Source organism: Canis lupus, chromosome 8 (genome assembly GCF_011100685.1).
Source record: "Canis lupus familiaris isolate Mischka breed German Shepherd chromosome 8, alternate assembly UU_Cfam_GSD_1.0, whole genome shotgun sequence".
Classification (NCBI taxonomy): Eukaryota; Metazoa; Chordata; class Mammalia; order Carnivora; family Canidae; genus Canis; species Canis lupus.
In genome coordinates, this window is record NC_049229.1 from 13,101,877 (window position 1) to 13,173,965 (window position 72,089).

A 72,089-nucleotide genomic window follows, 5' to 3' on the forward strand; every position below is an offset into this window, starting at 1 on the left:
TGAAGAAGGAGGTTGGCAAATTAGAGTATGTGTCCAATAGTAAAACAAGCCAGAGGCAAAAGGGAATATAAGGGGGTTTTAAGGTAATAGGTATGGTTCATTTGGAGAAAAGAAGACTGAAAGAGAGGATGTCACTCTCTTTATAAATTTGAAAGCACATAAATGTCTATCAAAAGGAAAATATTTAGGGGCACCTGGATGGCTCAATCAGTTAAGCATCTTGCCTTCGGCTCAGGTCACGATCCCTGGGTCCTAGGATCAAGACCTATGTTGGGCTCCCTGCTCAGCAGGGGAATTTGCTTCTCCCTTTCCCTTTGCCCCTCCACCTGCTCATGCTCTCTCTCACTCACTCGCTCTCTCAAATAAATAAATAAAAATAATTAAAAAGGAAAATATTTAAATATAGCATGTCTGTATTATGGGGCACTATACACAGCCATTAAGAATCTCACATTCAAAAAACAAAGTGACAGAGTACAAGTACAAAACAAATTTGCTTAAAAAATAAAATTTTTCTTCTTTAATGTTTATGAATTTTCTATAATAATATTACTTCTATATTAATATTAAAATCTGCATATAGACAAAAGAGAAAGCAGAAACAAAAGTCTGAAATGTTGAGGTGGCAGGAGGGGAATGTGTGAGTATGTATATGTGTATGCTGAGAGATTATTGTTTTTTCTCTATTTTTATTTTAAATTATAAAAACAATACATGAACACTTACTATTAATAATTAGATAATAATTTCAATCATTCAACAAATATTTATTGAGCATCTTTTTAGGTACTTCTACTCTTACTGGTTCTAAAGGACAAAATAAGTAGCAGTGGATAGAAGAGACATGGGAGTAGAAGGGGGCTCAGTTAAAAAAAAAAAAAGTCAGAACTTCCAACAGAATAGGCTGCTTTATACAGTGAAAAACTTCCACGTTACTGGAAGTGTTCAATCATGTACATTACTGTGGGAATTCTTATATTGAGTGATAAGATATAGGACTTCCAAGATCTCTGCTGATTCTGAGGCTAAATGACTTTCTACATTAATGATAAAGATCAGGAGAGAAGTCCTCACCACTCATCCACCATATAATATTGGGCAACTCAAGTTCCCTCTGACAGTTGTTTCTAAAATAGGAGAAATAACACTGATTAGACCAATGGAAACTTGACGGGTAAGATTGAGAATGTTTCTGAAGTACTTAGATCACGTTTAGTAGATAAATGAAGTCATTTGTTGTAAATGATCTAATGCAATTCTCAGGGCTACAGCATCGTCTATAACATTAGAATCTTTAATGAATGTCTTAAACTAGGATTGCAAATCCTTACTTTAAAAACCTTTGGTTCTACATGGGGCTCATTGTTCATCTATTATTTCCACACTTTCACAATACCATTAGGTCACAATGTGACCTCCTTCGCATGGGCATGCTCATACCACAGTGATTCAAAAAATATCGTTTTGGAGATTGGGGCATTTAAAAAGGAAAATGATAATTAGAAAAGCAAATTAATGCCACAATGAGCTACCACTTCACACCCCCTAAGATGACTGTACTAAAAAAGACACAATAAGAAATGTTGGTGAGGGGGATCCCTGGGTGGCGCAGCGGTTTGGCGCCTGCCTTTGGCCCAGGGCGTGATCCTGGAGACCCGGGATCGAATCCCACGTCGGGCTTCCGGTGCATGGAGCCTGCTTCTCCCTCTGCCTGTGTCTCTGCCTCTCTCTCTCTCTCTCACTGTGTGCCTATCATAAATAAATAAAAATTAAAAAAAAAAAAAAAGAAAAAAGAAATGTTGGTGAGGAGATGGGGAGATTAGAAGGCCCATAGAGCCCTGGTGGGAATGTGAAATGATGCAACCACTCTGAAAAGTAATTTGGCACTTCCTCAGATGCTACATGTGGAGTTATCACATGACCCAACAATTCTACTCCCATTTCTTAAGCCAAGAGAAATGAAAACTACACCCACACAAAAACTCACAGGTGAACATCCATAGCAGCATTATCCATATAGCTAAAAAGTAGAAATAGTTTAAATACCCACCAACTGATAAACAAAAATATAGTATTTGTAAAATGGAATATCATTCAGCAACAAAATGGAATGAGGTATTGGCAGGTCCAATAATATAGGGGAACCTAGAAAACATGATGCTAAGTGCAAGAAGCTAGTCATAAAAGACTACACACTGTATTATTCCATTTACATGACATGTTCAGAACAGGCAGATCTATAGAAACACAAACTAGATTAATAGTTGCATAGGCCTAGGAGGCTGAGGGAGGGGACACAACAGTAACTGCTAGTGGATAGAGTGTTTCTTTTTGGGGTTAGGAAGTATTCTAGAATTAATTGTGTTGATTACACAACTCTGAATATACTAAAACACTGCGTCGTACGTTTTAGGTGGGTGTTATTTCAAATGCCATTTTGAAAAAAGGAAGAAAATTATGGTTTTACAAGTTCATTTCAGCTTCCTACATTTCTTTGGCTGTTATCAGGCCTGCTGTAATATTTCCTGGATATAGTTTCATAACCAAGACACCACTACAGAAATAGTGTGTGGTCTTCCAGTACAATGTTCCACGGTGAGTCAGAACTTTCAAACAAAGGCCACAAGGTAGAACAAGCTGGCAAACCAAATTTAGACCTTGTGGAAAACATTGCAAATGTAAAATATTAGCTTTAGGACCTCATGACCTAGTTGGACCCAGTTAAAATTACTGTAGATCAGAGCTTCATCACATGGATCAAAATCTAACCAGATAACGAAGTAGATGTTCCAATGTTTCAAGGTGCACTAGTTAAAAGCCAGTCCCTGATCTGAGTCAAAGTCCTCTAAAGATCAGAAAAGGATGTAAGAGTAATTTTTAAGTCACCAAAAAGGAAATAAGGAATGAAACAAAAAGTCACAAATGAAGATATTCACCAAAGAACAGGGAGTAGTGGCTAAAATACATCTTTTCTTTTTCTTTTTTTCTTGCTTGCTTTGTCTTTCTAACAGAATTAAAAGATGCCAAGGACAGGTCCCCTGTGCCCTCCTTTTGGGGCCCTCTGTGGCATTTACACAGTATCCTGCCCCAAGGAATTATAGTGACCTAAGGCCCTATGCCATCCAGCTTCTGCCCACCCTCATCTCACCTCCTTCCACACCTGCTCCCCACATGCTGGTTCCCACCATTCTCAAATCTCAGGCTCTTGTCCACCTTAAGCTTCTGACCATACTGGTCCTCTGCCCGAACGCTCTTCCATGTTCTTTTCATGGTTCCCCTTTTTTAAAATTTTCAGGTCTCCACTCAAATGTTACCTCCTTCGAGAGGCCCTCCCTCATCCATCCCATATAAAGCAAGTCAGTTCCCATGAGAGTCTGTCATTTCGTCCAATTTGTTTGCTTCACAGTATTTATCACAAAGTATTTCAACAACATTCGACAAATATTTATTCTGTCCCTAGTTTTAGGTGCTGGGGATACAGCAATGTACAAAACATGTAGTTCAATTTGTATTTGTGGTTTCTTGCATATTCTTTGTCCTCCGTATCATAACCTATCATATAACCTTCTCTATCATGTAACTTCTTTGTAAGCAGGAACTGGCTAAAAGGGAGGCAGCATGATGTAGATAGAGGCCAAGAGCAATAACTGCAGAATTAGGATGGAATCCTGGATCTTCCACCTAACCAAATTTTTTTTTAATTTTATTTTATTTTATTTATTTATGATAGGCACACAGTGAGAGAGAGAGGCAGAGACATAGGCAGAGGGAGAAGCAGGCTCCATGCACTGGGAGCCCGACGTGGGATTCCATCCCAGGTCTCCAGGATCGCGCCCTGGGCCAAAGGCAGGCGCTAAACTGCTGCGCCACCCAGGATCCCCTCCACCTAACCAAATTATTTAATCACTCTGAACCTTCTTCCCCATCTGGCATAATAATAGTACCTTATTTGGGGGGTTATTACAAGGACTAATCAAATAGTATGGTTTAGTCACTTAGAAAAAAACTTTAGCACATAGTAAACCCTATAAAAATGTTTATCAGAAAAATGTTTTTTGACCATTGGACCAATCCAGTACCTGACAAATAGCTATTGTAGTTAAATGGATTAATAATTACAGTGCCTGTGGTTAAACATATTTTAACTGGGCCAAAACTTAAACAGAAAGTTGAATTAACAAGGGTAAAATGCTACTTTTCATTTCTGAGCTCCTTGTTGGAAAAACTTCTTTGGTCTTAGGGAGAGAAGGTGACATCCCTGGTCAAGTCCAAGCCAGAGGCAGGATTCTCTTTGAAATCTGCTAGGAATATTGTGGCTGTTTTCTACCATAGGAGATTCTGGGACTTTCCAGGAAGGAAGGTTCTGTCAGAATTCCACTTAGTCTATTTTATCCACCATAAAACTGAAATAGAGTTGTGAAGAGGCTAACCACTAGCCATTTTCAGTAAGTCTTTCCAGTAAAAATTAACCACCAGATGTATAAATGTAGTGCATCTGCACCTGAATATTCTGTATGTACAAACTTCCACGAAAGATAGAATCAAATGGAATAAGGATGACTATAGTCATCAAAGCCATTGGGAGCTGCTGGTAAGTATTTACCAAGATCCTATCAAATTCTGGCATTTTTGAAAATGTTGATGGGGGAGACCAAAAACACAGAAAAGCAAAATATTTTGTCACAGATTTGCCTTCAAGAAGTCCACCATCTACTTAGATCAAAATCTCCATACATCAAAATGGGGAAAACTTTATAAAGGAATAACAATATATGGGAGGCAGAATAATGGGAAACACCCTCCAGAAATGTTGACAACCTAATTTCAGGACCCCTCGCTATGTTAGGTTACATGGCAAAGGGGAATTAAGGTTGCAGATGTAATTAAATTGCTAATCAGCTGTCCTTAAAATAGGGAGATTACTCTAGATTATTAAGGTGGGTCAATGTAATCACAAGCGTACTTCAAAGGGAAGAAGGAGGCAGACAGTGTTAAAGAGATGTGATGACAGAAAGCAGGCTCACAGAGATACTATTTTGCTGTCTTTGAAATGAAGGAAGGGAACCATGAGCCAAGGAACGCAGGGAGCCTCTAAAAGCTGGAAAAAGTAGAGAAACAGATTCTCCTCAGAGCTTCCAGAAGGAACAAAATCCCATCAACATCTTGATTTTAGCTCCAATGAGACCACTCTTATAGTTCTAGGCTATAGAACTGCAACAGAATAAATGTGAGTTGTTTTCAGCCACTAAGTTTATGATAATTTGTTACAGCAGCTAGAAAGCTGATACAACATATAATAAAACTCGAAGTATTATCCTAAATAAATTAGGAAGGAGAGAGACAACAATGCTGACTAAAGCTATCAGGGAAAGTGTTTTTGAGTGCGAAGGATTTCAGATTGCTCTTTTCATAGTTTAGAGGATGAATGTAAAAAACAAAAGCTCAGTATGGATACATGCTCAATCTATAAAATCATAAAGGGAGTCTGGATTTATTTACTAAATGCCAGTTTACCAGAGCCAAGAAGTACCTCCCTGAAACAAAAAAAGTAGCTTTAGTATAGATGGCTGGACAAACAGCTGGACAGATAGATAGGTTGAGATAAGGGGGGTGGAGAGGACAGAGAGAGAAAGAAAGAAAAGGAAACCGTTATTTATGCAATGTGGGGCCCTTTTATCCGGAGAGGCTGAAAATACAAAAAGATTTAAATTTTTTGGATAAATTCAGGGATGCCAGATTCAAAATGAGGTCAGGGAAAACAAGATGTTTGCAATGAAAGTTGAGCCTCGGTCATACAGAAAATTTGCTTTTCCTCAGCCCGACTTGCAAAATTCTGTCCAAGACAGACCTAGCTTCCAGCGACTTAGAGCCGACACAGTAGGACAATTTCTGTTTCTGATCCCCGGTTTGGGGCTTCCTTGGAGAATAACAAAGCTGACGAAACTGTTCCTCTCCCACCACACTATACCGTGGATGTGTTTTGGTCCAAACAGAGCAAACAGGAAAGGTCCTCATGTGTTCTTTGAGGGAGGAAACTGAAACCTGGCATCTTGGGCAGCTGAGAGCATCTTTCCTACCTGAGGGGGAGGGGGGTCATTCACACCACTGTTCTCTTGCTGCACCCACACATGATTGATTACTCCCCTTCCACAGGTTCTTCTCCCCTTCTCAGACCGTATTCTCTACTTCTTATTGGAGTGCCTTCCTCTGAGCTGCCGAACAGCACTCAGTTCCTCAGGGAGCTACAAGACCGTGATGGATGAGGTGACACCTATAAACTCTGCCGGGCCTTGCTGGTTCTTGCATCCTCCAGATCAGAGGTCCACATGTGCATGGATGGGAGACATGGGATCAGTCTGAACCTGTTGCAGCCCATGAGGCCTGATCAGGGGGCGTTGAGGGGACGGTTTGATGGAAGCATCACTGCAACTGCTCTCACAGTTATGGGATGAGACCCGAAGACCAGACGTTGAGCATTGCTCACCCTTTCAGTGTCCTGGGTTGACATGTGAGAATCGGCTAAAGTCCTGTACATTCACTTAGGTCTTTAAACCAGTAAGATTTAGGAACTAGGTATGGTGGACACCTTCTGATCTAGAATCTGACAGACTCAAAAAATGAGAGCTGAAGCTACCAACTTCATCTGTTTGCTTTCCTGTGTAAATTGTCAGAGTGACTACAAAGTTGGTTGTAACTCATTTCAAACCCAGACATGTACCTGTCATGCTTCATTTTAGAGAGTGATGGACTTAGACATGTTTTAGGTTCCCAGCAACTGTTCAAAAGCAGATAAGAAATATAACCAACACGCACGAGGCTGAAGTAAAATCATTTGACCATCACATTAGCATCATATAAGCCAGGTGGGCCTTTTTTCACCTAAAAAAGTTACTGGACATTTATAAAGTTTGGGGAGTGGAAGGCCTCTCTGACCAACATTGCTAGCTGTTACTCTTTCAGGAGAAAGGCCTTATCAGCACCAAAGGAAAATCTTGGAGTTAATTCAGGAGGCATTTTAAACAGACTGTTTTACCAATTGAAGGCCAAAAGGGCAATAGGAAACAAATGACCATAAAATGAATTTTCTGCTGCTGGAATAAAAAAGCTCCCTAGAAATTAACATCTCTGCCCTGCTGATCCATGGATAGGGATTTCCAGTAATATTCAAAGAACTTTGCTCTTTTATCCCTGCCACACCTCTTGTTCTTTCCAGTGTTTATTTCTATTATCATCCACCAATATATGAGGCAATTTTGTGCATAAGGCCTTTCCTAAAGCTTGGCTCAGTTCTATTAACCTTTATGCGGTAATTTATAGTTAAGATCTAAATGGCACTGGTGCATGTAAATAGTGTCTGTGGGCTCTGCCATCATGAGGAAAGCACCGTGTGTAAGTGGCTCCAACACATTTGCTCAGAACATTATGGAAGGAACTGCTGAGATGTCTGTAGGAAATTATTTAGTGAAATTCTCCAAAAGATGAATATGCTTTGGAACAGACTTTCTGTTGTGTTGAGTCTAATAATTTTCAGGGAAATGTGTGGAATCCAAGTCAATTTCTGAGATGCTCACCTAAAAAGAAAAAAATTTCCAAAGCCAAGAAATTGCAGGGACTTTTAAATTTCCTTGTAATTTGTCATCAAGGATAAGTGGATTTGAGAAAAATTTTCTGTATCTCCAGAGTAAATGCAAGGAAAGTAAAGATATCCTTTGACCAAGTTGATACCATGGAACAAATGTCTTTCCTTTCATTTTCTCTTACCCAAAAGGAGCTTACCTCTGACCATTCTCCAGATCTGCCCATCCAGACTCAAAGCAGGCCCTATAGTATCCTACTGGCCCAGTCAATTCACTGTTCAGAGCTCCCCAGAAACTTGACTGGCTTCATATCTACTTCTATCCATCCATCCATCCATCCATCCATCCAGTCATTAATATTCTACTGATGGCCTGTATTTGTGAGGCCCTATGTAAAATTCTGGGATACAACTGTGAGCAATACAAATATGGCTCTTTCCTTATGGAATTGTAAGTCTCAGCTGGGAAAGACACATTCAAAAGATAATTCCATAAGTAATTATATAATTGCAGTTGGATCAGTGCTCTAGAAGAAAAGTATGGTTCAGTGAGAGAACTTAACAGGAGTTTAGGGATTTCTGGCCTAGTCTGGGTGGGGAAGTGGGGGAGACAAAAAAAAAAAAAAGCTTCTCAGAGGAAGTAACATTTGTGCTTGATTCTTAAAGGAAGAATAGGAATTCATCAGGCAAATAAAATGTGTAAAGTGTGTAGAAAGATAGGCTGGAGGGAGAAGGGAAGGAGGGCAGGAAAGTGGGAGTTAGAGAATCTAGGTGGCCACATAAGCAAACAGGAAGGCTTTGGTATATAAAGGGCCTGGGTATAGTGAGTGACAAGGGAGAGCAGCTCAATGTGGCTGGAGCATGACCAACAGGGGTGGGGAGCAGGAGATCAGGCCAGATTTTACTCTTGGAAGGGTTTAGAAAGAAATAGTTGGGTCATCTTAGCTTGCTCCCAGAGCAGTCAAAATTCTGAACCTGTGGCCTTCTTGGGGTTCTCAAACTGGTTGTGCCCTAAACCTGTCAGACCTATATCCCTGAGGCCAAGTGAAATGACACTGGCCCAAATCTGCATGTGATGAATAACTAGTCAATCAAGAGCATAAATGCCAAATGCAGTGTGTGGACCTGGTCTGACTTTTAATTTGACTAAGTCAATTGTAATTAAACATTTGGAGGACATTGAGGAAATATAAAGCAGATTAAATATTAGATGACATAAAGAGATTATTGTTCGTTTGTAAGTATAAAAATAGAATTGTGTTTGAGAAAGAGTTATTTTCTCATAGTATTTAAGAGTTAAATATCATGATATCTATGATTTAAATTAATTTCAGCAAAATTTTCAGGAGTTATATATATAAACAACCGACAAGAAACAAACTAAAAGGTTTCCTAAAGATTTTTATATAATCTCGGTAAGAATACATTACAGGATATAGAGAACAATAGGAGCAAAGATGTAATGAGTAAAGCGTAAAGTATGCTTTAGAAGAAGCAAGTGATTCACTTCAGTTGGAGCTCTTGAGTCTGTTAAAAGGAATGCTAAGAAACAAAACCAGAAAAGAGAGCTGGCCCCCATTACAAAGGACCTTGAATGCCAGACAAAAGAGTGATGGCTCTGTGTTGCAGGCACTCAGGGATCACTGAAAGTGTGTGAGCAAGAGAAAAGCATGAATGCAGGAAAAAGAGTAATTATGCCACCAAGCATATGACAGAAGAGCCAAGAAACTTATAATAAATAGTCACTGTGCTCACTTCAAGTGTCAGACATTGTGAGCAAAAGGGTCACAGAGGCTATAGTCCAATGGAGGAATGAAATGTTAAATGACTACACAAGCAAGAGTTGTGAAGGAAAAGTACTGGGTGTTGGGAGAGCTCACAAGGAACCTAATGTAGATGAAGGGATCAGGAATTCACACCTGAAGTGGTAACATCTACTGGGATGTAAAGATGCTCTGAAGTCAAGCGGGGACCAGAAGGAGATAGAGAAGGAAGAGCTGGCCAGGCAGAGGAGCAGGCCAAGCACAGGCTCTATGGCAGATGGGAAAATGGCTCTTGTGACCTTCCAAAAAAGGCCAGTGCTGCACAGCAGAAGCTGGGGGGGAGATTGTGGCTTGACATAGGGAAGCATAAGGCAGGGTTAAGTCACCCACCACCTTAAGCACAGCTGATTGGGTCAGGAGCCAACACCTGACCAAAAGACAGACTCCCCAAAGCTCTCCAGTCCCCTATGAGGTGACCTAGAGTGACACCAGCTATTGACTGCCTGAACTACTTAAAGCTTCTCTCTTGGGAAGTTTGAATATGGGAGACAGGGAGAGAAAGACGCAGAAAGAGAAAAAAGAGAAAAAAGCAAACCAATAGATAAATAGAATACAGTCAAGTGGAAGCACAGAAGCAGACACCTGGGCCAGGTAGCCCATATTAAATATCTTGGCTTTTATCTTAAGAACAAATACTGATGAGGAGTGATAAGAGGAGAGCCTGACCTAGGACCTTAGAAGTAGAAACAAAGAAGTGGGGCGGTTAAAAATAAAAATGTCCACAAATTCTTTGACATTTCTCCCTTAATTCCCTCATGCTAAGTGTGGGCTCTACTTAGTGATTAGCTTCTAACAAATAGAATATTGCAAAACTGATGGTGTATGATATTCAAGATTGGGTATAAAGAGACTACAGCTTTCATCTTAAGTCTCCCCTTGCCCATCCCCTCCCTCTCTCACTCCCCCCCTCTCTCTACCTGTGGGGAGAAGCAAGCTGTCCTGTGGTAAGCAACCCTGTAGAGAGACCCACCAGGTAAGGAACTGAAGTCTCTGGCCAATAGCCAGAAAGGAACAGAGACCTGCTAACAACCACATGGATGGTCTCTGAAGCAGATTCTCTAGCCCTGATCAAGCTTTGAGATGACTACAACCTCAGCTAAAGTCTGCCTACAACTTCATGAGACCAACTAAGCTAAGCCACTCTCAGATTCTTAATCCTCAAGAACTGTGTGAAACAATAAATATGTCATGTTTAAGCTGCTAAACCTCAGCATGATTTATTATGCAGCACTAGATAATGAACATAGAGGAGAATGGATGACACTGGCATTACATGGGTAGAATTGCTAGGACTTTGTAACGATAGCTGTTGGCCATAGGAGAAAAAAAACAAGTAAAACGGATTCTGAACTTTGAGTCTGACTCACTGAGGTCCCATTTTAGAGAAGGGGAAAGAACACTGGAGGAAGAACTTCCAAGGGAAAGAAAGTAATCTCCATTTGAACTCATTGAAAATGAGATGCTGGTGAGATTTTCAGGTGCAAGTGTCCAAGAGATTTGGAAATCTGGAAGGGTGTTAAAGTGGTCATCAGGATAGAGGAGAACCGTGGCAGTGGAGAGCACTTCCATGGAAGGCAAGGAGATAGAGATGAAAGGCAAACCATAAGGAACATATGTGTTTATGAAACTAAAGGAGGAAAAAAAGTAATGCTCAGAAAAAAGGGTGAGGAGCCCAAAGGGAGTCTTGGTAAAGAAAAGGAGTTCAGTAGTGCCAAAAACTGTAAAAAGGAGATCCCTATCTCTAAAAAGTCCTACCTCACATTGTAATTCTGTATACTTGATGTAAGCCAACACTGGCTACATGGATGAAATCAAATTTCAAAGTCCACAGCAGAGAAAATAAGACCTTGAGTTGTAGTGACCCTCCCAAAGCATTTGCCACCATGTAAAGCTCTGCTCAGACCATCTATATGTCATTCTATAATGTCTTTCTCAAACTGCAAGGGAAGGGATGTTTGTGATTATCTCTAAACAACCTGCTCTTCTGACATATGGGGATTTTTCAAGTTGCAAAATATGGAGGCTACTCATTCACCTCAGAGTAAGAGTTTCCAGTGTAGGGAGACTTGGGAGGGTTGAGGAAGCAAAGTAAATGGTTTCCAGAACTATGTGGCAGGCCTCACAGAGAACTAAAATGTTGTTTGAAATAAAACAGCAGTTTCTCCAGCATCTCACCACTCCTGAAGCAACTGCTGCATCCTATTCCTTTCCTGGCAGACTTATTCTACTAACTGATGGTTTTCTATACCTTCTTTCATCACTTGCATTACTGAAGTCATCTTTTGGCTCATAGTTTCTGCTTACTATCTTCTCTTCCCACATCCCTAGTTTTCTGCATGGACACTGGACTACCTGGTTTGTAAATGAGTCTGCTCTTTTCTCTTTCCAGGTCTCTCTGTCTCAAGTTCCGACTTCCCAAGAGAAAGGCTTTGATTGGTTCAGATAATAACCTAGTGCCACTCCCAGCTACCTCGAGGGGGCCTGGAGAGCCTAAAGCAGGCTATCCTTTTGGTCAGGTGTTGGCTCCTGGCTCAACCAGTTGCTGCCACAGTGGTGGGAGAGATGGGCACTAAGTCTAGAGAATTCCCTGTGGCCTCTTTTTCCCAAAAGTAGACCATGGACTTATGAATCTTAATGACCATTGAAGTACAAATCCCCCAGTGAGTTAAAGGTAGAAATGGTTCAAAGTTTCTTCTTCCAAGTATGGATTTATTCCAAACAAGTTTTTATCTTTAATATTAGTTTAATTTAGCAGCAACTACCTATGGTACTAAACCTCAAAGTGGCATCTGCTGGCTACTTACAGAATAAAAACCTAAGGTAGACATAGAAAATACAAGCCTTTAAATACAAGAAGCCTTTAAATTATTTCAGTGAATTCTGCCTAACCTTAGCCAGTTTATTCCTGCTTTTCTTTTTTTTTTTTTTTTTTTTGAGAGACAGAGAGAGCACGTGCGCAAGCCTGGTTGTGGGAGGGGGTACAGAGGGAAAGGGAGAGAGAGAATCTTAAGCAGGTTCCATGCTCAGCACGGAGTCGACACAGGGCTCCATCTCCTGACCCCTGACATCATGACCTGAGCCAAAATCAGGAGTCAGACACAACCCACTGAACCACCCAGGCACTCCTCCTGCTTTTCATTCCTATTCATTCATTCAGCACTACTACTTGGTAGTAGTTTTTCCTAACCTGATAAATTATAAAGACAGTTAATAGAGAAACCTCATCCTTAAGGAGCTGACCTTCAAGGGAGGAGAAAGGAGCTGCATCTTTCTTCTCATCTCTCTTTGGTCTAGTTCAGTTTTCTCTCCCTCCTTCACCTTGTGCATCTTCTAGAAACATGAGTGTTGAAAAAGGAGAGTTGATATCCAGTTCTCCATGTGTCTTTACTACACTTGTCAAGGATTCATAGAAACCCTAAGTGAGGGGCGCCTGGGTGGCTCAGTTGGTTAAGTGTCGGACTCTTGGTTTCCACTCAGGTCATGATCTCAGGGTCTGGGGATGGAGCCCTGTGTTGGGCTCTGCACTCAGCAGGGCCTCTGCTTGAGGATTCAATCTCTCTCTCTCTCTCAATGCATTAATCAGAAAGAAAGGAAAGAAAGAAAGAAAGAAAGAAAGAAAGAAAGAAAGAAAGAAAGAAAGAAAGAAAGAAAGAAAGAAAACAAACAGACTCTGGTTCTACCAACAGGTAAAAAGCAAATGTGGCAGGAAGAAAGGGCAGTGGGAGACAGAGTATGTCTTTTTCAAATTTATATGCCTTTATATTGTTCAAATTTTTAGAAGCTTTTTTCCAGAAATAACTTTCTATAACAGAAAAAGGAAAGGTTTTTTTTTTTTTTTTTTTTAAAGTTTTTGTCTATAAAGAAGGAAAAGAAATGAGCAGGGATGGGCAACTATGAACAAATGGAGTTGGTAAAATTTTCCATGACCCTACTGGCAAGATTATTTTGGTTTCATTAAAAAAAACAACAACACAAAAAGTCATCTCAAAGGAAGCATTGTGAAGTGAAGGAAGAACATACCATGCTTCAAGTGACTGAAAAAAATTCTTTTGTCCTTTAGATTTGCTGGATGCATGTAGATTGCTTTCTTATCCTTGAAATTCATATGACCGCATTCCTTCTTCACTATAGAAAAGCAAACTGACATGATAAAAAAAAAAAAAACAAGCATTAGATTTTAGAGATAGGCAATGGAAAATCTGGTGGTAAGGGGCCAACAGGGCACGGTTTCTTATATGTGTGAGCTTCCTGTAATGTGGAATGCGTACGTGTGAAATCACCAGTCACTACATTTGCAATAACTTAATAACATGACCGTTCCTCCACCCGTCCTCTTTCCCCATACCGAGTTCCAGTTTCACACTGGGCCACTTACTGTGAAGCTTTACAAAGAAAGAAGGAAGTAAACCCACCAATGAGGCAGCAATGTGTTTCAAATGCCACATTCTTAACTTGATGAAAGTTTCTTTTATCATATTTATTAGTAATGCTATGCAGTTCAGAGTGGATGGCCCAAATCTTGTATTTAATTGTCTCCCTGTGCTGTACCTTTCAAACATATTAATAATTATTTAGAAGACTTTCCCTCACTGGGGCAGAATTAACGGACAAAAGAATCCTAGCCAGGGTCATCATTCTGCCATAGGACTGCACCTGCTCCCTATTCTGACCTAAAAATGAAAGGAAAAAAATATGATATTTAAAAGTGCCCAGGTCCTTTTTTCTGATGCCAGGAAAGGGATGAGAGTTCCTGTTTCTACACTGTGGTTCATGCTAAGGGGTTTCCAAGTGTGTAACACTTAGGGGACTTAGTTCCTAGCTCCCTAAAAGCAAATAGTTCTTCAGGGGTAAGGCAGCAGCTGGCCAGGGGGGCCCGGTAATCCCCAGCAGCACACCAGGGCTAACAGAGGAGATAACTGTGTTTGAGGAAACTGATAGGATCTAGAGAGAAACCAAAGCTTAATACCTTGCCTGTCACTCTTAAAAATTAGGAAACAGCAAAAATAGGCAAATTGCTGCTTGAGGAGTAACTAAGGAGAGAAAAGGAAATTTGGGGCCTACTGCATTTTTCTAAAGCAGCCGTTAGAACTCAAGCTAGGCTTGGTACCGCAGACAGAGGTAGATAGGTCTGCGGAAATGGCTAATTTATAGTAATTCAGAATAAAGCCATACCCTAGAACAGATTCAAAGTGGTATTTTACATGGCTCTCCAATTAGCAAAGTCTGCCAGCTGACCAAATGAAGATGGTATCTGGCTCCCTAAGAGAAAGTAAACCACAAACCTGTAAATATTTTAATTAAAGTAGAATACAGAACTCATTGAATTTAATTTTGAACTTGGGACTATTACCCACTGCTTTAATCTTAGCTCTCACCCTGTTAAACATAAGCAGTAATGAGTCAGAATGCAATGTTTTGCTTTTAAAAAAAAGCATTTTTCTAAAAGCAGTAACAAAAGTTATGAATGTTGGTTCTACTGCTTACAATTTTGGAAAAATGCTGTTCGTCTGTCCTTTAATTTTATGAGACAATTTTGAAAAACATCAATCAAAGGTCTGCTCTGACTCTCCAGGTGTGAAAACAGGATACCATGGGAAATCCAGATGGTCAAAGTATCAGCAGAGTTTTTATATTTGTGATTGGTAGAGAGAAGGAGGCCTCTGTTTGAAGTACAACAGATGGGAAATGCCAACTTCATCACTAAAAGTGTTATCCTCACTCCCACCCCACAATCTGGAAACAAGCCATGCCATTGTTTAAAGATGGCAGTCCTTTTCTAGATGAGGGGCAACTTACCAGACCCATTTAATCACCTTTACACAACACCTCTTTGGGTCAAGATGTAGCCAACACTATCTCCATTAGTTAATAAAAGGAGTTACTACCAGTCATTAAAAAATAGCAGTCTTATTAGAGATTTTAAATACTGCATGTACATTTTATCATTCTGAAAGGCAATTTGAAAAAAAATTATGGCTGAGTGATTGAGCAACAAAAGTGGTAAACTAATACACGTGTGCCTCTGAGCATGTGCACACCTGAGTACACTTACATTTTTAAGTAGCAGGAAGAATTACATTTTGCATGTTTAAGAGATCTCATTGGCAGCTCAAACACTTCCCCCAGCCTCTTGCCTCAGGCAGGTAGAGGCACTAATATTTCCTTCTGCCTAGAAGCAGAGGGGAGTTACTCAAGGTCCTGTGGCCGATTAAAGAGAAAACGGAGTACAGAGAGTAGGGGTGGGGAGTGAAGGGGCGGGGAGAGGAAGAGAGGGAGAAAAAAAGAGGGACAGAGGGAGAGGGCAGCAGGGCAAGGGAAGGGGCGGAGGAGGAAGGATGTGGTCTCATCCAACATCAGCTTCTATTTAAGTACCTAGCCCAGCAGACCATCCAATCTTAGGAGTTCCTGTCCTCTACTTTGGAGTTCTGGCCTGTTTGTCCCAACTTAGATTATTGCTAAAACAGAGAAAACAACAACCCCACGCAAAAAGCAGGTGCAGTAAAAGAAAACATAAATTTTCCTTTAAAAATATTTGGAATTGAGTCTTTGGAAATGGATGCTATAAATATAAAATCAGCTAATGCTCAAAACTATTTGTAATTTTCCCTTACTTAACTTAATTATTTGTCTCAAAAGGAAACCACAACTATTTGTAAAAATGATGTTTTCTGACCCTTGATTCAGGAATATCTGCCAGAGAACAACTGAGGTATACACAAAGTTAACAAACCCATACACACAGCAGTTGAATGCATTAGGGAGCAGCCTTTGTGTAACCAATTTCAGCTACTTTTCTTTCTAAGGAAAAATCTGAATCACTTTCATTTTAGAGGTTTTTTTTTTAACTCAAATAAAAAAAGAATTAATAGCCTTATTAGATTTAAAAAATCTTACAAATTGACAGAAAGATATACACAACACATGAGAAAAATGTTCAAAGGACATAAATAATTTTTAAATAGCCAATAATCATTTGAAAGGACGTTTAAGGACATTGAGAATCTAAGGAGTCAAAATTCCAAGTATGAGACACCATTTTTCACTTGTCATATTGGAAAAAAATTTAAAATAATATGTAGTATTTGGGAGTGATATAAAAATAAATACAATGGTATGCACTGACAGTATAAATTTCTGAAGGAGTGCTTGTACATGTGTGTGTTTTAAAGCCTTAAAAGAATAAGCATTCTTCAATTTAGCAACTAGATATCTAAAAGTTTATCTAAGAAAGCATCACAGAGATGTACTTAAAATATAGCTATAAGGATACTCATTGGAGAGTTGCCTACATTGTCAAAAACTTGGAGACAGCCTAGATGTCCAACAACAGAGAACTGTTTAATTTCTTTATAAAACATCTATATGATAGTATTTTTTTAATTTTTATTTATTTATGACAGTCACAGAGAGAGAGAGAGAGAGAGAGAGAGAGAGAGGCAGAGACACAGGCAGAGGGAGAAGCAGGCTCCATGCAGGAAACTTGACATGGGACTCGATCCTGGGTCTCCAGGATCGCGCCCTGGGCCAAAGGCAGGCGCTAAACCGCTGCGCCACCCAGGGATCCCAAAACATCTATATGATAGAACACTATGCATAAGCAGAAGAAAATTTAACGTTCGTAAAACATTAAGTGAAAAGATTTCAACACTACTATTTCAGTTTTGTATTCACACACCAAAACTAACAGAAAATAAATCATGCTATCAGTGATTATCTCTGCAAATTGAGAATACTGGTGATTTTTACTTGATTCTCATTGTTTACCTATCTTTTTAATAATGTTGTTACTACATTTTTAAAAGAATTATGTCAAGATTTATCCATCTGTCACACATTTATGTTATTCTAAGAAAAAGGCAATATTCTTACTGATTGAGGCAAAGCTTTGGGGGGACAAACATTTCATTCATTGCTTTAATATTTTATCTCAATTATTTTAACATCAGATTGATATCCCACATCTGTGCAGCACTTTGCATCGTACAATGCACCTTTACCTTTGCACAAGGGTCTTCTAGCGAAGACCTCATCCCAGACAAACAACTAATGATCTATACCTACCATACATAGCACAGGTAACTAAATCTTGCTGAGGTCTTTGCTCCCTCTTAATAGAAATTACACTGTGAAATAGAGACTAGAAAGAGCCTTCTTGTAAAGCCTTAGATCTACGTTGTGTCCCCCTTTCTGACACTGTGGGTCTTCACAGAATTCCCAGCATGACTCATATAAAAGAGAGACAGAGGGATGCCGGGGTGGTTCAGTGGTTGAGCATCTGCCTTTGGCTCAGGTCCTGGAATCGAGTCCCACATCAGGCTCCCTGCAGGGAGCCGGCTTCTCCCTCTGCCTATGTCTCTGCCTCTCTTGTGTGTCTCTTCTGAATAAGTAAATAAAATCTAAAAAAAAAATGTTAAAAAAGAGACAATAAGACATCTGTCTTTCTCCACTGCTGTTCTCATCACATCAAAGATTAACGACCACACAGGAGGTACAAAACCGTGGAAGCCATGGAGACATCTGAATTGATATCTTGTAATGTTCATTTCATTTTCCAGTGACACATAAAATGTTTTCTTCAATGTGACTAATATCTGCATTCAGAGACACCTCAAATGTTGGCTAGTATGTTAGTGATACTGGGAATATTGGAAACGGGAGTCTGGAGTAGTCCGCATGCTCTGCGCTGTTGGGGGCCACTTACCGTCTGCAGGTGAAGCACACTGCTTGTTCTCAGAGGATGGGAAGAGCCAAAGTGTTGAGAAACAAGGGTCAGTACAAGGGTTAAATGAAAGCGAAATCATGCTGACCCAGAAATGCAAATCAATGTGCCTGAGCTCTCTGTAGAACTTGTGCCTGAACACTCTATTCTTTCTCCAGATTACCTAGTGTCCCGAGAGAGGCTCCAGCGATTTAGAAAAAAGAGGTAAGTGTGGAGGGAGGCATCAGGCAGCAGTGGAATCTAATTTCATTTGAGAAGCATCTCCACAATTTATAGTGGACTTCTCACGGCGGGGGAGCAGTTTTGAAGTTTATTTCCCTTTCTTTATACTGCTTTTACTACCTCTACTAGTCCAAATTCAAAGCTCAAAATCAGAGGTGATTTTAAAACTGTATCTTAATGATTCATAAAAGTAAGGGCATGCAAGTGTAGAGATTTATAATGCTCATCTGCATTTCATTCTACAAAGTTGCAAAGCATGCAGGAAGCTCCCAAATGCTGAGAGAAAGCTTCCTGAGATATAAATTCCAGGTAAATAGCATCATGGTTCTCATCGCTAATGGAATTATGAGGGAGAAAGGGAGGGAAGACAGGGAGGAGAGAAGTAAGGGAAGAGAAGAGAGATGATAAATTAGAGAAGAAAATGGGTGCAGATTTAAAAGAAAAAGAACAGAAACCAAAATCAAAGAGGGACTCATAGGGGGAAGCATGGAACAAAGTAAGGCAAGGATAGATAGCAAAAAATCTTGTAAATGGGGGTCGAGAGCTAAATGGCTCAGGCCTGAACCCAGGCTCCACACCTAATTTCTGGGTGACTTTAAGCAAGTTACTTAACCTCCTGGAGGCTTGCTGAGAGAGCTTAATTGCAAGAATCTATGCAAAGCGCCCGGAGTAATGGGAGTAATGCCGGGGCAGGATGAGTGTTCAAAGATCACAAGCTAACTGGATAGCCCCTTCCGGGCCCAGAGGGAGGAATGAGCCAGACTCCCAACCTGTACCTTCCTCTGTCTCCCCACCTGAGGTCCTTTGATGAGAATGGCCATTTGGGGTCCTGGCCATACACCAAAGACATGGAGTGCTGAGCTTCTGAGTTCAAATCTGTTCTGTTACTTGCCAGCTGTTACTGTGTTAATTTAGGCAATAAATACTTACCCACTATTTACTCCCTTTAGGTTCTGGGCTAGAATCTAATGAATGAAAACAGACATACCGCACCCTCACACAGCTTACAGGCTCATGGGAGAGCCAGGGAGCAATAAAATAATTAAGCAAGTACAAACAATATTAAAACTATCAAAGAGGGGCACACATGCCATAAAAGTATATATAAGTCTTGAGGAAGACACTGTGGAGCTGAGCTCTATCAGTGGAGTGAGCAACAGCCTAGACTATGAAAGGGACATAGTCCCTTAGTTCATAGAACCATCTAGGCTGAAGGAATAGCTGGAATGGTGGAAGCCCAGAAAATGAGAAGAGACTGGAACAGTCATCTGGAGCCAAACCAGGCAGGGCATGGTGGACCTGGTTAAGGACTTTGGTCTTTACTCTAAAAGAGAATAGAAACATCAGTGGAGGATTTTGATTTTGATTTTGATTTTTAAAGATTTAATTATTATAAATAATATATAACATAATAATTATATTATTAATAATGTAATTATAAAAATAATAAATTATTATTATGAGAGACACAGAGAGAGAGGCAGAGATCAGGCAGACAGAGAAGTTAGGCTCCCTGCTGGGAGCATGATGCAAGATTCAATACTGGGACCCTGTGATCACACCCTGAGCCAAAGGCAGATGCTCAACAACTGAGCCACCCAGGGGTCCCAGTGGAGGATTTTTATTCACGAAAACTACATGATTATACAAGGGTTTTGAGAAGACCACTCAAGCTTTGGTGTGGCAGATAGATTTGAGGAGGGCAAGGTAGACTCCTGAGGTGGCTACTGAACTGTGCGTGGAGAGCAGATGGTGGCTGGGGCTGAAATGGAAGCCATGCAGGGTGTCTACAGATGGGTAGATGTTACATCAGCAGGACTCAAAAGTTGGACATAGAGGGAGGATTCTTCACTGGAGGAAGTGGATGCTAAAATTGTCATTCACTGAGACAGGGAGCGCTGAAGAATGCCAAGTTTGGGGGAGGCTTGTTCCTTGGTTTAGCTTTACATACCTTTTACTTGTGTGACCCCAAGGAAGCCTTTTCCTCTCTCTGCCTTGAAGAGATCCTTCCTTGTGAGGATTAAATGAAACCATTTACCTGTAAATGCCTGACCCAGAGTAGATGCCCAGTAGCCGGTAACTGTGTTATTAGGATTTTAGACAAGAAATACTGAAGCAACTTTGTCTTGGCCTTCCACAGAGGGCAAGATCCTTTACTTTCAGTCCAGATATCATCTTTCCTGAGAGAGTATCTGACCCACAAATGCAAGATCCTAGAGTAGAATGTCCCATTTGAGCACAAAGTAAATCAGGATTCTTGGATTACACTGGGGAGGAATTCACATTTAATTTATGAGAAGATTCCCCAATCTGCCCTCTTTTCAAAAAGAATTATTATGAGAAGTCAAGTTCTGAGACTTGTACACACATTTTCTTGTTTTCACATCCTGCACAGGGAAATCTACATCTGACTGTCCAATTTATGAACTTTTAGGATAAACATATATGTTTAACAAATGTTTCTTAAGCACTTCCTTTATGTAATGAACTATGGAATACAAAGACAAATAAAACACATTCCTTGTTCTTAATGAGTTTGAGGGCTGGTAGGAGTCACACATACATATTAAAATACCATGAGGGAGTGAATGATGAGAGATAGTGGGGAGCGAAACTCTCAAGTCTGGAAGTAGAAGATCCTAAGTTTCAAACTAGACCCTGGAACATAAGCTCTGCTTTCAAATGCTAGGCTGACCCCATGGTTTTGGTGGTGAAGGGTCCTATTTAAGTTTGGGGTCTGGAAAACCATCAAGATGCATACAGCCTCAACCCCAATAGAACAGAAGATGAAGATACTATCAGGTCTAGATATAATAAACATAAAGAGTCAAAAATCATTACTAAACTAAATTTTGGGAAGGTAGAAAGGGAAGATCTGAAGTGCTAAGTCTAAAGAAAAAGAGGATTTGCTAAAAAGCAAGATTTTCCATTAACATTAGAGAACTATTCATACAGACAGAGAGGCGATGGATATAACGTCATGGTTGACACCATGGTTTTGCCTCATAAAAGTAACTTGAAAAAAAATCCACAAAATTCTGCCCAGTGTTAGGTCTGCTAACCACCTTTCAGTGTCAGCTGAGGAACAGCAAACTCAAGGAGCCAGCTCACCCCACATGTTCTGGCACTTTGTAAAATTTCTTCTGAAATTTAAATTAAAACCAGTGCTTCAGTAATGAGCTTTATTTTCATCCACACAGCAATTTAAACATGCCATTTATTTTCTGTCTGCCATGAGACTGGGAAATGAAGCATTATTGAACATAAAGCAAAGCTAATTCTAGGAATTTCCAAAATCAAAGACTATCCCTAGAACATTTTTACATCAAGAAAGCTTGAGAGTGAGTTCTAGAGAGTCCACTTTCTAGATGGTCTTGTCCTCTGAGCACTGAAATGATGAAGGTCTGAACATTCAGTGAATTGCTTGAAATAAGAGTCTAGCCTTTAGTTAATAGTTTCTGTCAGTCTCCTCATTTAATCCCAAACAAGTTATTGGTTTATACCACCCCTTCTAGCAGGCTGGTTGCCATTAAGCAGAAAAAGTAATTCTATTAATGGAAAAATCAGTGTCCAACACATCCTCTAAGACTTGACTCAAATGTCACCTCCATTACTGCCTCCCTGGTCATTATACATGGCTCTTTTAGAGTCTTTGTCACATTGAATGGAAATTGGTTCCAGTGCCCCATCTGTTCTTCTACACTGTGAGCTCCTCAAGGGCAAGGACAGGAGCATATGCATTTTTGTGACATGATACCTGACATATATAGTAGGTATTGTCAGACATGGAGAAAAGCACAGAAGGAAAATTAGGGAGACAAGCGGACCAGGGAAGTAACAGAACTGCATACCTTCCACAGTCATACACAAAGAAAAGGCAATGAGAGCCACCGGAGGTATGGTGACATGTCAGGTTGGCCACTGAAGGAACTGGAGGTCAAGCAAGGACCTGACCGGAAGAGGCTGTCCTTTCTCCCAGCAGCCTATCTCTTCTCTCTGACAGTGATTTTTGCCTTGCGAAATTTCCCCTTGGGTCCAGCTCACAGGTCAAAGGGATGGAGCAACCCCAGAAGCTGTATGTGTTGTCTGAGGCAAGTCCCAGGCTCCCACCCAAGTAATACACATGTGGCTGGTGTTTGAGGTCCTTGCTGGTTTTTGTTTGTTGAGTTTTAATGGAGAGTGGAGAGGAAGGGATCTTAAAGGCAAAGGTGCCTGTGAAATGAACACTGTGGGTTCTACACGTGCTGGGTACTTGAGGAATAAACCTAGTTGCACAACCCACTCAAGATACACCATGAAGTTGCATCACCCCATTATGTAAGCCTTTATCAAGGCAGGAAGGGGGAGGGGATAAAGTCTACAACCAAACAGGAGTGCAGATGAAAAAGAAAAAAGTGACTCTGAAGTTTTCAGCTATAGTGAACATCTGTAATTTGTAGTAGCAATCAGGTTTGATTCACAGAGGTAGCATGTAAACTTGGCCTTGAGCTTCCTAGTAACCAATGCAAAAAGCATTAATCAAATGATCAATGATCGCATAAAAAGTTCATGACATTCATCAGACAGAAAACACAGTTGTTCCAGAAGTGCCAGCTGTTACTCAGTACTTAGAACTGAAAGATGTGGTCACACAAGTGTTTTCATAAAGAGTATCAGGATAACATCCTCATCTACATTTCCTTTAGTGCACAAAATAGCACTTATTAGGCAATCATAATATTCTTTTTTGGAAACCAATGGCATATTGCCACAGTATAGTTCAGTAGAAGCAGCTTTACAAGGAGTCATACCATGTTTCACGTGTTCATCGGACTTAATTGTCCAACTTAACCCAAGACTCTAATCCCATTCTCCCATTAACCAGCTACGCATGTCTCCAAGGGTGAATCATTTGCCTGCCCTGGGTTTGAACTGGATGGTTTCTGAAGTCCAGCTTCAAAGTTCTAGAGGTCTATAAGGTTTATTACTTTGTTTTTCAGAAAAGCATCAAGCTTTCAGTGTCCTTGAAAGTGTGAATCCATCCTTGTAGGTATCTGTACCTGAGTAGCTTATGCTCATAGGAGACGGATATATTTAATATATCTCAAAAACCTCAAACCATGGTAATGTGTCAGAAATTGGGAAAATCCAAAACAAAAAAGGGAGAGACTAAGAATAGGAGTGGAAGAATGACAAACATAATTTTAGCTACTTGAGCATTTAGCTTGAAATCAACCTTCGTTTCTTTAGGAGTACTTTAATAATGATGACAATAACAGTCATAAAATTTGCTCTAAATGAGCCTCTAGTTTCTCATAGGCAGTGGCGGCAGCAGCAGCAAACACTTATTTGGCGCTTCCAACCTACGAGGCCCTATTACAAGCGTGAGATACAATTACTCTTCGAATGCTCACAATAATTCAAAGACGTAGATTTTCCTATCCAATTTCACAAATGAAGAAACTACCACCCTGAGGGGTAGAATAACTTGCTTCAAATCCTGTGACTTGATCCAGCGTTCAAGCCGGCTCAGGATCCAAGGTCTAACCAGCACAGGCACTGCCTCTGGGCCCCTGAGGTCAGAGACTGCTGACTCTCTGACAAATGGCCTCACTCTGTATAAATACTGGATATTAGAGCACCTTCCTCTCAAAATAAGGTTTGGTTGGAAAAAAATATATGTAGGGCTTCTAAGAAAAGCAGCTCCATAAGTGCAGAGAATAATAAAGATTTTAATGATCAATGATTACTACCCGCATAACAATTACTCAAAAAACAATCCTCCAGCTCTCTTGGAAAATTGAAGGTGGTCTCCCCTGTGCTGCCACAGCAGTCAGTGACTCCTCTGGTGAAACTTGAGCAAAGAGACCACCCTAAAAGTCAACAAAGTTGGGATTGTAAGGGGGTGGGTGGGCAGGCTCCCCTGGGGAGCAAGGGAAGGCCCTGGTTCCATTGTTAGATGTGCATCTTCTGGAAAGACCCGGGACCCCAGCCTGTCTTCCTCTTGGGTCACATGACATATTAGTCTTTGCTCTAATATCTCCTCTTCCTTCTAGCTCTTCTCTCCTCCCCTCCCAGCACATACGTGCCTGTTTGGAGATGCAGGAGAGGAATGCATTTGAAGTACCTAGCACCGATCTAACAGATAATCACGTGTAATCACACATCCAGGAATCACGTCTCATACATCTAATTACCTTTCTTCAGAGGATCTCAAAGCACTTTTCAGATAGTAATTAATCACCTCTTCTTAGGTATTTCCTCCTAAGACCTGAAAAGAGAAACACAACAATTATATGTCTTGCTCTCTAAAGAGCTACCAACATTTCTTTTGAAACAACATATGCACACACCCACACACACGTATGCACGTTCAGGGAGAGAGGGAGCCAGAGGAAGAGAGAGGAGGAGAGAGATTTTTTAACAGTGACACAGCAGTGGAATTCTTCACATCCTGTCCTGTGCTCGCAGCAGGGGTGGCACCCATGTCATCTGTATACCATAAGTGTTAATAATGATGTAGTTTTCCTGCACATCATGAATGAAATGGAATCCATTTTCATCTGTGAAATTGCCTGCCTCCTTTTATTCATTCATCTTCTCGAAGCCACCCATACCCCGACTTAGCAAAACCACCCTTGTCTCATCTCCTAGCTCATTTTATAGTCCTGAAGTGCAGTACTTCCTTCCTAAAGAACAGTGTATCTCCAAATTGGGTGAAACAGTTCTTAAAAGTTGGCTACTTTCAAAAATCAATGAAATGTGCTTAGCCCTTTGGTTTCTCTCCTACCTGTCAAAATAAGACCTGGGAGAAACCTGGGAACTGCTGATGTCTCAATATTCACTGTGGCTTCCTTCTAGGAGCCCCACCTCCAAACCTGACATGGCTCCAGTGGCTCAGCCTGGCCTGAGGGGCAGCTCCTTGCCATTTCTGAAAGGAGTATATCATCAGTGACCAAAGGGGACAGCTCCAGGCTGGTGAAGCCCAGATACTGTGAACAGTAACTTCCAGCCCTTTCCAACACAAAGAGGCAGCAGTCGTTGCCTGCCAGCCTCAGAATGAGCCTACTAGCTAGGAGTTTCCTGGCTCTTCAGCAGAGGTTTGTCATGCCTCTCTGGGGCCTGAAGATTGGCCTCCTCAGACAAACAAACATTTGGTTAGTGTGAAGGGTAATCCAAATTATGATTAGAAACAGATTACCCAGCTCAAGACTTATGTTTGGCCAGGAACAAAACCACACACCCAAATCCCTAATCACTTTCCAGGAAGAGGCCTCTCTTCATCTGGGATTGGGAACAACAGCCTTTTCTTGAACTTTCAATCTTTTCACATATTTCTAGATCCCTGTGCTTCTCCTTGAGGCACCAGCCTGGAAGTAGCCTCCAGCCAACCCCAGAGTGTTTGAGCATACTCTGCTGCCAACGTGGCCAGGGTATGCGTGCAAAGCATGGTCACTAGCAATTGGAGGATCCAGAAAAGTTGATTTCTAATTTTCTAATCACCAGGATTTGGAATAAGAGATGAAATGAAATCATCTCAGAAAGTTAGCCGGCAATTTTTACCCTCTCCCTGCTATGAGTATATGAGTACCACCCGTAACTATCTATCTATCATCTATCTATCTATCTATCTATCTATCTATCTATCTATCTATCTATGTCTGTCTCTCTCTCCCTATCCTATCTCCCCTTCCCTTCCTCTCTCTCTGTCTCTCTGTCTCTCTCTCTCTCTCTCTCACACACACACACACTCATCTTGGCAGCAGCTGTAGCCAGACAGTATCTTCATCCTGGATGCCTTCTTGATTCCCAACACACAGCTGCTAGGTTGGCCCTCACTCACCCTCTCCAGCTGTTGTTTGCAGAATTAGAAGCTGGACAACTGAGGGAAAAGAGGCAAAACTGTGCTAAGTGAAGGAGGATAAGACTAATGTACTCCTTTCTTGGAATCTCAAAGATCCAAGGACTGTGTTGGGGGGATCAGGACTAGCCATCAAGGCACCAGAAAACATCCTCCACCTGCCCTCACCCATGCAACTGGAATCCCAGGCCTTTCTTTAGGTGACTGAGGAAGTGAAACAATTTGCTATTCCAACTACTACCCCTGTGATAACAACTCCCAAGTCTTCATCTTCAGCCCTCACTACATTCTTGAGCTCCACATCTGAATTTCCAGGATCATATCTAGACAGATATCCTGCCAGCCCCTCAAATGCAACATGATCTGTTGTGAAGGCCCCCATTCCCAGCCTAGCAGACACTTGCTCCTCAGTTCCTCTTCTCAGTGGCGTCCTCCCCCACCCCTGACCCCAGTATACATGGGCTTGAAACCTTGAACTTGAAACCTTCACAGCCTTCTTCTCTACTCCTACATCATTCTATCTCTCCAATCTGCCCTCTTATTTTCATTTCTATGGAAATGATTCTCTCTCACCAAAATTACTGTATTGCTCTGCCTTATTTTAATCCTTCACCTAGACTTTTTTTCCTAAATAGTCCAAAGTTTGCCCCCTGCTTCTAAAACGTCAATGCTCTCCTTGATCTATGATGTTTCTAAACAAGTTTTTCAAGGACTGCCATAGCATACCCACCACTCCACTTTTTTCTTCTCATCTGTCCTTGGATCCCTTCCTATCTTCCAGCCATTACAAATTACTTGTCTCCCTGGAGCATGGCAAATACACCTTGCTGTTGTTCATGCTACTTCACCCCTTTCTCAGTGATTAACCCTGAGTCCCGGACCAAATGCTGCCTCCTCACCCAGAAAACCTGTTTCGTCTTCATCCCCATGATACTTTTTTTTTTTTAGAGTAGTTCACATTTCATATATACATCTTATGCCTTTGCCAGTCAATTCCCCTCATGCTATATATGAGAATACTGAGACATGATATCTTCATCGACTACTTAGCTGCTCAGGAAATAGTTGTGGATTAAAACCAATTCCTAGAAAGAATAGGCCAGTTCAACAAGTGGAACCAAAATAAGATTAATTGGGGGGGGGGGGCAGCATTGAAGGGGAAAATGTATTGGAAGAGGAATATATACGGGTGTTGCAGGTGGGGAAAGGCAAAGGCAGACCACCCCCTTACTTTCCAGTGAGGAAAAGGGAGGAAGTCCACCTCATCCCACATCTCCAGTTCCCTCAGGGATGCACAGCCTTCACCTATGGCAAGAACCTGATTAAGCAACGTCCCAATGACTCTCCTGTAACAGAGAACAAACTCAACACTGCCTTGGGGTTAAGAGTTAAGAAACCAACCCCCGGAATGAGCTCACTGGGCCAAGCACACACCAGGGAGCCTTTCCCCAGAGATTCCTTCAATGTACTAACTCGACACTAAATCTTCCCTCGGTGCTGTTGCTGATCACATATTTAAACTGCGGTTCCTCTACTTGAAATGTTGTTAAAGAAAAAGCCTCAGGGGACTGTTGATGAGTAATTACAAGGAAAGCAGGCATCCCCAGTCGAAAGTTTCTTTGAAAACTCTCAGCCCTGTGCAAATGTCTAGAAAAGCTGAAAAACTGAGGAAGACAAGGAATCGTTATTATTTAAATTCATTCAAATCTTATTTGTGGATCGCCTACCCTACTCACGGAAGCCACTGGATCTACCTGTCACACCTCACACCAGGTAGACACAGTCATCTTCCTTTTAGAAGCGAGAAAGCTGAGCTTCAGGAGCATGTGTGTGAGTTGACTTTGTCTCTTAACTAGCTTAAGTCTTTCTGAGGAAAGTCCAGGTACAGCCAATCCTGTTGTATCTTCCTCAGTGCCAGAGAATAGTGTGTGTCCAATAAGACTTGCTGAGCCTCAAAACCAAGGTTTCCTGCCCTTTTGTAGAAGCCATACCTTTGGTCATCTCTGTCCTCCCTATCAACCAGATGTCATCCCCTCTCACCTCGCAACTGCCACTTGGCCGCTGGGAGAAAGAGCCCCTCAGACTTGGCCCTGGGCGGGGCAGGAAGCCACAGGAGCAGTGCCCCCAGCTGCCCCTGGAGGCCTCGCCCGCAGCCAGGCCACGCCTCCCACGGTGTTCCCAGCCAATCAGGGAAGGTGGCGGGGTTTGGGATGCTGCTCCTGGGAGACCCGCACTCCTCCAGGGTTCAGCTTTGGCTGGCTGGCCTCTGGAACTTTCCCTAGGCTGCGCCAAGATGCATGTGATGGTGCTCCCCACCTTCCTGTCTTCCCTTCTTCACTCCAGGATTAGACTTGCATCACACTCTGATGACTCTCCCGGCTTTCCCCTCTCCTGATTTTTTTTCCCAAATGGCTTCCCCCGAACAAAATCTTGGCACAGTTAATCCTGTGTTGATGTCTGATTCTTGGAGGACTATTAACACATTCCAGTTTTTTGCTCTAATAGATTGCCTATAATCTTTGTTCCCTTCAGAGTATTTAGTAGGCAACGATTGTGTGCTGGGAGTACGATGGTTAACCACAAAAGTATTATTTAAGCCCTTTAGGAGCTGGTGAAGAAATCAAATAATTTCAAAAATTTAAGGCAGAAGGAGCTATGAGAGCTGAGACGGGGAATTTGATGTAATCTTTAGGACTGTGAGAGAATCCCCTGAAGAGAAGGAGCGGTTTCAGATGAGACCTGAAAGATGAGGAGTTAACCGGCAATGGTGGGGAGTAGTTCAGGCTGATGGAACAGAAGGTGCAAAGGCTCTGAGGTGGTAGGAAGCTCAACAAACAAAAGGACACAAAGGCAAGGAATGCAAAGCAATGAGACTGAAGAGAAAGGCAGGGCCCATCTCAGACAGCCTTGTGGGCCACCTTGGAAATTTAAGATTATTTATCTTTCAAGACTATGGTTCTTTGAAAGCAAGTACCCTGCAATAGCCCTCTTTGCTTGGCCTAGTATAATGGCTGGCACAGAGTATATGCTCACTAAATATTTATTGAATCAAAGTACTAGAAATCAATAAGGAAATTACTTGATTTTTTCATTATTATCCCTAATATCAAAGATGTAGCAAATCAGGACAAAGTATCAACCAGGTAGAGGCTTCTGTGCCCCACCGGCTATAAAACTAATGATAACAATGAGGATGATCATTCTCAGGCATTGATTCAATCCTTGGAGATGTGTAAACAGAGAGACAGCATAGCAGTGGGCACTGTAGCGGGTAGGAACATGCCCTGGACCAGACTGCCTGGTTCAAATACTGGCATTACCACCTCGCTCCTGAGTGGCCTTGAGGATGCTACTTAACATCACCATGTCTCAGGGTCCTCATGTGTAAGGTAGAGCTGATCCTCTACCTGCACCGGAGTACTGGCAGGAAGACTGTGGGGAAATCACTATGTAAGGCTTCCTTAGCAAGCTGCCTGGGGCATAGCATGTGTTCAATAAATGGTACCAATTGTTAGTATTCAAACATGGTTCTCTCCATCGAGATAAGAGAACATTAGCAGGGAGATTTCCCAAACCAGGATGAATTGTCATGAACCATATGTCATCAGAACTGCGTGGGATCACTTATGATGCAAGAGACCAACTTTGGGGACCAGCTGGGTGGGTTACAAAGCCTGGGGCCTGGCCAAGAGACCATGCCCAGACATGCCCTCTATACACTTGGATTCTGAAACCCATACTGATACTTATGTATAGATCTGCACATCAGAGCAGGCAGTGAACCACTCCCATCTAGAGATATGCAGTACCCTCCCCAGGCGGGCAGCAGCTGGGGAAAGGACATGTTGCTTCTAGGTTTTCTGTCCTGGAGGACAGAGGCTGTGCCTTTTGGATTCATTTCAGAACATCAAAATGAAGCACTGTGAGCAGACCTAGCTCAGTTCCTGCCTTTTGGATTTGTTTTTCCATGTTGGACATTGCAGTTAGAGCCCCAGCTTAGAAGAAAATGCCTATGGAGTCAAAAAGGATGAAAGGGGAAAAACACCTGGCTCCTTCCCCAAGTGCTGTGTCCCAGCTGGCTCCGGCTGCCTTGGAATGGGGCAGGGTGGTTGGGATGTAATTGCCCAGGCAGAGATATGAGGTATGCAGGCCTACGTGCGCTGCTGCACACACCACCAGATTGGGAGGGACTCTGTTTAGCGAGTGTCCATCTGATAACAACCTGAACCCTTAAGATGCCAGTTGCCAGCCAAGCTGGACATGTCCGTACAGTGGCACCCAGAGGTCCAGGATACAGAACAAAGGACCTGTTATTGACTCAGTCCTGTGTTAGCACGTCATCCTCACCAAAACAAGTCTTGAGCCAGGCTGGCATAGAGGCTGTATCCAGGAATTCCAGAATCTAGAACAGAGATTGTCAAATTCTAATGGACTCTCTGATGGCAATTTCAATGCTAGTCATCGAACCTGAGTTATCTTGCTAGGATTTGGTACTTGGGTTCCTCTCCCTAAGAGTATTCTTTTCTACACTTCCCATTGTCACAAGGATCCATGGTGCTGGCTCTCTTGGGGCCCTCTTCTTTAGGGCACAGCATCCCCCAAGACCTGAAACCTTCCTTCCCCCCATTTCACTAGGATATAATAATATTAATTATGGCCAACACGTTTACTACTTACATTGACCACTTACTGCTTTAAGTGATTTACATAAATCTTAACTCATTTACTTATCGCAGCAACCCTATGAGATGTGCTCAGTTATTTTTCCACTTAATAGATGGGTAAACTGAGGCACCAAGAGGTGAAATAATTTACCCAAACACATGTAGCTAGTGAAGTGGCAACGCCAGGAAGCAAGTGCAGGTACTCTGGATCCAGCATCTCTGCTCTTACCCATCATGCTATCTTTCCTCTCTATCTGTGACCAATTTCTTCCTGATTACAAAATTTTAAAGGCATCATATTCCTAGGTCTGTTTTTTCAGAAGGAACTGCACTTTGGTACAGAGCTAGGATTTTCTAACTTCCTATTTTGTGTATAGTAGAATAGGGAAATGTTTCTAAATTAGGAGAGGCTAGGAAGGAAGCTATATTGTTCAAGAACTTGATTAATTAATCATATTAATCACAATATGAATATTGATTCATATTAATCACAATATGAATATTGAGAACTCTGGTATTTTTAGCCAAGTGAGTACTTGGGAAAAAGTATCTCTCTGTGTACACAAGCTCTGCCTTGGAGATCCTGGCATAAGAGAGACATACTCAGCCCAGTGGAGGAACGGGGTGCATAGTTAGGATAAGCTACTGCTGACTCCTGGTTTTGTTTTGTTTGGATTTTATTTATTTATTCATGAGAGACACAGAGAGAGAGAGGCAGAGACATAGGCAGAGGGAGAAGCAGGCTCCCTGCAGGGAGCCTGCTGCGGGACTCGATCCCAGGATCCCGGGATCATGACCTGAGCCAAAGGCAGATGCTCAACCACTGAGCCATGCAGGTGCCCTGACTCCTGGTTTGTTTACAGCACTGCCTCCTCACACGGAGAAATTACAACCTTGCATATCTAAGCTCTGGACCCAAATTGGTGAGCCATTCCCAGGGAATTTGTCCCAGAAGGAACTCCTTGCAGCCATGGAAATGAAGGAAGAAAGGGAATGTTACTAAGCATATACTCAGCTAGGATTTAATGCTCACAGAGAGTGTAGGATGTAGTTGTTATCTTCCCCGTTTAGTGGCCCAGAGGTGTCATATATTCAACTAATGTAAAGCCCAGAACTCAAACCCCATTCCCAAGGAGGGAAGGACTCAGTGCCAGTCCAAGCCCCACTCTCCCTGGAGCTTTCCCTGAGTCCTCAGACCCACATCCGTCCCTCTTTCTTGAAACACCTGTATTACTTTGCCACAATCCAATGGTTACCAACATTGTTTCCTCCTGGGCCAATCTTGTAAGCCAAACAGATGATAACTTTTAGGGGGCAGTGGCTGTGGGTTGAGTATTTCAGGGCAGGAAACTGGGAGAGGTAAAGACCTAGAACCACAGCCTGGTCTCCCTGATCAAGGGAGTTGCCAGCTTGGCTTCATAAATTATATCACATTATCTGGTAACAGCCTTCATGTTACTCCTGCCCTCCTTTGTCATTCCCTTTAAAACTCCTTGCAGTTGGGTCCAGACATTCCAAAGCATCCCTCAAAGTAAGTAACCTATGACTGCATTGTCACTCACTTGGGTTTGGCGCAAGAGGAATAGATAGCCAAGTTTTCAGTCCTGCTTCTGCTTTCCAATAGCCCACCATCCTGCAAGCTCCTCTTCCGGGCATGGTGCCAACTAACATGAGACCCAAGGTCTAATCTCAGCTTTCCCTGAACCCCAACACTGCAGACTAGAAATAATGCATTGCCACACTGCGGGCACACTCAGACATGCCTGTGTCACCACCAAGTCAACGCCAACATACATTTCAGGAGAATTTACAAGGCAGAAAGCACCCTCTAATTTAACAAAAAAGCAAGAGGGCTGGGTGTTTCCTTTCTTTCCCAAAGCTAAGACACAAAAGCTTTCCTCATATTAAAGAGCCGGAACCCACCCAACCTGATTCTCTCCTCTCAATCAACAACAGGGACAAGGGCATACTGAGTCACGTAAAGAGGCAGCAAGAGGAAGCTGTCATCTCTGTCCTACCACCTCTCCAGGGTATGGAATGGCAAGGGGTTGTCAGCTGACTGCTTCCAAGACAAGCGGGGTGGTAGTCTGTTTCATGTCCCCTGGCAACTTGAATCCCACCTCACATCATGACTTACTACAAAAACAGAGCAGGGACAGCAGAGACAGCTCTAAAATAGGATGGTAAAGACTTCAAGTATAGGTCCTTCTTGATGCCTCTCAGCTACTTGGACCTCCCCATTTTAAGACAGAAAAAGTAGGCCATTTTACACTCAGCCCTTTTCTGAGCCCAACTCGTCTCATTAAAACTTTTCTGTCCAGTGTGCTATTCCCTCTCTGCCTTTTACAGGGATGGTTTCCCCACTCTGACTCCAGAAAAATATGTTGGTGTATTTGCATCTATTGCACGGCAATGATTGCCACCTTCCTACCTCCTCCTCCCGGGTTATAGAAGCATCTTAAATGTAGAAAATTCCCTTAAGTCGGACTCACACTTTCAGCTCATTCCAGACTAGTAAAGTATGAGCTATGGTTCTCCTCAAATCCTTACTTCTCAGCTACTTCCTCCACCTGCCCCTAAGATCTATCGTGAAGGATCCATTTGCCTAAGGCAGGAGTTCCAGGTGATAATCATAGGTTTTCCTGTCCCTCCTCTGATTGTAGTCCCCTCCAATTTCGTCTCAACTGTGGTTATTCTTGGTGTAATGCTTCCCCAGGGATGTGTGTGCAGTTTGGTTGAGGAGAAGGAACTAGAGACAAAGAGTGACTCCTTGCCCTCCTCCTCCCTGGCACTGTCCACATCCCTCCATAGCTCATCTACCGTGTTTTTGGAAGGAAGGTGCCCATAACTGTCCTTCAGAAGCCATGGAACTAGCTGTGCTTCTCAAAAGATGTGTAGTGAAGAGCCAGTTCATTTGTTTTGTAATTTCCAATCCATTATGAACTCCAACTTTTATAAAATAAAAATAAGTTACTAAAAAAGAGTTTAAAAGACATGCAAAATATAAGTCCAACTTTTTTGTTATTAGATCCAACAGTTATAAAATTATACTAGCATGTTGTTATAAACGCTTCTAAACACTTGCTCTCAATTTCTCACCTTATTCCCAGGCCAGCACAGGTGTGAGTAGCCCCACTCTAACATGAGGCCTTTGCTGCTTACTTAACCAAGGAAACCCTGAACCTCTTGTCTATGCAAGATGGGAGAACAGCCAACATCTCAGCAGGTCAGCGATGCCCCCATCTGTATGTTCCAGGGGCTCATTTCCAATTCTTCCCCTGGGGTTCCAGAAATATCTCTAACATTAGAATAATGTTGACTTCCTTCGGAGGGGATCTGCCTGCACTTCTCGCTGCTAATCTGGACCTACCTAACCCTAAAGCACATTGGAGAGCAATGAGGAAACCACATGGGAAGGGACAGGCAAACACTGGCAAGTCACTGTCCCAGACCATCCTGTGTAGAACCGATGGGTATTTGAAAAGTATCCTCAAGACATGTGAAGGGTCTGAGAATTGTCATCATTGGGGCTGGTAAGTCATGGCCCACCCAGGCTTGCAGTAACGCAAGTGCCAGCTACACAATCAGCTGCTGTTTATTCAAAAACCTGTCACTGGAGCCAGGAGTGGGTGGGGGCAGTCCCCAAATGGCTATAGACAGAAGAGGGTAAGCTTCTCTGCAACATTCAGGAGGGCCTGGGAATTCAGTGGGAGGAAATGGTGACCCAGTTTAAATACTTTCTTTACTTCCAGAAGAAGCAAAGAAATCTCAGTGTCTGCTATAATGAAGGACTGATTGCATGTGAGGAATAAAATTGAGTGTGATCACCTTTTAGTAGGAGGAAGCTGGAAAGTGAGGTAGGAAGTATAGGATGGGGAATAGGAGTCTATTTCCTTGCAATAATTTTAAAAACAGCTTTATTGGTATGTAACTGACATACAATATAATTTGCATATTTACAATGTACAACTCAACGAGCTTTAACATACATGTACACTTGTGAAACCATTACCACAATCATAAAAATGAATATTGCCATCACAACTCAAAGTTTTCTGGTGCCCTTTTAGAACCCCTGCCTCCTACTTCTTCCTTCCTTTCCTGCCTATAAGTCAAGCACTTTCTATTACTACAGATTAGTTTGCATTTTCTAGAATTTTTGTATAAGTGGAATCATACAATATGTACTGTTGCTCTGATTTCTTTCATTCAGCAAAATTATTTTGAGACTCATTCAGGTCGTTGTATCTATCATGTTGTTCATTCTTTTTTTACTGCTGGATAGTCTTCCACTGAGAAGCAATTTTACATTGCAAGCAAGGTTAGCCCATGACTAAGATTTTGAGGCATTAAGGGGAATTTATGAAGATTTGGGCTTTCCCTTAGAGTGGAGTTTGTGGCTCCTATCTTGGAGAATAACAAAATTTTGCTTCAAAATTAAGGAGAATAACAAAGAAAAATCAGGCACTGAAGACTCTTAAATGATAAAAAGGATTTTGTACTATCCAGGGTTTCTGGGCTGTGAAGCATAAGAAGCAAGAACAGGAGAAACCAGGGACCATCATTCCTACCCAAGATACTTCTCAGCTTTTCTGACTTTCAATTTCTAATTCAGTTTGTTTCTTCTCTTGTTATAGGAAATACTCTGGTGAGGATATTCCCAACATAGATGTGGTTTTTTTTCTTTTGGAGTCACCAAAAAAGGAAGACTATTCTGCAATCACAAGTAGAGTTACCCTTCATTCACTCACTGAACATTTCTTAGGTGTCTTCTGTATACTGGGCATCATACTGAGGATACAGAATCATGGCAAAGACTTATAAATATACTTAGCTCCTGCTTTCACAGAGTTGTAGGGTGTGCAGGCTTCACAGCTGGTTATTTTACAACAAATTCCTTCATGATAAACGAGACATCAGAGATGGCAAACAGGTCAACCTGGTGGTTGGGGCCAACCCATTACCATCATAGAGACTAGAAGACGTGATTGAATGTGAATATGGTGGCAAAGGAAGAGTTCTGGTTCATAAATTATCAGGAAGCACAGTGTTACATCGACAGTGACAGAGAATGCAACCCCAACTCCCCCATATAGGGTAGTGAGGAAGATGGGAAGATTTAGGGAACATATGGAATGTCTCTTGTCCCCCCAAAATGTGTTTTGGACATGCATATTATTGTTTGTCCTACCAAAAAGTAGAGAATCTATTTTTCTAAATAGGTAACAGTATTCTAATAGAAATTATCATTAAAAAGTCAACCAGTATTTACTCCCAATCCTTCTGTCATAGAGTTACAGTAAAAGAACACAAATGGAAAGTAGCAGGATACAGAACTGAATGAATAAGATGATGATTACAACAAAACAAATAATCAACCTATTCCTTGGAATGGAAGGGTCTAGTGAGGAAATGTCCAAAGAAAACATCAAAAAAGTTTTAAACAACAACAACAACACTTATTTGGTCTTCTTCAGGTTCCCTTTTGCTAATACTTTGCTATTAAAATTTTGAAGAACTACTTTGAAACACACTCTTCATGGAAAGTCATGGGTTCTCAGCCAAAGGAAACCAAAGTCAACCATCTGAACTTGCCTGTAGTCCAGAGAGAACCCTGGCCATGGAGGGACTTCGGGGAAACCAGTGACAGAGAAGTGGTGAGACCTCGTGGAAGGGTGTTTGCCAGCCTGAGGCTCCACCCTGAGGTACAGGGAGCGAAGAGGAGGTGCAGTTGGAAATGGGACTACAGTGTAACTGGAGAGCAGTGCGGAGGCAGGCGTGAGTATACAGACAGCCTCTGAAGGGCCAGAACCAATGAGGCCAGGACCTGACTGGGTGACCATGAGAGAGTCACTTTATTGGGCTTCACGAACCTTGCCTATAGAAGGAAAGGCAAGACCGGACAATCTCTAAGCAACTTTCTAACTCTAAACATATGGGAATCTGAATTGTATGATTCATTTCAACATTTAGCCATTGAAGACCCTGGCTGTACCTGAAGCACTGTAGGTCAACAACCACAAACATCCTCCTTGATTTAGCTCATGTCAATTAAAAACAATTGAATACCTGTTACTAAATGTATAGTGGTATATATTTTCCAGAAAAGGGGTTCTGCAAAAGCAGTCCCTGATTAGAGCAAGGGCTAACAGAGCAAATCTACCTCTTTCACAATGTGACAGTCCATCTGGTTAGGGACAGAGGAAGAGGGATTTTCCAGGAGTTATGGAATGGAAACTGACCCATAGCTCAATGGGGAGATGCCAAGGCATCAAGAACAGGCCTGCTGCCTTCATGGGCACTGCTGTTGGAAGAGGTGGTCCCAATTTACTCCCAGAGCTGTCTCCACTTACCACTCTTGACTGAAGTTAGAGGTAAGTTGTCTGTTGGTGAGGAATGTGAAAACTCACGCACAGAGGGGTGGAGCAGGAAGCTGAGGGAAGGTCAGAGAGAAAACAAAGGGGTTTCCTGTGATGAGTCACTGCCTTCTGGGAAACAATTTCAGAAGCCACTACGACATCCCCAGCACCTGTCCAAAACTAGTATTTATGCCGAAATAAAATGTGGCAAACGAAGCACCGAACCACATCTGAGAGCCCATAGGCCACGTACAAAGCAGAAATCTGGGAAAGAGCCAGGCCAGACCAGACACATGTGACAATTTGCACATCATCTGCCAGAGTCTCCCCAAGCTGGGAGACTGTGGGTGGGCTGAAGACTTTCAGTTAAAGTTCTCCTTTTCTTTAAATGGAGCAAACTCTATACTGATCTTTCATTTGATAGTTTCAGCTTAGATTTTCATATACAGGTTTTTTCTTTTGTTTTTTCTTCCTATTGCCTTGTAGGATGAAGGTCAATGAAAATCAAAACTTTTAACTGTAAAAATCTTGAGTAATCTAGAAAGAAAACAAATTTGACTATAATTCTGGGAAAAGGATTTGCTGGATTCCATATGGGATGAATTTCTCTTCTTCGTTTATGCTGAACTGAAAACAAAACCAACATTTTTTCCTCACTCATTAAAAGGGTGAGGTTTATATGTAGTAGGGTAAAAAGCATATAGACAGTCTCGGGCCACTCTTGGATAGTATATATAATAAAACTAAGAGTAAACCAAGGCATAAGAAGACATAAGGCCTAGAACTAGGGGATCCAACTCAAGAGATAGAGGAAAGTTCCAGGGTGATGGTGAGGAAAACATGGAGCAGTCCTGGAGAGCCACCAGTCCTGATGGGGGTGGGGGTACAGGAGCCTCAAGGAGGGCTTTCTCTCTCAAGAAAAAAAATAATAATGTTTGCACATAGATCAAGATGTGATTAACAGTTATGTAAAAAAAAGCTCTGTATAGATAGCCAAGCAACTAAGCAGATTAAAACAAAAATAAATCAAGTATTAACTCCAGGAGCAAAGGGTTAGATAAAATAGGAAGAATAACCCTAGTATAATATATGGCTCAGCCCTAATGATACTTATATACTTATAAAAATGTGATCACTGAATATTCATTTAATCTATATTACCAAACAGTGTTAAGAACATATTTGGAGAAAGGGAGGAAGAGAAGAGTGAGAGACATGAAGGACACAAATGTAAGAAACCAAATCATTATCTTACACAGTGGAAGTCAATGTGTAATATCTAAACCCAAAAAACTAAAAATAGCATTATAAGCTTGTTATTAAGAAAGTTTTAAGATTTAGAAGTAGTAGTCTCTAGGGTAGAATCAAGTGGGGGTAGGATGAACACAGCCAATATTTCTTGACATAAGAGTTGTAGTACTCTTTTGACTTTTTCAATTACATATATTACTTCAGTTAAAAAAACTTTTTTTAAAAAAAAAGACTTCAGGGTTTTTTGTTTTGTTTTGTTTTTGTTTTTAGATTTTTATGTATTTATTCATGATAGAGAGGGGTGAGGGGCAGAGACACAGGCAGAGGGAGAAGCAGGCTCCACACCGGGAGCCCAATGCAGGACTCAATCCCAGGACTCCAGGATCACACCCTGGACCAAAGGCAGGTGCCAAACCACTGAACCACCCAGGGATCCCCCAACTTCAGTTATTTTTTATTTGAGAGAGACACAGAGTAGAGCGAGAGAGAGAAGCAGACTCCCTGATGAGCATAGAGCCTGAGCCCAACATCGGTCTCCATAACCCTGGGATCATGACCTGAGCCGAAGGCGGACACTTAACTGACTGAGCCACCCCGGTGCCCTCGCAGAAAAAACTTTTAAGAGTTTAGTCTAGGGGTGCCTGGGTGGCTCAGTCAGTTAAGCATCCAAATCTTGGTTTTGGCTCAGGTCATGATCTCAAGGTCCTGGGATTAAGCCCTGTGTGGGGCTCTGTGCTCAGTGCAGAGTTGGCTTGTCCCTCTTCCTCTCCTCTATCTCTAAAATATTTTATTTTTTTAAAATAGTTTGGTCTGAAGGCTCTTTTCTTCCCCCTCTTTGGATCAATGCAGAAAAAGGGAAAAAAGAAAAAAGCATGTTATAGAAATTATTAGTATGAGACCATATTAATAATGATATCTATTGTGTGCATAGAAAAAAATGCAAAATGACACACATCAAGGTGTTAACAGTGATCATCTCTAAGTGGTAGAACGACAATTTTTCTTCTTTTTAAATTTTATTTTATCTATATTTTATTCTATCTTAATATATTTAATAACATTTAACAAGGATCATATATTGCCTCCATAAAGAAGAAAAACTAATAAAACCTTTAAAATTAAAAAGAGAAAGAAAAGAAGAAGAATGGAACAAAGGAGCCAGGGGAGTAGGTTTGAGTTCAGAAATCAGGCCCTACTTCTTCCTAGGTTTTTCTAACATTAGGCATGTTTTTATCCTTTTGGGGCTTTAGATTCCTCAGTTGTAAAATGGGGATCCTGTTATCTGCTCTGTCTCCCTAGACAGGTTATTGCAAAAAGTGTGCAAAGCTGCCCAGTTGCAAAGCATGTGTTAAACAATAGACGTGGTAAGGGCCATAGGAAGAACATGCATAATAAGGAACTCTTTGTACTTCACGCAATTCTTGATGGCATCACTGCCCCCGTTTCCTAGAGATGTGCATTCACTCAGAGCTTCCTCAGCCCGACTCAGGGAAATCCCTAGGAAGCTCCTTTCTGAAAGGAGCTAGAGGATGAAATTCAAAGACACCTTCTTTGGGCTCTTCCTCCTTCCTTTACCTTCAGGGGAAGCCTTGCTAAATCAGATCCTCTCTCCCCACCCGTATTCAGAAACCTTCCATTTTCCAGAATGCACTGAGTTGCCCCTCATTCCCCATTGGGCCCATTCCCCCAACCACTCCCACTCCTGTTCCACCTGGACCCATCCTAGCTGGACACTGCCACACTGGCATTTTGCACAGGGCCTCAGAGACAGACTCAAAGGCATGTTCCTCCTAAGATCTCTACCAGGATAAGACATCTTAGTCCTGAAGACATTCCCCTCAGAACTGGGTTGCTTTGAATGGCCCAGGACCAGGATCCAGACTACAAGGGTGGAGGTGAGTATATTTAACAATTCATTTCTATCCAAAGCCTTGGAAGTCAGGCAGTAGCCCTCCAGACAAACTGTAAGGCCTGAACCACCAACCTGTGCTCTGACTTGATGTTGACCATTAAATCCGTTTGCCCTGCATTGACACCAAGAAATGCTCTAAAAAGAATCCTGAACTAGGAGTTGTTAGAGAATCCAATCCCCAGTTTTATCTCTACCTCTGACTAGCCATGAGATCTTGGTGAGTCATTAACCTGAGTCTCTGTTTCCTTATCTATACAATGAGACAATGACCACCTGCGTTCACAGCTTCTACCATCTTTATTTATTGTTTCTAGAGTTGCCTCTTAATCCACTTTCCCATTTTGCTTTTCCTCCTGTCTTTGTAGCTATCAGCCCTTTTGCCCTGTATCCAGGATGTAAGGTCAACATGCCCCTGAGGAAAAGGGGAGCAGAGCTGACTCTACCTCCCAGTCTCCCGGACACCAAGGCTCTGTGCTTCCCCCATGGGGTCCTTTCTTAGGCAGCTCTCCTCAAATAGCAAGCTACCTGGAAGTAAGAGTCACTGAACATATGGAAGACACCCAGGAGCTATCACGGGGCCCTTGATAGAATAATGAGATTTTCCGGGGAATCTCAAGGACCCTCTCTTTACATAGGAAAGATCACAGAGAGCTGTTTTGATTTTTAAAATAAAATTAAAAAATTAAAAAAAATTTAAAAAAATAAAATTTAGTCCTCAAACTGTTAAAGTTACAAACTTAAACATCTAGGCCTTCCTTAAACTTTTTTTTTTTTTTAAGATTTTATTTATTTATTCATGAGAGACACAGGCAGAGGGAGAAGCAGGCTCCACACCGGGAGCCCAATGCAGGACTCAATCCCAGGACTCCAGGATCATGCCCTGGGCTGAAAGCGGCGCTAAACTGCTGAGCCATCCAGGGATCCCCAGCCTTTCTTAAACTTTTAAGTTCAATTTAGAGATATTATTAATCTTTATAAATAAAGCAAATGTTAATCACATTTAAGAGGTTTTTAATTAATGTTTGATTCCAGTTATAAATTCAGTTTATGAAACTCAAACATTTAAAAACATGTTTATATTATATTTAATATGTAAATGGTATAATTTTATTATTTAAATTATAAATACATTTGATATTTATATATCACATATAATAAATATGATATATTCAATCTTTTATAAGTATATCAGTTGTCTAAAAATCTTTAATAGCTCTAATAAAATAAACTTTAAAGTATGACAGATCTTACGGTCTCTCAAGTATGCCAATATTGGTAGTAATTTTAGAATGTCTTTTAATTTAAAATTACAAAATTAAATCAATTTCTTAATTACATATTTAAAATGGTCAAAAAATGACATTACTCTAATGGGCAATTTTCCTTAAATATTGTAAATACTTAAAATACCAAATGTATACAAATTAACAAAACTATTATGAGTTTGATGATTCTCTTAAACATTTCTACATTTACTTATAAATCTTTGGAAGATTAAAAATGCTGGAGCACCAGGGTGGCTCAGCTGGTTAAGCATCTGCCTTCAGCTCAGGCCATGATCCTGGAGTCTAGGGATTGAGCCCTACATTGGGATTGAGCCCCACATTGGGCTCCCTGCTCAGCAAGAGCCTGCTTCTCCCTCTCCCTCTGCTGCTTCCTCTCTCTCTCTCTTACATAAATAAAAATCTTTTTAGAAAATGCTAACCCAAAGTCCAGTATTTACATTATGGTTCACTTTCAGTGCTGTACATTCTATTGGCTAGTTAATACAAACGAATAGTGACACTGTAACATAAACTATAGACTTGGTGAGAATATGATCTATCAGAGCAGGTTCATCAATTTTAACAAATGTACCACTCTGCTGGGGGATGTTGATAATGATGGAGGCATTATGTGGACATTATGTGATGGACAGGGCATCCGCAGGCAATCTCTGTACCTACCCTTCAATTTTGCTGCTCTAAAACCGGACATAAAACTGCTCTAACAAATTAAGTCTTCATTTTTTAAAAAGTTGCTTTCCCTCTAAGAAACAATGTCAGCTTAAGTAGCCCAGGCTCTCCTCCCAGGCAGTTTGGGGGGTGCTGTCTCAGCTGGAATAGGTTTGCTAACAACCAGAGGCCACTGGTGGTGACCCCACAAACCCAGGCCTCCATCCCACTGTCATGTCAGACAGTGTCTCTGAGTTGCCTTGTCCCACAACCTACCTCCCCCAGATCCAGGTAACTTCTTACCTGATTCCCTTCTCCCCTAGTTTGCCATGTGCTTTATTTCAACCAACCTATCTACTGATCCATTCTATCTTGAACTTTTTTTCTTATTCATTTTTTCAGCGCCACAGCTCTTACAGATATTTCAGTGTCACCCCATAGAATTCCTCAGTTTTGTCCAACTCTGTTTTCCCAGGTCCAAGTTCATGCCACTGACAGATGGAAGAAGGTGGCATAGGTAAAACATATTTAAATGTCTGAATGGCTTTCACTCCCTCCTCTCCATAAGGACAGGAAACAGAGAATGTATCACTGTCTCTGCCCTCTCTCTCCAGAGTGGGGGCATCACTGTCATTTCTCATCCACCTGATCTCAGGCTTCTGGTAGAGTCCTGCCAGCCCACTGGGTCCAGGTACCCCAGGGTCAGTTCACAAGCAGGCTAAAGAGTTTGGCAAGAGATTTTGTTTCTTTCTCTCTCTCTCTCTCTCTCTCTCATATGCACGTGCATCCACACACACATACATATACACATGTGTGTGCACACCAACACTCTTCTATACAACTGACTCTCTGTGGCCCTGAGCATAGGCTCGTAATCATGCCCATCAACTCCCCTGAGGCTGGGGAATTCCAAACCGAAATCCCTAAGCAGGCCACACTAATTCTATCACATCCTTCAGCTGTTGACAACCAAGAGGCCTAACCTATTTCCTTTTTGGTCTTTTTTTGTAGTGCTCCTATTTGAATACCAAGTAAGTTTTTGCACCAGGGCACACAAGTTGAATGACTAGTTTAGAACAGACCATTTTCAAGGTGAGGGGAATAACTCAGTAAAATTGATGCAGCAAGTCTCCCTCTTCTGACCAAGAGGGGACCTTGGTGCAGATGTGTGGTACAGTGAAAAGACACTGGACATAAAGTCGGACAAGTTGGTCTGTAATCCAATTTCTGCTACAAATGGTGCACCTTGGGTCCAACCTGTATGAGTCCTGGTTCCTTCATGTGACATCACTGACATAGCCACAGGGTAACTGACAAGGATATTTCCAAGATCAAATTTTAAACATGTAAAACACTTGAATCTTTCCTTCAGTTGGCTACCAGGATTCTGACATGCTCCTGGTTTTTCTCCTGCCCCACTGGCTGGTCCACCTCAGTCTTTGCTGGTTCCTCCTCATCTCCCCAGCCTCTAAAGATTGGGTCCAATCCTTGAACTTCTGCTCTCCATCTCTATTTACCCCCTCAGTGATCTTATCCAGTCACATGGTTTTTAAGATCATCTGTAGGCTGATGATCTTCACATTCGTCTCTCCAGCCCAGAACTCTTCCCTAAACTCCAGATTCATATTTCTACCTGCATACTTACCATCTCAGCTTGGGTGACAAATAGGCATCTCCAACTATCCCTTCCAACCCTACTCTCCTGTGGTCTTTCTTTGTTCAGTAAATGGCAATTCCATCCTTCCAGTTGATAGGATCCAAAATCAAGTAGGCACCCATGACTCATCTTTTTCATATCTCCTACCCATTCCATCAGCAGATCCTGGAGTTCTAACTTCAAAAGATATCCTGAAACAGACTGTTTTTCATCACCTCAACTGCTACCACCCTGATGCAAACCAACAGCATATCTCACCTGAATTCTTGCTACAGTTTCCTTTTTTTTTTTTTTTTTTTTTAATTTTTTGGGGTTCTTTTGTTTGTTTGTTTGTTTTTGTTGTTTGTTTGTTTTTGCTATAGTTTCCTAAGTAGCCTTCTCGTTTCTGGCCTTGCCCCTTCCACCTTTTTCAGTCTCTTTTCAACACAGTAAACAGTGATCTTGTTAAAATATAAATTAGATCATGTCATTCCTCTTCACAAAACTGTCCAATTTCTACCCAACACATTCAGAGGAATCACTGTAATATATCACTTACTAAAATATGGGGCACCTGGGTGGTTCATTTACTTAAGCGTCTGACTCTTGGTTTCAGCCCAGGTCCTGATCTCAAGGTTGTGGATGGAGCCCCACACTGGGCTCTGTGCTCAGTGAGGAGTCTGCTTTGGATTCTCTCTCCCTCTGCCCACCCCCTTGCACTGTCACACTGCACACTCTCTGTCTCTAAAATAAATAAATATATCTTTAAAAAAATAAATAAAATATGGGGATCAAACCAATGCCTGCTTCATAGCGTTATTGTGAGGATTAGAAGTCACCATATGTAAAGCACTTAAAACTGATACTGAGTGTTTACTGCATAGCAAGCACCACCCTACACACTTTATATACAAACTCTATCAGCTTATCAATTCTCATAAGAATTCTGAGGTGTGTACTCTTACTATTCCAATTGTACAGCTGAGGCAATTGCATTACAGAGAGGTTAAATAACTCTCCCAAGGTTACCCAGATAGTGAGTGTCAGAACTGGGCTTCCACTCTAGGCAGTGGGCCTCCAAAGCCTGTGTTTTCACTACCCTGCATAATCAGTAAGGCTTCTTCTGTGATATACTCTTTATTTTATTCTTTTTTATTTTTTTATTTTTTAAGATTTCACTTCAAGTACTCTATACCCAACATAGGGCTTGAACTCACAATACCAAGACCAGGAATCATACGGTCCACCAATTGAGCCAGTCAGGCACTCCAGGGCCATACTCTTTAAATGTTGAACAGTATCCCATCATATGGAGGGACCATTAATTTACTTAACCAATTCCTCACTTATGTCCTCTGATCATTCCAGAGCTTCTCACTTAAGCTAGTAAATTCATTTATTTGACAAACATTATATTGAATGACAATATCCTAGGCACTGAGGACACAGCAGTGAATAAACAGAAAATGGACACAAAACTGTCATCACAAAGCTTCCATTTTTTAGAAGTACTTTTTATAATGCAAACGTCACCAGAGGCCCGATTTGCTTCTTGACTAATGGTCCTTCTCTGCTGAGGCGATCAGACTCAACTTGATTCATCTGACACATCTCTTGGGCAAGGCACTCAGCTAACTTCTGTGAGAGGAACAAAAATGATTCAGACGTGGACCTCGCTCCTAGGAGGTTATACATTAACAATGTGCCTGAGTATCTCTAGGAAGCAGTTCGTGTAGAACTGGTTTCTGGGTCTATCTTATGCCTTTTTCATTTGCTACCTGTCACTAAACTTCTCAGCTCCCCAAGGGGGAAGAACATGGTTTCCTTTTTCTCTCCCCACAGAGCCTAGAAGAATTCTTTGAAATCTTGGCATCACGTATTTATGGAATACCAAGTTCTGGAAAGATCCTCAAAACACTATTTGGCCACAGATTTGATTCCCCCCTTATTCTGCCCTTATTTAGATCACAGGAACTTAGTCCATCAACAGACAGAAGAAGAAAAGAATTAAGACCATGAGCCACATTTTATAATTATAAATATTTTAATTGTTCTCTCCCTACTTTTAACCACCTAGCATGGGGATGGAGGGACCCTGACAATCAACTGAATGCTCACTTCAAAATACAAAAGATTAATAATCTCACACACATACACGTACACATACACAAACACACATACACACACACATACACAATGCACACACGTGTACACAAAATTCCTGCTTAAAATCCTTCAGTGAGAAAAAAAAAAACAAAACCCTTCAGTAATTTCCCATAACTCTTAAGGAAAAAACAGACAAATCCTCAGCAAGGCCTCCAATGTACAAGGCCCCAAGTGACCTGGCTGTTCCTGGCCTCACAGGGTACCCTAAGTGCTCTTGGTTTCTGTGTGCCGGCCTCAGGGCCTGGCTGTGGTTCTCCAAATAAGCCTTCTCCATTCTGTCACAGGGCTTTTGCATGTGCAGTTCTTTCTTCCTAAGAAAGCATTTTTTTCTCCAACTTTCAGATTCAACTATCATTACTTCCCTGGGCAAGGTTTCACTAGCTCAGGCCTCCAGACTCCACTTGGCATCATACCTTCTCAAAGCATCAGTACCTCTCTGTCAGGCTCCTATTCTTCAGTTCATTTGACCCAGTCGTCATTTTACTTGTTTTTTTTTTTTTAATTTTTTAAATTAATTTTTAAAATTTATTTATGATAGTTACAGAGAGAGAGAGAGAGAGGCAGAGACACAGGCAGAGGGAGAAGCAGGCTCCATGCACCGGGAGCCCGATGTGGGACTCGATCCCGGGACTCCAGGATCATGCCCTGGGCCAAAGGCAGGCGCTAAACCACTGCGCCACCCAGGGATCCCCTCATTTTACTTGTATATGTGAAAATACATCATTAATGTGTCTTTCTCCTCCACTAAATTCTATGCTTCGTAAGTGCAAGAACCATTTCTGGTTTTGCTCATCTTTGTATATCCAGAGCTGAGCACAGTACTGGAAACCTTAAAAAGTGATCATTCATTCAACAAATACATAATGAGCAAGTTCTGAATGCCCAGTCTTATTCTATGTGCTTGGAATATAACAGTAAACAAACCCAAATCCCGGCCTTTATGGAACTTATATTCTGGTTTTGGAGAAGAGAGAGTAAGCAAACAAGATGATTTCAAGGGCCTAATTGTTATCAAGATAAAGGGATAGGATATGACCACTGGGAATGGGGTAGGATACTATTTCAGACAATGATCAGGGAAGGCCTCTATCAAGAGGCAGCACATGAGCAGAGTGTGGAGTATTTTGAAGGGGGGCTGGATTTTCAGTGCAAAAATTGGGATAGTCCCAGGAAAATCAGAACAATTGACTGATCACCCCAGCACAGGATGCTGCTGAGAGCCTGGCTGCCAGCCTTCGGCCACTTACCCAAAAATATGTTTCTCTCACATCTTCTAAATGTCTTTTTCAGAAATATTCACTTTTTGAGAAACTATTACAGCTTAGAACTTGATAAATACTTTGTAATGATGCGGAAGCTTCCCAGGAATCCACCCCCACTCAGCTTAGGAATGATCTTGGCTTTGAGATTCCCAGACACACCAGGCCCCCTCTTGCAATCCTCCAGCTCTCGGAGGTCCATATTTGGACTTCCATTTGGGTGAAATCCACCCACAAGGAAAAGCTCATTTCCTCCCTCCCTCTGGCTCACACTCCCAGCCTGGAACCTTCCCCTACAATATTCCTTGGCAGACTCCTTCTTCACTCCCTCCTGGCTGGCTATGCTTCCAGCAAGTTGCACCCAATAGCAAATTACGTGTAAATAAACTACAGAGTGGCAGACCCCTGCCCAGTGGTATTCCCACTCCTTTGGACCCCAACAATGTGTGGCTGCCCCCTTGGCACAGGTGCTAATTCTTCCCCCATTCTAATTGCTCTAAACTACCTCTTTAGTGGATTTCAGAACAGTTCACTGGATAATCTTATTTTTTGTTATGTGTCCAATCAAATTCCTATGCCACCATTAAGAGTTTCTCTTTTTCTGTTACCCTACATCCCATCTTCCCTCTCCCTGGCCTTCTCCCCTTGCCTCCCCACCTCCTCCAACTAAGCTGACTGTCTGACTGCTCCAGAACGAAACTTACAGGGTTCTAGTCCTCACTCTCCTCTCACCAACTGTATGGACAACATTATCATTTGCCTCATTGGGATGTTTGGAGGATAAAAGAGCTAAAATGTAAAAGAGTTTTACATTATCTAGAAGAGTAGTACACATGGATGTGAACTGAACAAATGAAATGTTGGTTCTTACTACTGACCCTAAGATCTAAGGGCCCTTGGTGCCTTGGCCAGAGAGTAAGTGGCTGCATTCTATGATTTTATTTGAAAAGACAAAATATCCTTCTGCCCAAATGCCTCCCTCCCAACTTTAGAATCTTTACAACTAGCATCTGTATTTAACAAAACACAGTGGCAGGAGGGGAAACATTCTAACAACTATCCTATTCTTTTCCTAGAAGAGTTTATCAGATTTAATGGAAGAAGAATACCAAAGACTATAGCTGGATGGTAAGGAGAGAGAATGTGGCTTGTGTAGAAGAGAAGGTCAAAGGGGGGACACCATAAGGAGTTGGGACTACAGGGGCACCGGGTTTTGAGAGGATGAGAAAAGCTGAGGCAGAGGGCATACAGAAATGAAGGGTGTGGAGACGAGAGATACAAAGACAAAATTCATCTAGGTTGATGGAACCAAGTAGTTTTCTAAACCAACACTCGTTTCCTCCCCAGCTCTGCCCTAATCAAGACTGGGCTGCTTACTGCCGGCCTCCTGGTCAAGAGAAAAGAGCCTGGATTTCCAAGCCACCATAAGCTTGGAGAAAACTCCAGGTCTACCATTTACTGATTGACAAAGTTAATTGACCTTTCTAAACCCGCTCTGTAAAAACAACAATAACAAAAAGCCTCTTAAACAGTAAAGTTGTGAGGATTCAATACAGGAAAGCCTGTGCAATGCCAGCTTCATGTTAGCTCCTGGGAGGCACTCAAATCATTTAGCTTCCTCTATCACCCCAGTGCAGGCCGTAGGCCCACCCTGTCAGCATTCTCAGCACAAATTCAATCCCTAACCTCTTGCACGTTTTCATGTCTGGTTTTTGCATGTGATTTATTGCATATAAATCGATTCAACAAAACCTTTGTAAAACGCCAAGCACTAAACTGAGTGCTAGGGATACAAAAGGATCAAGTCCCACTTGCTCCCTCCCCACCAAAACTTGTAGTCCTATAGTGGACACTGCTGATTAAATATGTAGTTCCCACAGTAATGAGCACAACAGTAAGAGAAATGCAAAGGCTGTCAGAACACATACAGTTCTCATATCATATAATAAATGCATACATAAAATCCATGTCACTTATGTTGTGTCATGACTCAGCAATCACAGACATCTGCAATAGAAATCTGCACAGATATCACAGTGGAGCCGACTTTTATGTTGGAAGTACTTCCAAAGTTGGCACAGAACAGAAAACTACATAAGCAATCACCTTTAATAAAAAAAAAAAAAAACATATTACCAATAAAATACAGTACACATGATTTTTATATACAACCATGCATAGTTATATATATGTAAATATGTAAAAATCTATATTAATAAAGATAATTTAATAAGGTATAAATATGTAAAATATAAGTTTATAAACTTTTATTATATAGAAGAAACCAAAAATTGAATTAGATTGCAAAAATCAATGTTCTTCATGTAAAAACTTTTGGTAAAAATGCATGTTAATTATTTTTTTTAAGATTTTTATTTTGGAGGGGCGCCTGGGTGGCTCAGTGGGTTAAGGTCTGCCTTTGGCTTAGGACATGATCCCAATGTCCTGGAATGGAGCCCTGAGTCAGGCTCTCTGCTCAATGGGGAGTCTGCTTCTCCCTCCCCTGTTCTTGTACTCTTTCTCTCTCTCGCTCTCGCTCTCGCTCTCTTTCTCCCTCCTTGTCAAATAAATAAATAAAATATTTTTTAAAAAAGTATTTTTAAGTAATTTCTACACCCAACATGGGTTTTGAACTTAGAACCCCGATCAAGAGTCACATGCTGTACCAACTAAGCCAGCTAGGTGCCCCCAAAATGCATATTTATTTCTGATAAATAAAGCCCTAAAGGGCCAGGATACAGCTCAACCCAAAGCACATTCACACTCTTCCAACACCTTGGGCTTTTCTCAGAAAATGTACAGAAAGGCAATGGACTTAGGAAATCATCCTTTGATTCTTGAAGGATCCAGTTGCTTTTATAGACTAATAGAAAGCTAGTCTCCAAAACTTATTAGCCTCATATCCTTAGACAAATGATAGGATCATAAAATCTCTAGGTTTTAAGAGAACTTAAAGATCACTAGTCCAACCTCTCATTTAGATGTTTCAGTTCTTCCCCAAGGGATCAAATGACCTCTACTTAGATCATTCCAGTGGCTAGAAACCACCCATTTCACCTAAGAACACCTCCAGCAATAAGTAATCTAAACATATAATTATTTCAAAAATTTAATACACCAAAATAATGTGCTGTATCAGGATCTTCCTGGCATTGCTTCACTTTAAAAATATTATGAAGAAATTACTCTGCAATATCCTTAGTATGTAAAAAGATCATACAAACTGATAAATCGCTAAGATCTCAATAAATAAAAATATAAACAGATAATCACAACATTTGTATTAAAAAGGTTCAGTCTAGGGGTGCATGGGTGGCTCAGTCAGTTAGGCATCTGACTCTTGGTTGTGGCTCAGGTCAGGATCTCAGGGTCCTGGAATCAAGCCCTTTATTGGGCTTCGTGCTCAATAGGGAGTCTCCTTGAGACTTTCCCTTTCCCTCTGCCCTCTCCTCACCCCCACCCCTGCTTGCTCTCTCTCTCTCTCTAAATTAAATAAATAAATCTTTAAAATAAATAAAAAGGTTCAGTCTAGCTCATTTAATAGGCAAAAAAATTTTCACATCTTAATCCACTAAATAACAGAGGTTATGAAAATTATAATATGCAGTACTAGCGAAGGAACAATGAAACGCACTTAGAAACTAGTAGAAAAACTGTAGATTGCTACCAATTTTATGTATTTCAATTCAACTATACTTATTTGTCAAAGAATAAAGACTAAGAGCACCTGAGGTATTTTTTTTTTTTTTCTAAATCACAGCTGAGTCTACTAATTTACCAGCCAAGGGAGCACACACTGCTGGAAACCTTTGCAGACTAGTACCCTAAAGAGGGAAACGTCAAGATTTTGTTTTAAGTACTAGGAAGGAGGAATGCCTGATGGTTATTCTAATCAAGCGCTGAAAACTAGCAGCCTGGAGAGGTAGTAGGTTTAAAGAAGTCTCATTACTCATTGGTCAGAAGACTCTTCAGTCAGCTCTGGAAATGGGGAAAGAGTGTCCCTTAAGGTTCAAGGTCCTTTATTAGCCTCACCTGGGATGAAACATAACTTTTGGTTTTAATATTTCTGAGGCAAGTTTTGCTGTAAACGAAATTTTTCTTTGTAGCCAGTCCCTAACACTGTACATTAACCAACTCCATGCTGGGCTCTGGCAATACAGTAGTAAAAGCAGAGCTAGTCCCTACACTCATGGAAATTGCCACTGGGCAACGTGATCTCAACATGAAAATGTTTATTTGACCTAAAAATTCCACGTCAGGAAACCCATGCTAAGGAGATAATAAATAAAGTGATCAAATATTTAAACACAAAGATATTCATTGGAGTATTGCTCAGTCAAAAAATGGAAGCAACCTAAACTTCCAACAATGTTGGAAAAATACAATATATTCACAGAAGTGACTATAAAGGTTTAATGACATGGGAGAATGTGTATGATATAACATTAAGCAAGGTAAATAATATAACATAGACTGTGGTCTCAATTATATTAAAAATAATTTTTAAAGTACCTAGGAAGAAATCTATCTGAAACGCTGATGTTATTGATATAGATATATATATAGATATAGATATATATGTTGATTATAAAAGGATTTTTTTCAGGGCGCCTGGGTGACTCAGTCAGTTAAGCATCTGACTCTTGGTTTTGGCTCAGGTCAGGATCTCAGGGTCCTGGGATTGAGCCCCACTTCGTCAGCCTCCCCACTCAGTAGGGAGTCTGCTTGTCTCCAGGCTGTCCCCCTACTCTCTCTCAAATAAATCTTTTTTTTAAGGGTTTTCTTTCTCTTTAGCTTCTTAGTTTTCTACAAAATCATGTATTAATTTTATAATCTGGAAAGAGTTTGGCAAACCAGGTACCCCCTCCAAAACAAAGTAGGCACACTGAAGAGTGCTCTCCAAATGGCTCAGCTCTGTTTCCAGTCAAGATCCTGTAACCTAGTGCTCTGTGTCTAAAGGTAGAATTTCCATGAGAATTAACTCATTTCTGTTCCTACTGACTCTATAGAAACTGTGTTTACCCAAGATGAGCAAACAAGAGTGACACAGATTTTTCTGAAGTGGACAATGTCTCTCACTTCCCACCCCTGATACTGTAGGACCAAGGAAAAGAAACCCGCCTCTCGTTTCGAGGGCCACGGTAGTTAAGGAAACGCCAAACACATTCTCAACTCGAACCTCATGGCAACCCGAAATGAGAAGACGCTGAGGGGTGGCATTCACACTGCCCAGAGTCACTGGCGATGACCGAAGCCCCGGGGTTCAGACGCAGGCCCCTGTCCACTGCACCAGCAGCAGGAGGACCCTCGTCCATGGCAGGGATCCAGGGACGCCCCGTGGTGTATCTGGGGAGGACCGGCCTGTTCCTCGGCGAACACCGGTCTTGCTGTGAGCTCAGCTGTGTCCCTTCGAAGCCTACCAAAAGGTAACAGCTGTGTAGACAGGGGGACGATTTCACACATATTAATAAAAACTCTCCCTCCCCCTGGGCCCTCCACCCGCATCCCCCCGGGACCCTTTTCTCTCTCTTCAACTTGTCTTCCCAGAATGGAAGATGCTGGTAAAATAGGCTATGCCAGCACTGAAGGTATTCATCCAGGAGCTAAGTACTTCTACCTACACGTCACAGCGAAGTGTTTTCTTGCCAACAGACGAAATACCTAAACACGCGCTTTGGTTTCCTCGGCGGTCAAACGCGCCGAACAGCGCCTGCCCTTCCTGCGCTTCCCGGGTCACAGGGGTGTTCAGGGACCGGCGGAAGCAGGGAGGGGGCGGCTGCCGGGCTACAGACGGCTCTTCACTCGGGTAAGGGGCTGGGAAAAGCAGCCCCGGAGGCCGGGCCTCGGGCTTCAGTGGACCCGCAGGAGCCGGGAGAGGCCGAGCCCTGCGCCACGCGGACCCAACGCGATCCGGCCGCCCCGGCCTCGCCGAAGCTCCCAGGTGCCGTCGCTGCGGATCGAAGATCACAGCCCCGCAGCGGCCATAAAGCAGTAAAGGAGATCAAAATCCGCACCAGCGGCCAGCCTGGGGGTGAAGTCCTCTGCGGGCGCGGGGCGGCGGGGGGCGGGGGGCGGGGCGCGGGCGCGGGGGGCGGGGCGCGGGGGGCGGGCGCAGGGGCGGGGCGCGGGGGGCGGGGGGCGGGGCGCGGGCGGCGGGGGGCGGGGCGCGGGGGGCGGGCGCAGGGGCGGGGCGCGGGGGGCGGGCGCAGGGGGCGGAGCGCGGGCGCAGGGGCGGGGCGCGGGGGGGCGGGCGCAGGGGGCGGGGCGCGGGGGCGGGCGCAGGGGGCGGGGCGCGGGGGGGCGGGCGCAGGGGGCGGGGGGCGGGGCGCGCGCGCAGCTCTGCGCGAACAACTAAACAAGCGCGCGGGAGGGGGGGAGGGAGAGGGCGGGGGGGAGGGAGAGGGCGGGGGCGGGGGCGCGGGCTGGGCCCCCACGCCCGGCCCGGGCCGCCCGGCTCGCAGCGCACGTAGCGAGAGCGTGAGTCAGCGCGCTCGGCCGCACCCCGAAGCCCAGGCAGGGCTCCCTGGAGCCGCGCCGGCCGCCGGCACGTCCCTCCGCTCCGCTGGGCCGGCCGATGGGCCGAGAGGCTGTCGGCGGCGCGAGGGCCCGGGAGGCAGCGGGCGGGCCAGCCGCGCGGCTGTGGGGCTCGCCTGCCCGCGGCGGAGGCCTCCGGCGCCGCCGCCCCCCGCCCCCCGCCCCGTGGGCGCCGGCCAGCCAGCCCGGAAGCAGGGGCGGCCGGGGGAGGGGGAGGGGGCGGGGGCGGGGAGGACGGGGCCTCGGCCGGCGGTGCAGCCCCCGCGGGAGCTCGACCTCCGTGTCCCCGTGTGCTTTGCTGCGAGCCGCACATCGCCTGCTCACGTTTGGCGCGACTCGGCAGTTCCCCCGCCGGGCGGTGGGGCCCAGCTGCGGGGTGCGGGCCCGGGCGGCCGGGGGGGGGGCCGGGGGGGGCGCATAAGTGGAGGAGGGGGAAGTCCCTTATCAACCTCATCTCGCAGGCAGCGGGGGCCTAGTGGAGGCGGCCTGCATTTCCTCAAATCTGCACCTGTTTAGTTACAACCACCAACTTTATAAGAGGAAATTGCCTACGTGCCTGACGGCTGAAGGACAGAATTAGAAGTACTCTTGACTAAACGTGTGAACACAGCAGTGCCTCCTGTTCAGCCCTAGACCTACGGGGTTGCAAGGCTGGGCCTCCTGAGGGCAGAAAAAATTCAAGTCCTCCTTTACCCTTCGTGGAAAATATTCTTTCCCAAATTAGGGCACGCTGCGGCGCCTTTTTATGTATCCGCGATGCGCCTTTGTCACTCTGAAAGCCTGTGCCCAGGGGTAGCCGGGTTGGGGGAGGGGGGCGGGAGAAGAACGCTTAGGAAGGGAGAGATTGGGACAGGGGAAGAGGAAATGTGAACTAGGGACGGAGCACTGAACGGAGAGCAAAGTGATCAACAATATCGTAGAGCCCCTCATGGAGGTGAGCCTGGGCACGGGACTGCAAAATAAGTGGCTCCCCATGGCGCCTACTCCTAAGGGTTTACATTTGAGAAGGAAAGTCAACCAAGTAGAGGGAAACCTAAGGGAGAATTCGTACAGTGGTTCACCACCCAGACTCAGGAGCCTGGCCGTCCAAGTTCCCATGCCAGCTCTGCAGCTTAATGCAAAGCCAAATGATTGCCCTCGACCCCCTTCATTTTCCTTGTTTGAAAAATGAGAATGGAAAACAATACTTTTTTTAGGACTCTTCAAAGAACTAAGTACATTAATACAAGCAAAGCACTTGAACGATGCCCTGAATTCACTAGGGACTCAATAAATACTGTTTAAAAAATGAATGAAGGAGACACAGGCAGGGCCCAGGACAGCAAGGCAGATTCTGTGCTGCATAACTCCAGGAGGCACATACACATGGATGTGAATGGAATTTCCCAGAGCTGTGCCCTGTGGTAGCCCGGAGTAGATCTATTTTACTACTGTCCATAATAGGAAAAAATGGAAAATTGAAATGCATTTATTTATAAATGTACATTCATACCATGGAGTAATATTAGAGCCATTAAAAGGAATAAATTACATCTATGGTATCAAAACAGATAAATCTCAAAAAATATATTGATTGAAAAAGTTGCAAAATGATGCACACAAGCATGCCATTTATATAAAGCATGCATACACAAAGATCCATACATTTTATATTTATATGGTTTTTTTTTAATACTGGAAGAATACACACCAAATTTAAAGGTATCTCTGGATTAGAGGAGGAAGAATTAGGATTTGACATGATAGTCATTAGGGATTTAGCTTATTCCATATTATACTGTCGCAAAGAATGATGTACGTATATATCATGAAGTCTCATGTTTTTGTAAAGTAGAGATATACAAAATAGAATCAGAAGCAAATATGCCGGGATCCCTGGGTGGCGCAGCGGTTTGGCGCCTGCCTTTGGCCCAGGGCACGATCCTGGAGACCCGGGATCGAATCCCACGTCGGGCTCCCTGCATGGAGCCTGCTTCTCCCTCTGCCTGTGTCTCTGCCTCTCTGTCTCTCTCTCTCTGTGTGACTATCATGAATAAATAAATAAAATCTTAAAAAAAAAAAAAAAAAAAAAAAAAAAAAAAAAAAAAAAAAAAAAAAAAAAAAAAAAAAAAAGAAGCAAATATGCCAATACTGGCCAATTCAGGGTTGCAAGAATATGAGTGATCTTTACTTTTTCATTTGTACTTTGTATGTTCAAGTTAAAAATAATTACGACCTTGCAATACAAGTGCTATCAGAGTTATAAAAGGGGTGGGCCTGGAGAGTGTGTCTTGTTGGGTGAAGCTAGGCCTGCATGCCCAGAACCTTGGGTCACAAAAGAGGAAAGTCCTGGCTTCCCAGGACCCCTCTGTTCTGACTACACCCTTTGAAAGCCTGTGCCCGAGGGTACAGGAATAGGGGCAGGAATAGGGCCAGGGCCAGTCAGTGGTCTGGGCTGGGGCTTCCCTGAGCCTGGTGTTGCGGGTACCTACCCTTTGTATGTTCCTCTTTCAATCCTTAGCCTCCCTAAAATATGGCATCCTAGTGCCTGCCGGGAAAGCACCTGGTGATGGTGGAACCCCTGAGAGAGGGCGCTGTCCTCCACAAATATGCCACCTACAATATTGAAAATGTAAGTGAGCTATTAATGTCACACAGCAAGTGAGTAGTCAAGGTGGAAATGGAAAGCATATCTAACTCCCATCTGTGAATGCCTGCTCTTCTCCCCAGCAGAGGCTGAGGTGTAACCCTCTCTGGAAGCAGCTCCAGGTAGAGGTCAAGATTCCAAGCTTTGCAGACACTCAAATCTAGGCTCAAGTTTGCCAACGATTATGATTTGGGGCAAGTTACTCAATTTCTCTGAGCCTCGGTTTTCTCTTTTCTGAAATGTGAATAACGGTGCGGGGAGGGGTGGGGGATACAGAATGGGAGCCCTCAGTCAGTTGTGGCTAGGTGAGGATCGGGAAAAGAAGTCTTTTGATAACAGAGACTGTTTTAAAGACATTCTTATCCGATAGCTGTCCTTTACCCTAGTAAAGGGTTAAATGTCTGTAGAAAAAGGATAAAAGCCTTTGCCTCAGTCACGTGGGACTGAACTTGATATTGACATTCTAAGAGAGTTTTAGGCCTAGGAACAGTTGTTTGAAGAAAGCCCATTCACCCCCCCTTACAGAACCCGTTTGTTGTTTTTTTTTTTTTTTCTTAATAGCCAGAATTATCCATTCAAAGCCCCCAACTCAACTGGATGCTCTTACGTATAAAAAAATCACTTGGACACCAGTGCCTTCTAAAGGAAGCTGGAGGAACTTGTGATTAAATGAAACACATGAAGAATTCCTTTTTCTCCCTTGGTTGCTTTCTCTCCCTGGCACTCATAAACAAACGTGTCTAAGGGATTTTTAATTCTGTCATGGCTGGAAATCCGTGATTTAAGCCTGATTCTCAGCTGCTCCTTTAGAACGGGTTGCACAAAATGTTGTTCAGTCCAACCAGCCCTGGGGAGGGGTAAACACGTACCGTGGGATGGTGGGACGTGCAGAACGTCAGGGGAGCAGAACCAAGCAGAGCTAAGCATGTGCTGTGACTAATAAAGGAGACCTAGGGTGTGGCTGTCATGAAAGAAGTCACCTCCCCACAGGGCCCCAGTACCTAAGAAAGTTGGGGAAAACAACGATTGATTCCCAGGCAGTATTTACTCAGCTAGGGTGAATGTAGCTTTAGTTATCATATTCATGCTTTTCCAAGCTGCCCTCCTGCGTTTGTTCAGGAAGGGGGTGCTGCCACAGGAAGTCTAAATGATCTCTTTTGGGGAAGCCCCGTATCTAAGAGGCCAGCAGCCCAGCCCACAGCAAGACAGAAAAGCCTCTGCCCTCAGCAGCCCCGACCTGAGCAGAGATGGCCAGGCATTTCCCCAGGCATTCCAGCCCTACACCCCTCCCTTTCTTGTTACCAGGGTTGGGCTGGGTATGTAGGAAGCCTCCTGGCAAAGGGCATCATCATTGGCATGAGTAACCTTTCCTCTGGGTTCCAGGACAGCACTGGCCCCTTCACCAAATGCAGTTTGTAGTATTTTCCAGAGCATTGGTGGTGAGGATAGCATTTTTTGTTTGTTTGTTTTGTTGTTTTGCTTTGTTTTGTTTTCTGCTGGTACAGAAGTAACACATGTCAGTTGCAAAAGAGAAACCTAAATGAAATAGAAATATATGAAGCAGGAAATATCACCACCCCTGTACTGGGTAGAAGAGTGTTCCCCTGCCCAAATTCATGTCTCTCTAGAATCTGTGGAAGTGACCTGCGCATGGGTTATTGAAGATGTAATTAAGAAGTTATATTAGTTATACTAGGAGCACTAGGAGCACCTAGGTGGCTCAGTGGTTAAGCCTCTGACTCTTGGTTTCAGCTCAGGTCATGATCTCAGGGTCATGAGATCAAGCTCTACATTGGGCTCCATGCTTAGAAAGGAGTCTGCTTGGGATTCAGTCTCTCCCTTTCCCTCTGCCCCTCCCCACTCCCTTCTCTCTCTAAAAATAAATAAATAAATAAATCTTTTTTAAAAAAAGAAGAAGACGAAATCATACTGGATTAGGGTGGACCTTAAATATAATGACTGGTGTTCTCATAGAATAGGAAATTTGGACACACAACAAGAAGGCCATGTGATGACAAAGACAGAGACTTTGGAGACAGGACTGCATGCAAACCAAGGAACACCAAGGATGGCTGACCACCACCAGAAGTTAGGAAGAGACAAGGAAAGATCTTTCCCAAGAGCCGTTAGAGAGAATACAATCCTGCTGACCTTGATTTTGGACTTCTGGGCTCCGGAATTATGAGACAATAAATTTCTGTTGTTCTAAGCCAGCCAGTTTGTGGTACTCTGTTATGGCAGCTCTGGGAAACTGACCCAACCCTAAAACTCACCACACCCAGAGATAAACAATATTATTTTTTTAATGTATGTCCTTTGATTCTTTCTTTAGTCAAATGCCTCTTATGAACTATATGGCCAGTCTTCCTCCGGGAAAACTTCAGCTATGCCTCTCCTACTTGACTTCAGGCATCCTCTGCTTTTTCAAATAACTAAGCAGCTGAGAGAATACTGAGGAATATCCCTGGACACCTCCCACCATACCCCTAAACTCAGAGCCCAAGGCCCTAAAAAGTCCCTGATGTCACCTCCAAATGACTATATAAGACATTCTGAGAAGGACTGTCCTAGCTGATCTGACTGGCAGACTCAGCCAGCAGGTCCTGTATACCAATCACACTCTCTACCTCTGTGTTCCAGGACAATGAGAACCCTCAGCCATGGAACCCTTTTTGCCCAAACCCTCCCCCAGTTCCCAAAGAAGAAAATTGACTACAGACTCAATTTCTTTACCTGGACAGATCACCAGCATCTCAGCTGTAGTTGTCATATAGTAGCCATGAGCCCAGTCACCCATATTAGGAAACCCAAGGAAAAGGTTTGGCTCCTCTTCTCCTTTTCCTTATTCCAACCATCCTCCCAAAATCTAAGCAAATGTCAAGTACTGAAAACCTTCCCTGTGTAACATTTCATAAATCCATTCTCTTTTTATACCTACCCTAGCTGAGGCTTCAGATCAAGGTCAACATCAACAGTGATGAATCATGTATCCTTGATATGATATAATGTGATGAAAGGGGTTAATAATAACGTGATGAAAATGGCACAATTCACCTCTGTGATCTTCCTCCCCAAAACCAAACCCCATCTCATTGTTAGGAGAAACGTCAGACATACCCAAGTTGAGAGACATTCTATAAAACACCCAAATAGTACTCAAAACTGTCAAGGTCAGGGGCCTGGATGGCACAGTCAATTAAGCATCTGACACTTGGTTTCAGCTCAGGTTGTAATCTCAGGGTGCCTGAGATCAATTAAGCCCTGCTGCATCAGGGATCCATGCTCAGTGCAGAGTCTGTTTAAGAGTCTCTCTCTTCCTCTCCCTCTGCCCCTCCCCCCACCCAGTTGTTCACTCTAACTAAATAAATCTTTCTAAAAACGGTCAAAGTCATCAAAAACAAAGTTTGAGAAACTGTAATAGCCAAAAGGAGTCTAAGGAGTCATGATGATTAAATATAATAGGGTATCCTGGATAGATCCTGGAACAGAAAAAAAAAGGACATTATATAAACACTAATGAAATCTGATCTTTAGTTAAGAATAATGGGTCAATGTTGGCTTATTAATTGTAACAAATGTGCCACATGAATGAATATAAGATGTTAACAGTAGGGGAAACTAGGTGTGGCAGTATATGGGAATTCTCTATGCTATCTTTGTAATTTTTCTGTTAAATCTAAAACCAGGCTAAAAAAATTAAGTTTATTTAAAAAAAGAAAAGGAAACCGTGTGCACAGAGCAAGAAGCTGGCTGTGAATGAGGGTGAGGGTGTGGATGAAGATGAGGATGAGTAATCTGGAGTATTACATCCCCTCCTGGCCTGAAAAATCAAAACAGCATTAACTCAACTCACTCCTACCTCCCAAACACCAACAAGGATGTCTAGAATTCAAAGAATTCATGGCTCTTCCAACAAAAGATTATATTTCAGAAAAGTAAGAACAAACAACACACAGTACTCACTATATTAAAATTCACAATGATATGGTCCTAAGTTTTTCTTACGACTATATTTACCACTACCTATCCTGCATAAATCCCATGTTTTAGTCAAACTGTTCTAGAATGGCAGTTCCCAAACTTTGCTGTGCATCAAAATCACCTAGCAGACTTATTAAACAGATTTCTGATTCCACCCATAGAGTTTTTTATTCATTAGGTCTGGAGTAGGACCTGAGATTTTTCATTTCTAACTAGTTTCTGGGTGATGTTGATGCTGCTGCTCTGGGGACTATAGCTGGAGAACGACTGGTATAGAATTATCTTCCTTATCTACATACTTCTTTTCCTTCTTATCTCTGTGCCTTTGCACATTTAGAGTCCTATCTGGAAGGAAGACAATCAACATATTTAGTACCAGACATGCCAATAGATTCTTAGGCTACAACAGTCATTTCTAGCCTCTTGAAAATTACATTCTAGTAGTCAGACAGGCAATCAATCAATAAGAGAATTATAGTCTATGGAGAGTGTTCTGAGGAAATAAACAGGGTTACATGACAACTAAGAGTAGGAGGTATATGAACATTTCTTGGGTACCTGGTCCCACCCATTCTCCCCATTTCCCATGCTTACCCTATCATGAATTTTCCAGCAATGTTTAGTGGGTGGGATTGACCCATCCATAGCTCCAAAAGTGAACCCTACCTGGCTTAAAACAATTAACACAGCAATCTTCCTGGCCCCAGTGGTGTGATAGATGCTATGGTGCGCAGTTTAGATGTTCTTTTCCAGGCAGCACACACATCCCCTGGATGCTGTATTGACTGCTAAGGCACACAGTTGCCCCTATTCTCCAGAGAATTATCCTGGCTTGACAGGAGCTGGGGGTAGCCCTCAGACAATAACTGACTGATCTATAGGCACAAAAAGCTACATGACTCCTGAGTTGTGGTTTATGCTCCTTCTGTGCATCAAGTCAAGGCTAGAATTGACCTGAGATTTCTTAATTCTTCAGAATGTTTCCCTTCCTTATCTTGTTCTACTCACAAATGTGTCTTCCTTCCTTCTCTCCTTGTTTATTTTCTTTCCCTTTTCTTTCTTTCTTCCTTCTTTCCATCCTTTCTTTCCTTTTATAGTCACCATGCTGCATATTAGGTCTTTAGAACTTATTTACCTTATAACTGAAAGTTTGTACACCCTGGCCAACACTGTCCCATGTCTCCCACCTCTCAGCCCCAGGTAACCATTCTACTTCCTGTTTCTATGAGTTTGACCTACTTAGATTCCATGTGTAAGTGAGATCGTGCAGTGTCTTTCTCTATCAGGTTTGTCTCCTTTAGTATAATGTCCTCCAGTATCATCCATGTTGTCACAAATGGCAAAATGTCCTTTTTAAATTTTTTAATGTAACTTTTAGAGATTTTGTTTAAGTAATCTCTATATTCAACATGGGGCTCAAACCCACAACCCCGAGATCAAGAGTTGCACACTCCACCAACTGAGCGAACAGGTGCCCCTGGGTGTCCTTCATTTTTGAGACTGAGTAATACTCCATATTTTCTTTATCCATTCATCCATTGACAGATATGTGGAATGTCTCCATATGTTGGCTACTTGAATAATGCTGCAATGAACATGCGAGTGTAGATATCTTTTCAAGATAGTAATTTCATTCCTTCTGGATATATATACCCAGAAGTAAGATTGCTGGATTATACAGTAGTTCTATTTTTAATTTTTTGAGGAGCCTCCATAGAGTTTTCCATAATGGCTATACAAATTTACATTCTCACCAACAATGTATAAATGTTCCTTTTTCTCCACATGCCCACCAACACTTATATTTTGACTCTTTTATAACAGGCATCCTAATAGGTGCAATATATATCATTGTGGTTTTGATTTGCATTTCCATGAGTAGGGATGCTGAGCATCTTTTCGTGTACCTGTTGGCCATTTGTATGTCTTTTGGTAAAATGTCTATTCAGATCCTTTGACCATTTTTTTAATCAGGTTTTTGGTTTTTCTGCTGCTGAATTTGAATTTTGTTTGAATTTCTTACATATTTTGCATATTAACCCCTTACCAGATAATATGATTTGCAATGTCTTTTCCCATTCTGTAAGTTCCTTTTCATTGTGTTAATTAATTTTGCTGTGCAGACACTTTTTAGATTGATGTTGTCCCACTTACTTTTGTTGACTGTACTTTTGGTGTCAAATCCAAAAAAAATATCATTGCCAAGATCAATGCCAAGGGCTTTTCCCTCATGTTTTCTTCTAGGAGTTTTATACTTTCAGGTCTCACATTAAAGTTTTTAACCAGTCTAAGTTAATTTTTCTAATGGTGGAGGGTCCAATTTCATTCTTTTGCTTGTACATAATCAGTTTTCACAACATGATTAATTGAAGAGACTATCCTTTCCACATTGTATATTCTTGGCACCTTTGTTGAAGATCAGTTGACTATGTGTGAGTGGGTTTATTTCTGGGCTCTTGATTCTGTTCCATTAATCTATGTGTTTTTATGCCAGTACCATGCTGTTTTGATTAGTGTAACTTCTAACATAAGTTGAAATCAGGAAATATGATGTCTCCAGCTTCGTTTTTCTTGCCCAAGATTACTTTATAGCTATTTTGATTTATCATTTCATATAAATTTTATTATTTTTTTCCTATTTCTGTGAAAAATGCCATTAGAATTTTTGATAGGAATTACACTGAATCAGGGTGCCTGGGTAGTTCAGTTGGTAAAGCGGCTGCCTTTGGCTCAGGTCATGATCCCAGGGTCCTGAGATCTAGCCCCTTGTCAGGCTCCCATCTCAGAGGGTAGCTTGCTTCTCCCTCATCTCTCCATTTGTGCTCTCTCTTGCTCTCAAATAAATAAGATCTTAAAAAAAAAAAAAGGAATTACACTGAATCTGTAGACCACTTTGGGTAGTATGGACATTATAATAATATTGATACTTCCAATCCATGAAAATGGGATAACTTCCCATTGTTTGTGTCTTCTTTGACTTCTTTCATCAATGTTTTATAGTTTTTAGTATAAAGATCTTTCACCCTCTTGGTTAAACATATTCCTAAGTATGTTGTTCTTTTTGATGCTATTATAAACAGGATTGTCCTCTTGTCTTTTTCAGATAGCTCATTGTTGCTGTTTAGAAATGCAATTGATTTTTGTATGTTTTTATATCCTGCTACTTTACTAAATTTATTAGTTTTAATAGTATCTTGATGGAGTCTTTAGGGTTTTCTGTATACAAGATCACGTCATCTGCAAACTGTGTTTTACTTCTTCCTTTCTGATTGGATGCTTTTTATTTATTTATTTTTCTTACCATCTCTGACTGGAACTTCCAGTACTATTTTAAATAGGAGTGGCAAGAGTGGACATCCTTGTCTTGTTCCTGATTTTAGAGGAAAAGCTTCAGCTTTTCACTGCTGAAAATGATGTAGCTGTGGTTTGTCATATTTATTATGCCTTTATTATGTTTAGGTAACTTATACCTTATTTGTGAAAGTTTTTATCATGAAAGGATATTGAATTTTGTCTAATGCTTTTCGCTTTTCCCTATCTGTTAAGATATCATATGGTTTTTATCCGTCTTTATGTTAATATCACATGTACTGATTGGCATATGTTGAACCATCCTTGATTTCCAGAGAAAAATCTTACTTTATCATGGTGTATGATCCTTGTAATGTGCTGTTGATTTGGTTTGCTAGTATTCTGATGAGGATTTTCATATCTATGCTCATCAGGGATATTGGCCTATAGTTTTCTTGTAGTGTCCTTGTTTGTCTTTAGTATCAGAGTAAGGCTGGCCATGTGAAATGTTTAGAAATAGTTCCTTCTCTCCAATTTTTTGCAAAAGTTTGAGAAAGACTGCTATTAATTTTTCTATAAATGTTTGGTAGAATTCACCAGTAAAGCCAGGTGGTCTTAATTTTTTCTTTGTTGGGAAACTTTTTATTACTGATTCAATCTCCTTATTCATTATTGGTCTGTTCAGATTTTCTGTATCTTCATGATTCAGTCTTGGTAGGTTATACATTTCTAGGAATGTAGTCATTTCCTCTAGGTTATCTTCTAGGATTTTTGGTGTATAATTCTTACAGTGATTTCTAACAATCCTTTGCATTTTTGTGGCAAAAGTTATAATGTCTCCTCTTTTTTTTCTTACTTTATTTATATGAGTCTTCTTTTTTTTTCTTGGCTAGTCTAGCTAAAGGTTTGTCAACTTTATTTCTCTTTTCAAAAAAAAAAAATAACTCTCCGTTTTGTTCTTTTCTAATTTTTTTTATTGTTTTTTTAGTCTCTATTTCATGTTGTTTCTACTCTGATCTTTGTTATTTCTGCGGTTAACTTAAGGCTTAGTTTGTTCTCTCCGCCCCCCTTTCCTTAGTTCCCTGAGGTTATTTAAGATCTTTCTTTTTCTTAATTTGGTGCTTATCACTGTAATCATAGCTCTTAGAACTGCTTTTTCTGCTTCCTTCAAGTTTTTGGTATGTTGTGTTTCCATTTTCCTTTGTTTCAAGATATTTTAAATTTCCCTTTCGATTGCTTCTTTGATCCATTGGTTGTTCTCTTTAATTTCCACATATTTGTGAATTTTCTGAGTTTTCTCTTGTTATTGATTTCAAGTTTCTTATGTGGTCAGAAAAGATACTTGAGAACTTACAGATATTTCCTGAAGAACACTTACACATGCATCTGAATACCTACCTCAGATTCTGCTTTTGGAAAAATGGCCTAAGACAAATAAGCACAAGGTCCATATCAGGACTATCAGGGCCAATGTGTATTTATCTCAACACCCAAATGTTAGGTGAGTTGTTGAAAGCCATTGGAAAGAAGAGAAGACTCAAGCCAACACTAAGGAAGTAGGATAAAAAGTAGAAGATAGATCTTGGTCATTTAGTTTAAACTATGGCTATGGTAGGCCAGATCTATGAGTGGTTATTTAGCTTGTGTGAGACAATAAATTCTCTTTTTATAATATAAGTCAATTAACCTGGAATTTGTTGCTTGTAAGAAAAATTATCCTGATGGATATACTGGGGTCACCCGAGAAGTTGACTCTGAAATGACATTTAGACTGAGATTTAAAGCATGAGAGTCAACTTTGCAAAGAGGCAAGAAAAGGTAAGGAGAAAAATAACCAATGCAGAGGTTATTCAGTGGGAATTTAACAACAAAGAGGCCAATGTGAACAAGGTGGAAAGAAGTAGGACGCAAGATTGGGAAGAAGAGCAGAGACATCATATGCATGGCTTATGCAAGAAAGATGCATAGAACTCTAGTAAGCAAATCCACACTCAAAGAATTAAGACCATGTCTTAGCATTAAAAAAAATAATGAATAATTCTACATTTAGAGAGTGTAGGTAAAAATTTTATGTTTAAAATACATGTATTGGGACACCTGAGTGACTCAGTCGGTTAAGTAGCTGCCTTTGGCTCAAGCCATGATCCCAGGAATACATATCTATCATTTTTTATGATTCCCCATTTTAAAATTTTCAATTAAGCTACTACCCATTGCAGATCTCATCAAATCAGAGCATTGTTGTTACCCTATCCTATCATATGGATGTACTATAATCTATTAGCCTCACTGATTTTTGCCAGTGTTTCACTTAATTAATAGTTCTGTAGTGAATGGCCTTATATATACACTTTTGTAGTTATTAGAATAAACCTGTAATTTTATAAACACAGAATTTCTGAATCACATTTCCATTTTAAATAAGTTGTTCCTAAAAGTACCAATTTATACTCCATTCATAGGAAACCTTACTGGACATTTTATCAATCAAAAAATACATTTTCCAGGGCACCTGTGTAGCTCAGCTGATTAGGCAGATGCCTTTGGCTCAGGTCATGACCCCAGAGTCCTGGGATCCTGCCATCTTAGGTTCCCTGCTCAGTGGGGACTCTGATTCTCCCTCTCCCCCTGTCCTCCCCCTGTTTTTTGTCTCTTTCTCTCTCTCTCAAATAAATGGATAAAATCTTAAAACTACATAAATAAAAAATAAAATAAAAAATACATTTTCCAATCAGAGAGGCCAAAAAAATGCTTTCATTTACATTTAATTATTGAAGTGTTATTTTTATTTATCTATTGGCCATTTGTAGTTCTTTTATTATAAATCCCCAATTCGTGTCTCTTTAAACTTCTGTTGAGTTCTTTATCTTTCTATAGACTTGTAAAAGTTCTTTGAATATTATGAGTATCACTCCTTTATTTCTCATATGTGGTTTAAATATTTCTCCCATTGTCATTGGTGTTTGACTTTGGTTATGGTGTGTTTTAGATTTTTATGTAGTGAAAATCACTCTTTTAAAAATGCCTCTAGTTTATTTTTTCATGCGTGGAAAAGCCTTTATACAGGAATATCTGGGAAATAATGCAGGTTCAGTTCCAGACCACTGAGATAAAGCAAATATCACAACAAAGTGAGTCAAATGAATTTTGTGGTTTTCCAGTAAATGTAAAAGTTATGTTTACACTATACTGTAGTCTGTTAAGTGTGCACTAGCATTATGTATTAAAAACAATGCACATACCTTAATTTAAAAATAATTTCTTTAAAAAATAAATAAAAAATACTTTCTTAGTAAAAAATGATAACCATCATCTGAGCTTTCAGTGAATTGTAATATTTTTGCTTGTGGAAGTTCTTGCCTCAATGTTGATGATCACCAACTAATCAGGTAGTGGTTGCTGAAGGATAGAGTGGCTATGGCAATTTCTTAAAATAATACAATAATGAAGCTTGCCAAATTGACCCTTTCACCAACGATTTCTCTATAACATACGATGCTGTCTGATTGCATTTTACTCACGGTAGAACTTCTTTCAAAATTAGAATCCCCTCAAACCCTGCCACTGTTTTCTCAATCAAGTTTATAGAATATTCTAAATCATTTGTTGTCATTTCAACAATCTTCACAGCATCTTCACCAAGAGTAGATTCTACCTCAAGAAACTACTTTCTTTGCTCATCCATAAGAAACAACTTCTCATTTGCTAAACTGTATCACAAGATTACAGCAATCCAGTCACATCTTTAGGCACCTCTTCTGGTTCTAGTTCTCTTGCTATTTCTAGCACATCTGCAATTACTTACTCCACTGAAGTCTCGAGCCCTTCAAAGTTATCCACGAGGCTTAGAATCAGCCCTTCCAAATTCCTGTTAATGTTGCTATTTTGACCTTTTCTCATGAATCACAAATGGCATCTAGAATGGTAATTCCCTTCCAGAAGGTTTTCAATTTACTATCCCCGGATCCTTCAGATGAATCACTATCTATGGCAGCTATACCCTAATGAAATGTATTTCTTAAATAATAAAGAGTTGAAAATCAAAATGATTGCTTGATCCATAGGCCTGCCTGTTAGCAGGCACAAAAACAACATTAATCTCATTGTACATCTCCATTAGAGCTCTGGAGTGATCAAGTGCCTTGTCAATGAGCAGTAAGATTCTGAAAGAAATCTTTTTTCTGAGCAGTAGGTCTCAACAGTAGGCTTCAAATATTCAATAAACCATGTTGTAAACAGATGTGCTGTCAACCCGGCTTTGTTGTTATTCATAGAGCAAAGGCAAAATAGATTTAGCATAATTCTTAAGGACTCTAGGATTTTCAGAGTGATAAATGAGCACTGGCCTCAACTTAACATCACCAACTCCATTAGCCCCTACTAAGAGAGTCAGCCTGTCCTTTAAAGTTTTAAATCCAGGCATTGACTTCTCCTCTTTAACTATGAAAGTCCTAAATGGCATCTTCTTCCAATGAAAGGCTCTTTCACCTACATTGAAAATCTGTTGTTTAATGTAGCTACCTTCATTAATTATCTTAGCCACATCTTCTGGATAACTTGAGGCTTCACCTTGCACTTTTATGTTAAAGAGATGGCTTATTTCCTTAAACCTCATGAATCAACCTCTGCTAGTCTCAAATTTTTCTTTTGCAGTGTATTCACCTCTCTCAGTCTCCATAGAGTTAAAGATTTGGGTTAAATTAATGTTGTGACTGGTTTGATCTTCTGTCCAGATCACTCAAACTTTCTATCAGCTATAAGATGTTTTATCATTCCTGTGTTCACAGTGTAGCACTTTTAATTTCATTCAGGAACTTTTCCTTTGTATTTACAGTTTGGCTAACAGGCACAAGAGGCCTAGTTTTCAGCCTGTGTTGGCTTTTGATATGCCTTCCTCACTAAGCTTAGTCATTTCTAGATTTTGAAACACATATGACTCTCCCTTTCACTTAAACACTTAGAGGCCATTGTAGGGTTCTTAATTGGTCTAATTCTAATAAAATTTATCTCAGGAAATAGGCCTAAGGAGAGAGAGAGATGGGGGAATAGTTGGTCAGTGGAAAAGTCAGAACACACTCACATTTATTAATTAAGTTTTCCAATGCACACAGGAGTGATTCATGGCACTCAAACAATTACAATAGTAACATCAAAGATCGCTGATCACAGATTACTGTAACAAATACAATAATAATGAAAAAGTTGAAATATTGTGAGAAATACCAAAATGTGACACAGAGATATGAAATGCTTGTTGGAAAAATGATGCTGGTATAGTTACTGAAAGCATAGTTGCCACAGACCTTCAATTAAAAACAAAAAAACAAAAAAACAAAAAAACAGTATTCACAAAACACAATACAATGAAGTGCAATAAACTAAGGTTGCCTGTGTTTAAAATTAGAAAACCTGTCACTTATCTTTTCTCTAATATACATGGTTTAGTTCCTTACATTTAAATCCATTTGGAATTAATTTCATGTGAAGAGTGAGGTAAGGATTAGTTTAACTTATTTTCCAGAAGTCTTGCCAGTCGTCTCACTATAATTCATTGAGGAATCTGTATTTTCCCCTACCAATTTGAAATGAGGCTATTATCAAATATTATTTATTTTTATATTTAGGTATATTTCTACTCTCACCATTCAGTTTCATTAATGTATCTATTTCTACATCAGTACTAACCTGTTTTAACTACTGCAACAAAAATGCTTGCCGTATACCTGCCTTTCCTTGGCTATTCTCATTGCCAAGTTTCAATAGTTATTTATTTGTTTTATCCCCCTAGTGAACTTAAGTTCCTGTAGAGCAGGAACTGTTGCTTAAGCATTTTTATAGCCTTGACAACTTGGCTGAGTATTTATTTTTCTTAGCAGCTTTCCATCTTGCGTCCCTACCCCACAGTGTCTTGCACAAAGTAATCACTCAGCAAACATTTATTAAATTGTAAGTGTTAAAGTAGGAAGAACAAGATGTCCCAAGATAAGAGACAGAAATCAAAAAAGCGAATTCAGGAAAGCCTAAGCAGACAGCCCCAATGGTAGTAATGTAAGACAACTGGGATGAAAAGCAGCCCAAACAGGATGTCAGTCTGTTCACAAAAGCACCAGTTTTGTTGGTGTCAGTGAATCAGCTCTGGTGCTTGATCAAGTGCTCTGGTCAACAGATCTTGATGACTGAAGGAATGACTGCCTTTGTCATCCAATTCTGTAATGGATGAAGAACTGACTACCCATTACCTCTTGCATTTCCTGAAAAATGGCTGTCACTGTAAAGTACTGTGACTTGACATACACGTACCTCATCATTCTGAGGAGCTCTCTCCCTCTCAAAGTAGCCCCCTATGTGTTGATGAATTGCCTGTGTTAGGAAGCTGTATATTTATTCCAATGATTCTGCCATAGTCCACAAAGTTTTATTGGCACTACCCTCAGAGCCTAGAGATAATCCACATGTAAGAGGATTTGGGGTAAAGCTGCCAGCTGAGAGTTAAACTCCCAAAACTAACACAGAATCATCATTTTCCAAAATTTGCATCCTTCTTAAATTGTTAAAATTTCATATTTCCAGTCACATGGAGAGTCTGGTTCGGGAGGTCGTAGTGGGTTTGAATATGTATGTCTAACGAGAGCCCTCAGTGATTATCGGTTTGGGAACCACTAACATAATGGATTAGATTAATCTAGATAGAAATGGGTTGTACAAGAGACTAAGGAAACACAGGAGTCCAATTAAGTTAATTAGGGTGTATCCTTAAGACAAGAATGTAACTAAAGAAAACCAACCTAATTATTTACACGGAGATCTAGTTTAAAAAATGAAACAAAAAACCTGTGCTGATAGAAGAGTATGTGTCAGACCCGAGGCTAAAATAGAAATCAGAAAAATGTGTCAGTATTATTAAAATGAAAGAATGAATGAATACACAGACCAGCCAAAGCAAATTTTCGGCTCTCCTTCAATAAAGGAATTTCGGAAAAGTTCCGACATGGCAGTTGCTAGAATTAAGTGTGCGACTGAACAAGATGACACCGTTAAAATATAAAAATCATCTAAATGTAGATGCTTCAACATGGATTACCTTTGAAAAGACCTATTAGAAGTCACATTACATAGCACTGACAATAGCTCAGTTTGTGACTTTGGGCAAGCTGCTTACCTCTCGGGGCCTGATTCCTGCCTCTGAAATAGGATTAGATTGTTTCTGAGTCTAGGTTATCTGTAATTCTCCTACAGGCCTCAAATTCTTTGGTTCTATGACATAAACATCTCTTACCTGATGCATGCACAGGGATCCCCGCTGCTGACATGGGCCCAGAATCTTGCAGCCTCGCTTCTTCTAGTGCTTCCCTAAGATAAGACCTGTGACAACCTGAGGATTCAGACAAAGAGACAAATTGCTGCAGAACACTCAGTCTCCTCTACAGATCACTGTCCCATCTCTGAAGGGGTTTCTAGTCTGTGTTCCGGTAATATGCCTTGGTCTCACATCATTCCTCCTTTCCAAAAGGCGTTGTCCTGTAACTGCTGGTTGAAGGCAAATGATCTTCTATCATCTTTCCAGGGCCTCTGTTCACTGATAGTTATCTAAGCAAAGACATTTGTCATTAAGAGCCTCTAAAACAATGTTACTATGAAAATGTGTCACAAAGCTATGAAAAAGAGAGAATTATGTCCTTTATTTTATTTTCTAAGGATTTTATGTTTAAGTAATCCTTACATCCAATGTGGGACTCAAGCCTACAACCCCAAGATTAAGAGTCATCTGCTCTACCAACTGAGCCAGCCAGGTGCCCCAAGAATTATGTCTTTTAAAAAAGTAGATAGAAATTGGGGCACTTGGGTAGCTCAGTTGGCTAAGTGACCAACTCTTGATCTCAGCTCAGGTCTTGATCTCAGGATCATGAGTTCAAGTCCTACACTGGGCTCCACACTGGACATGGAGCCTAGTTAAGTAAATAAGCAAATAAACAATGAATAAATTAGATATAAATAAAGATAGAGATAGGAACAATGATAGAGGTAGAGATCTTTCTATATTAGGGCTATCAACCTAATGCCCCCAATATACACAGAACCCTGAGAAACTGAAGAATAAATGACTAAAAATCACATAGCTAAAGATGTGAACCATGTACCCAAAAGACATAAAAACAAACCATTCTAAACATTTAGAAATTGTTCAATTTCAAAATAATAAGAGAAATACAAATTAAAACAATGCTGCAAAAACTTTTTGTTCTTATCAGGTTGTCAAAACTTAAAAGCCTTGACAAAACATTCTGCTGGAAAGACA

At 41.5% G+C, this 72,089-nt stretch overlaps 3 long non-coding RNA genes across 3 annotated transcripts in view; 1 reads left to right on the forward strand and 2 right to left on the reverse strand.

The window, feature by feature from the left end:
• Positions 1 to 18,212: 18,212 nt before the first annotated feature.
• On the forward strand, positions 18,213 to 36,919 carry LOC102151420. The gene is made up of 3 exons (XR_005363127.1): positions 18,213 to 18,322; positions 33,955 to 34,377; positions 35,482 to 36,919. It is a non-coding gene; the product is annotated as an uncharacterized LOC102151420 (long non-coding RNA).
• An 8,267-nt stretch (positions 36,920 to 45,186) lies between these two features.
• LOC119872833 lies at positions 45,187 to 53,418 on the reverse strand. The gene is made up of 3 exons (XR_005363128.1): positions 53,023 to 53,418; positions 52,541 to 52,794; positions 45,187 to 45,574 (listed from the first exon to the last, which is right to left on the reverse strand). It is a non-coding gene; the product is annotated as an uncharacterized LOC119872833 (long non-coding RNA).
• A 17,327-nt stretch (positions 53,419 to 70,745) lies between these two features.
• LOC119872834 overlaps positions 70,746 to 72,089 on the reverse strand; it is a 23,688-nt gene continuing 22,344 nt past the window's right edge. Inside the window, exon 3 of the long non-coding RNA XR_005363129.1 lies at positions 70,746 to 71,165. This is a non-coding gene — a long non-coding RNA (uncharacterized LOC119872834). The remainder of the gene's footprint in view (positions 71,166 to 72,089) is intronic.